Source organism: Nesoenas mayeri (assembly GCF_963082525.1).
Source record: "Nesoenas mayeri genome assembly, chromosome: 25".
In the NCBI taxonomy this organism is placed as follows: domain Eukaryota; kingdom Metazoa; phylum Chordata; class Aves; order Columbiformes; family Columbidae; genus Nesoenas; species Nesoenas mayeri.
This window is the reverse complement of record NC_137549.1, coordinates 1959288-2030856: the sequence shown is the minus strand read 5'-3', so window position 1 is coordinate 2030856 and position 71569 is coordinate 1959288. Positions and strand designations below refer to the sequence as shown.

The following is a 71569-nucleotide window of genomic DNA, read 5'->3' as shown; positions in this document are numbered from 1 at the left end:
CTCAGCACCACATGGAACACTCTGTGCGGGTGTTTCTCCCCATTTCTCTCAAGGGTGAGGAACAAGCCCATGAAACTTTCTCCCCGGGCCGGGCTGGGTCAGGATGGGCTCTGCTGGAAAACCCGACGTGCGGCCTTTGCCAATGCGGACAGAGCCCTCGTGTGGGAACCAAAGACCCTGCACACCCAGTCCGGCTGGGAAATCAAACTGCACACAGAGATGATCGTGGAATGATCAGGAACAACATGAATCATAGAATCATTTTGATTGGAAAAGCCCCTGGAGCTCATGGAGTCCAACCATAGCCCACCCCTGGCACTGCCCCGTGTCCTGAGAACCTCATGTCCATCTGTCCAGCCCTCCAGGGATGGTGACTCCAGCACTGCCCTGGGCAGCCTGTTCCAATGCCCCACAGCCCTTTGGGGAAGAAACTGTTCCCCTGACCCTCCCGCAGGGGCTCTGAGCCCCCTCCCGTCTGACTGGAAGGGCTGCAGCATCCAAGCTCTCCCTTCCAGCCCATGCGACAGCTCCACCTCGCCTGCCCTGCCCACCCCTCCTGCCCAGCCCGGACCCTCCTGCCCAGCACTGCAGGCGGGGGACTCGTCCCACCAAGTCCCCCCATGCCAAGGATGTCCCAGCTCTGGGAACGGCCCAAGGCTTCCAGCCAAAGGCACTTGCAGCCCCAGCCCCTGGGAGCCGCCCGTGGGGGCCGGGGGCAGCCCAGCCCCCCTGAACCCTTTCCCTGCCCAGGAGGAGCTGGGGAGGCTCTTGGGCTGGGGCGGAACACGGGGAGCCCCAACATTCCATCCCGGGACACCCAAAGAGTCCTTAGTTACCAGAACCAGAGGGACGATGGCGCAGCCACCACTGCGGCTCCCAGCGCGCGGCCCCCAGGCCCTCCCGGTTTTTCCTCTTCTGCAGCCCCTGCAGTCGATTGTGCTCCCCCAGAGCTTCTGCCCCCCAGGTAGGGACCCACCGCGACCCCTGCAGCCCGGGACGCTCCTGGGGGCAAGAGCGGAGGTGAGCGCCAGCCATGGCTCCTGTCTCTCTTGCAGGCTCAGCCCCCCTGTGCCCACTGCCCGGGCAGGAGCAGCCCTTCCCCGCAGCCTGGGCACCCCCGGCGGGGGGGGCACCCCCGGCCCCCCAGGCCCCACCAGCAGGTACGGCACCCCTGTCTGCTCGGACACCCCGGCACCTTCGGCCCCTTCGCCATCCCCGACCCCGGGCACTCCCAGCACCCACCACCCCTGTCCCCGGCACATACGGCGCTGGGCAGAACCGGGGCCGTCGGCGCTGGGGGCCGGCTCGGGGGTGCCCATGGAGGGTCCCCCCGGCCCAGCACGGCTCTCTCTCCCCCACACAGGGCTGCAGAGAGCACCGTGTGGCTGCTGATTCGACCCCCGGGTGTTCCAGTTCCAGTGGGCCATGCCCTACGGCCACCAGGGCACAGCGGTGGCCCCAGCCCCTGTGTTGATGCTGACGCCCATCCCCGGCTACCAGCACATCCAGGGCCAACGGGCACAGCCCTACAGTTCCAGCATGGCCACCGCTGCGGGGACACCTGGGGGCAGGAACAACCCCCGGAGGAGCAGCAACGTCCCCACCAGCTCCTCTGCTGCTCCCCGACACCAAGCCCAAGAAGACCCAGCAGCTCTCCAGGATGTCACCGAGGAGATGCTGCTAGAAGAGGCCCATCGGCTCTTTGGTGTCTCCCAGGATGCCGTGGGGGTCACTGAAGACGGTTCCAGCAGCGGCCCCACAGCTCCTGACCCTGCGGAGCCTGGGGACCTGGGAGCCAGCCTGGACATTTCTGACGAGGAGCTGATGGAGGAGGCCCTGCAGCTCCTCGGATGCCCCCCGGCCATGGGGCAGCTCTGCCAGACTGGTGCCAGCAGCAGCCCCACGTCTGGGGACACTGGGGACACACAAGGACACGAGACTCTGGTGGCCCCAGCCTCCCCCCTGCTGCCAACGTCTGTCACCACCTATGGGCACGAGGGGCCACTGGGACCACTCAACGTCTCCGGCACGGCCACCACCATGGGGACACTGCCAGGCAGCACCAGCCCCCTGGGCAGCACCAGCCCCCCCAGCACCTCTGCTGTCCCCCACCACACAGCTCCTGGGGACACAGTGGGACACCTCACGGCTTTGCAAGAGGTGCCACTGGAGGAGACCCTCGAGATCTTCGGCTGGTCCCTGGACGTGTTGGGGGTGGCCCAGGACACTCCCGCCAGCAGCCCCAGGCCAGGGGAGCAGCGGGGGCAGAAGCGGGGGCAGAGCCCCTCGGCAGAGCCCCCCAGCAAGCGCAGGGCTCTGGCAGGGAGCAGGGGGGTGGGAGGGGGGGATTAGACCAGAGAACACCGGGGGTGGGGGTTGGGAGACGAGGGGTGCAGTATTTGGGGGTGGGGGGTCTGGGGTGTGTGGAAGGAGTGCGAGTGTGTTTGGGGGTCTGGGGGGTTGGAGGGTGTGGGAGGAGGGTGGTGGGTTTGGGGTGGGTGGGTCAGGGGAGGTGTGGGAGGAGGGGGGTGTTTGGGGTGTTAGTGGGGGCGGGAGGAGGGGGTGGTGGGTTTGGGGTGGGGGGTCAGAGTAGCTCTGGGACCTTTTCTCTTGTGTTTCTGTATTAAACCTTGTTTGTCCAGAACTGCTCCGTGTCTGTGTGGGAGGGGGAGGGAGCGCAGTGAAACAGCCCCAGCCTGGTGTCTGCCCATTCGGGATCCCCCATCAGGGGAAGGGCTTCTCATCCACATGTTTCTCCTCAGGGCTTGCGCAATAACTTCTCTGTGCTTCGCCACAGCCCCTGTGGGACCCTCACTATCCTCCAAATCCTCTATGGGCCACCTGCCCTTTGGGGAAAGGGGAAAGAGCATTTAGGCTGGATTTTAGGTTCAGACCGGACTTAACAGAGAAAAGTCTTACAATGAAGGTGGTGGGACCCTGGCAGAGGTTGCCCACAGGACGTGTAGAAACCCAACCTTGGAAGCATTTTAAGTCAGGTTGGATGGGACTTTGAGCAATATTATCTAGTGACAGATCTCCCACTTGCAGGGGTTGGAACCACGTGACCTTTAAAGGTCTTCTCCAACACCAACCATTCCATAGCTCAAAAAAACCCCAGCAATGGTCCTCAAGGTCCCCCATCTCAGCCTGCAAATAGCACAACCACCCCAGACACCAAAGTTATCTGCAAAGACTTTTAATAACCTCAAAGGATTAAAATGTGGCCAAAAGCCCCAGCGCAGACTGCCACGGGCCCCGGCTGTGCCACAACATGCAGCTGGATTTCAATAAATAAATCGCTCAACAGAAGAACAACATGCGCAAAAGTGCTGCCCCCAAACCTCCATGGCCTCCCCAGCCCTGGGGGTTCAGCCCCCTCACTGTGGCCCAGGGCCGGGCTGGGCTCAGAGGCGCACGAGGAAGGGCAGGTTGAGGGCATCGGGGATGTGGAGCTCGTCCAGGTGCAGGGGGGATGCGGCGAAGGGCAGGTGCACGGGGAAGAGGTGGCTGGTGTCCACCAGGAGCTGGCCGGGTCCCCCTCCATACTGCTGCTGCAGCTGCTCCTGTGGGGACACAGAGCTCACGGGCAACATTGATCACGGGCTTGGGCTGCGGAGACGGGACGGGCGGCTGCAGTGGGTGAGCGGCAGCAGCTTCAACCACACGTGAGTCCCGTTGCGAGCCAGGGCCGTGGGGAGACCGTCCTGCGGTGGGACGTGGCTGTGGGGACTGTCCCGTGCAGGCAGCCCTTGTTCCCTCCTGCTGCCTGAGGGGACAGCCGCTCCCCCAGGGTGCCAGCGCTGTCTATGCTTCTTGTCGCAGGTACCTGGTGTACGACCAAGGCGAGTGTGCGTTTTTTAATGACCATGGTGTTGTGAGTTCAAGCTGCTCACGGCTCCGGCCGTATCTCTGCAGCAAGCCCCAAGCCATCATGTGAAAGAGAGGATGGAGAAAGGACCTTCTCCATGCTGGGACCTCCACAGCTTCACCTCTTCCAGCAGCACAGCGTGACCTGGGGCTGTTCTTCCCTCAGCTGCAGCTCTGGGTTTCTCCAGGTCTCAGTAACAACTCGCTGCCCGGTCTCAAGGAGAGGGACCTGCAGGAGGGGCAGACACCGGGGATGGTGACATCTGGCTGTGTGGATTGGGAGCCGGGGTTGCACATGGAACTGGTTTCTTTCTCCTGGGCCCACTGCAGCACTCATCTTGCTTTTCTGACAATTCCCCTGAATCTGCTTTTGCACTGTGGTGATGGAGCTCGAGGTGCTGCTGCCAGATGAGATGGGCGCAGGGAGCTTGGCCAAGGTCCCCAACCTTGTGCTGGGACGTGAAGTGACCTCGTGTGGCACCTGTTACCGATACAGACCTTGCTGCTATTTTTTGTAATTAAAACGTGGTAAATAATCACGCGTGTCCCTTCTGTTCCTCAAAGTGCTTGTTGAAAGCCACTGTTGTCCCCATCAGCCCTTGTGTTCCTGCGCACGGGGGCTTGTGTGCCGCCCCCCAGAAGCTGCTGCCGCAGGAGCCCCAGCAGCAGCTGAAAGCAGCCGTGGGCGTTGGGGACAAACCCACCTGCTGGTGGGTGAACAGACCTCCCTGCGTCCCCTGCGAGCGGTGACTGTGCGGGACGGCCCCTTCCCAGTGCTCCCAGTCCGTCCATCCTTGGGCTTTCCAGTCGGGGCAGATTCCAGCAGCGCTGGGGATGCTGTTGGGACAGTCTCAGCCCTTTTTTCTTCCTTAGCTGGGAAAACCCTATTTGTGGAGGCTTCTGCCATGGGCAGAGGTTCCTCTTTCTTATTTTTCTTCCCCATGACATTTGTTTGTTTTGGTTTTATTTCCCTTCCCGTAGCACTCACATCATTTCACTTCCTCTCGACCTTTGCCCCATTCAGGCTGCGAGTCCAGCTCAAAGAGAGAGAATCCCGCACATTAGAGCCGGGTTCAGGCTGCGGTGGGTGAAAAGTGGGAGACGTAGGATCACATCCCCCTTTTTGAGGCGCCTTTTCCCCCGGGTCAGGGTTGCTCTGGCCTTTTGGGGCTGCAGCAGCTCAATGTGACCTGATGGACGTGGCAGCTGTGACAAGCTGTCCTTCTCATGGCACCTTTTGATGCTGTGAACCGCAGCCCCCCCTTTTTCATAAGGGACACAGCACAGGTAGCTCAGCGAGGCTGTCAGCTCTGCAGCATCTCTGGGAGCTCGGCTTCTGTTGCTTTGCCTCTGTGCAGTCAGATTAGATGCAGAAAAGCCTTTAAAACCTGCAGACCTTTACACTAAAGTGTGTGTTGCTGGTCGAGAAGCCGCAACCCTTCCTGTGTTTGGTGTTTCTCAAATAAAATTTCCTAATGTATCTCCGCAGGGTTTTCTCTACCTGCTCTGCTCACAATCGAGCCCCTTCCGTGTGCTCACATTGCCCAGGCTGGAAACCACTTTCCCCTAAAAAGGACTAAATACCTAATTTGGGGCTGTTTCAATAGGTCCTGACAGTTTGTTTTTTCCTCTCATTGGGGTTGAAAAATCCTCGCATGGGATTTCTTCCTCGGTGCAGAAAAAGATGAGCGAATCTTCCAAAGAAACCAGTAAATGTGCCATTTCCCACCTTTATATTTTCTGTAAGTTCGGGGCTGTGTTTTCATTTTTGACCTTCCCCGCCCTTCAGTTGCTCCAGTCCCGGGTCCCAAAGGGAGCAGCTGAGTGTCTCTTGGAAATGCCTTGAAAACAAGGAACGAAGAGGAACAGCTTGATTTCCTGAGCTTTTTGGGCCATTTTCCATCTTTCCCCTCAAAGGGCTCATTTCTAACCCCTTGTTTCCAGAGTTTCCCAGGTTTTTTTGGCAAAGCAGCAAAATGGTGATGTGCTTTAAACCCAGGCTGGAAAACCAGTGAAATTGCAGGGAAATTGGTAAAAGTGGTGATGCTGGGATAGGTTTGGGTGGGGAGAAGCAGTGACCGAGGCAAGAAAACACCTTTCGAGCAGCTGAAGGGAGGAGATAAGGGTGGAATGGATCTGGTTTTATTTATTTCATAAAAATCCCGATTCTCGCAATCCTGGTAGGAACGTTCTGGGAGGTCGCGGATCATTCTCGCCACGACGCCTTATTTCTCGTGCAAAATGACCCATCTGGACAGAGCGGAGCAAAGTCTGGAACGGTACATTTGCCAAACTGTGGATCTTGGGTTTGTTTGCGCCTTTTTTCAATTATTCAAGCTGCCTTGTTTGGTACCTTAGAAGAATATGGCTCAACGTTGAATAGAAAAGGCTTCACGTTGTCAGGAGCTGCTTCCCTTGATGAGACAAACACATTTTCCCTGGCTCAATTCAGCACAAAGGGCGTAAAGTTTCGTTTTCGGGCTGCCCAGCGCATCGCATGCGCTTTCTTGCAGCCTCGCTGCGCTTGCCGAGCGCTCAGAGGCTCTTACTTCTCCCCGCAGAGCTCTGGCCTGGAGAGGAACTTGTGGAGATAAACCAGAGGAGTGAAAAACCGCAGAAAAAGCCAGTTTTCTCAGGGCTGGATGGGCCCCGTTGGAGCCAGAGGCACCGCTGGTGATCCTCCTGCCTCTCCTGCTATGGCCAAGGAAATTGTCTATGCTGACCTGGATATCAGGTCTGGAAGGTGCAGCAGGAAAGTGCATTCGCTTCCTCAGCCTGGCAGTAAGTGCATTGAGGGGTTTTTTGGGGGATATTTACTTTCTGGCCGTGGTTGTGCTGGGAGGCTCCTGCCCCCCAAGCGGGAAGGGAAGGGCCCGTGGCTGTGGGGAGCGATGGAGGATCCCGTCTGCTCTTTGTGATTCCTTCAGTAGTTTTCTCTGGAAATGGTTTTAGGGTTTATTTGAAATGGGGTCAGTGTTGCCCGAGTCCTACCAGCACCTTTGAAATGCTGCTTTTCTGCCCGCGGCCACCACGTTGTCCCCTTACACCTCCCTCACCCTTCCTGCTGCGCCTGCTCTGCCTGCAGCCAAGATTTAACTGCTGCTCTTTCCCCTCTGGAAGAGATCTCTGCGTGGTGACGGCATCTTCAGGCAGCATCCCACAATGTCTTTTCTTTGCAAGAATTCCATGATTTGCCCCAAACACACCCCTTTTGAGCTCAAAGGACTCTGCCAGACCCACCACCTGATGTTAAGGTGGAATCGGATGTTCCTCCTTTGCTGTTTTATTGCGAAGCAGATGACAAACCTTTGCTGGTCCAGGTCAGCTCTGGCTTTGGCCAGAAGCATCATCCTGCCCTCCCATCTTGGTCCACCTCTACCCTTGGCTTCTAGTGACTTTACAACACCCAGGAAATTGCCAATTCTTGCATATCTGGGTAGAACCAACACAACTTCATCACGTGCATCTTTTCCCCAGCGCCAGCAGGGTCGGGAGGAGGGTGGCAATGGCAAAACATGGACAACCGACCAAAGCTGTAGAACGACCAGCAGCAGCACCACAGAGGGATTTTGGGGAGGAAAGAGCCCGAATCTGCGCTGCAGGTCTGGCTGGCTGGATGCAGGGCTGGGACAGGGCTTTTCTGCCAAGAGCTCCTTTCCCTTGCAGCATCGAGCTGTCCCCGGTGGCACCGAGCGGCTCTCTGCGCCGGCTGGACCGGGAACCTCGTCCTCGGGGTGGCCCTGGTGGCGATGGGATGCTCGTGTGAGTAGATCTGCTTGTTGGCACGGGGACAACCAAAGGACGATCCGAAGAGGGGACCATCGGAAGACAGGGTCCCTGCTCCGGGGGTGCTGGCTCAGGTGCTTGTGTAGGAGGCAAATGTGCTTTTTATGGGTTGTAGCTTTTATCAGAATTTCATAGAGCTGGTGGGGGGAGGAGATTTGGCTATTTTGGTTGGTCAGCGAGACGAAAACCACTGGAAACTTCTCAGCTGTGTCGGGGTGAGGATTTGACACCCTGTGCCCGAGCTCAGGGCCACACGCAGCCCTGTTGGAATGAGTTTTGTGCTGGGTGTGATGTTGCTGGTGGCACCTGTTGCTGCCCCGACCCACGGCACCCCCGAAGCACAACAAGCAGCTGGAACGGAGTCTCAGATGTCTGGTGGATCTTGGTGAGGAGATCCTTCTCCAAAGGGGAAGGGGATCCAATGGATCTTGTGCTGGGAAGGGTCTTGGGTGTGGATTTGAACTTTGGGGATGGATCTGCCAAGTGTTTGGCACACGAGTGTGGAGGGAAGAGCAAAGGGATGAGGCTCAGCTCCCTTCGTGGCTCCGAGAGCTGCAGAACGCAGGTGATGCTCTGAGGATGCGGGAGCGATTTGGGTACCAGCCCTGAGTCGGTGGCTTTGTAGGGATGTGCTGTCCCTGCTGCGGGGTGGAACTGGGACCAGCAAAGATCTGGGGCTGGTGGTTTGAATTTCTGTGGGCTCAGATCTGGAGAGAAACCCCAAAATGCATCACCTGGAAGCCTTTTGTGCGCACTGCAGCTGTCTGTGATGGCGCTGTGCTGCGAGGGGTAGTTGGAAGGTGGTGCAGAGCCCCTCGCCCTTGCGCCAGGCCCCTCTGGGCTGCACAGCTGGGGCTGGCACAGCTGGTTTGTGCTCTAGAGGCCATTTCCGCAGCGGTCAGAGGCTCCCGGGCTCTCTGCAGCCGGCCGGGCTGATGGCTCCGTATCTCATGCTCCATCTCGCGCAGGGGTGCAGGGGCCACATCCTGTTGGCAGCGCAGAGCAGCAGCGGGTGAAGGCGGTTGCAGGCGCGGGGCTGAGCTCAGAGGTGGGGACCCCGTACCCAAAACGGGGAGTCTGCTCTGGGTTGGGGCCCCCAGGCTGGTTCCCACCCCCATGAGATGCTCAGATCGAGGCCTGGGCTGAGCTGGGACCACAGGAAGGGTGAGGGGGCTGGAGGGCTCCGAGCACCCACTTTGTGTGAGGATCCAGCCCAGACGCTTCCCTGCAGCCCGCGGGGACCAGTGCACGTAGATCTGGGTGGTATCGTGCCTGGGGAGCCCGTCCCTCTCCCCTGCTCGCTCCGTCCCTTGCAGTTCTGCACCAGCAGCCGGAGAACCCAGAAAGCTGCAAAAACGGGAGCGGGAACGCAGGAGGTGGCAACAGCACCCTGGAGAAGATCCGCTCAGAGCTGCGGAAAGAGCTTTGCTTGCCAAATCTGCAAGGTAACGCCAACCACAACGCATCTCCACACTGTCTGCTTTCCCAAAACCCTGCAGCACCCCCAAACTGGAGAAGCCAGTGAAGCTCAGGCCGTCCCCGTGTTCCTGGGGAGCCAGCAGGACTTAAACACTTGTCCTTCTTTGGATGGGCAGGGGACAAGGTGGCTTCTTGGTGGCTGAAGATGGCACCGCCTGTCTTTCAGAGGCTGGGGGGTGCAAGATCTGCCCCGGGGGCTGGATGGCGAGTGGGACCAAGTGCTTTTGGGCTGATGAAAGGATGCGCTCGTGGAGCGAGAGCTGGGGGGACTGTGCAAGTCGGGGGGCCGAGTTGCTGATGCTGAAGGACGAGGACGAGCTGGTAAAGGGACCGATGGCATTGGGGATGTGGGACGGGTCCCGGGGCTCAGCACCCACCCCTGTGCACAAACCTCTGCGGAGCCTTGGCCGGTGTCAGTGTGGGGGACACTGGTGGGGCTCGGGGCTGCGTGGGGACAGGCTGGAGCCTGTTTTGGGATGGCGATCAGTGACACATCAGTGTCACCACCTGCTCTCTCCCCCGACACAGGATTTCCTAAACCAAATCATTGGGAAACCGAGCAGCTTCTTCTGGATCGGCCTCTCCCGCTCCTCTCATGGGGAGGACTGGACTTGGCTGAACGGCTCCCGTGTGGACTGGAGACGGTGAGCGCTTGGGGTGCGATGGGTGTTGGGATGGGGGCACCCCAGGGACCCTCGTGCCGTGACACAGGATCTTCCTGCAGCTCCAGGTTCTGGGTGGGCCGTTGGTCTGGAGGAAACTGTGGGGTGCTGAAGGGGAACAGCATCATGTCTCAAAGGTGCAGCTCGGGATCTCCCTGGATCTGCCAGAAAGAAGCCACCCAGCTCTGAGGGGGCGGCGGGGGCACAAAATGGGCCAACAGCAGGAGAGACACCTGGGCACGGGCCAGGATCAGGCCCTCGGTGGGGGCTGCGGTACTGGAATTGCTCAGCAGATCTGCACCAATTAATTATGCCGTTAATTTGGCTCCGTGTGGTGTTTCCAAGCAAGTTTGCTCACGGGGAGGGGTGGAAGGAGCATCCTGCTGTACCAGAGAAGCCTCCTCGTGCACACTCGCCCTCGTGCACACCCTCGTGCACACCCTCGTGCACACTGTACCCATCCCTTTCTGTCCAGGGGGGAGGATTAAGAAGAAATCAAGCAATCCAAAAGTAAACACGCGGCAGGTGAACGGCTGCGAGGCAGCGCCTGGGCCAGACCCAAGGAGCGCGAACACCCAGACCCCAGTTTGCTGACCCGAGGAGGGGGACAGGGGACATGGACATGGGGGTGGCTGCAAGTCCAAGCCACGGCTGCCACATCGGGGTGACGGGGAGGAGATCAGAGCATCTCCCTATAGAATAAACCTCCAAAAATAGCACACCTGAAATTTCCCCCTCGGCAGAGGGGATCAGCCACAAGCTGCTATTAACCCTCCACGATGTGTTAGCAATGGTGTAAATTCATTTTGGTTTCAAGTTACAAAAGCAGAAACGCCTCACAACGCTGACACAAAGCTGAGACCAAAGAATCCTCGCTCGGGGTTTGACCACAAGTGTCTTTCCAGCGTTTGCAGCTGCGGGGACACTCGGGGACACTCGAGGGGTTTGGAAAACTCCCCGCTCTGCCGCTGCCCCGCGGAGCTCAGTCCCGCTGCTTTTCCCGTCCTCGGTGTTGCGTGTGTTGGTTTTGGTTTTGGTTTTGGTTTTGGTTTTGGTTTGGTTTTATCTGGGTTTGGAGGATCTGGAGGCAATGGGCAGAAATACAAAGTGGAGACCCCGACCTCAGCCAGGAGCCCCAACCGCTGCTCTGGGATGTGTTTGGCATCCCGGTGAATTACCCAGCGCTGAGTTTGTCCTGGTTCTCCTGGTCATTTCCTCCGGCTTAAATCTCGGTGGCTTGTTTCTGGCAAACCCATTGCAGTGGAGCGATGCAGATGTGGGAACGCAGCTGACCGCCCCGAATCGCGGCACAAGCCTTCGCCTGGACGGGACCCAGCACCGGCGACCTGGGGAGCACTGGGACGGCCATTAGCCTGGCGCCGTGCGCCCGCGCCGTGTGTTCAGTTACAACAGTTCTCTCATCACAGTGTTTTCCCCCCACAACCTGAACTGGCACAGCCGCTGCCAGCTCAGCTGATGGTACCACCCTCTTGTTTTTCCAGCTGTTGGGAAAGCAGAACTATCGGTAATCCCGTGCTCACCCCAAAAGATAATTACCCCTCCCCACACCCCTATGTGTGTACTAACAAATATAAGCTCTGTCAGATCGATTGCAATTTACACATTATTGCACTTTGCATTTGGGTATATAATAGGAATAAGGGTTTAATTGCTTTTTCCCCTCTCTTCTCCCTGTTTCGCAGCTGGGCTGCAGAGAACAAACCCGTGTTGCTCTGGTTTCTATTCGCTCCTATGAGCGTTGCTGCCGCCTCCAGGGGGATTTTGGGGGCAGCCGGGTCTGTGCTGAGCATCGCGCTGGGAAACATTTCCCCTGGGCTGGGGCTGTTGGAACCTGCTCGTGAACCGGAGCGAGGGGCACTCACAGGGCTGCTTGTAACGCGGATCCGTCCCACCAGCTCCACTCCTGCCCGCGCGTCTGGTCGATGCTCAGCCCCATCCAGGCTGCGGGGCTGGTTCTGGTCATCTCCCCGATGAAAGCCTGGGAGAGGAGAAGAGACTCAGAGGTGATCGCGTGGCAAAGAGACCTGATCCTGCCCATGAGGGTCTGGTCGGGATGGGCCCGGCACATCGCGGGTGCTGAGTGGGGGCTGGAGGGGTTGGTGGGTGCTTTGGAAGAGATGGGAGTGTGGTCTGGAGATGACGGGCAGGGCCGGAGACATTCAAACCCACCTGGACACGACCCTGTGTGATCTGCTCTGGTGACCCTGTGTTAGCAGGTGGGTTGGACTGGATGATCTCCAGAGGTCCCTTCAACCCAACCAGCCTGGGACAGAGGAGCCCGGAATCTCGTATACGGGGCAACATGTATTTGCGCTTTTCCCTTAACCTCACCTGAGTTCTGATTTATGTTTTGAGGCTCTTTTCCCCCCTGAAATAATAGAATCATTTTGGTTGGAAAACACTTGCAAGATCATTGAGTCCCACCGTTCCCCCACCGCTAGCTCTGCCCCATGTCCTGAGAACCTCATGTCCGTCTGTCCAACCCTCCAGGGATGGTGACTCCAGCACTGCCCTGGGCAGCCTGTTCCAATGCCCCACAGCCCTTTGGGGAAGAAATTGTTCCCAGATCCAACCTCAACCTCCCCTGGTGCAACCTGAGGCAATTTCCTCTGCTCCTGGCGCTTGTTCCTGGGGAGCAGAGCCCGACCCCCCTGGCTCCAAGCTCCTTTCAGGCAGTTCAGAGATCAGAAGGTCTCCCCTCAGCTCCTGTTCTCCAGCTGAACCCCCAGGTCCCTCATCCTGACCCATCACACTGGTTGTGTGGGCTCGGGTGCTTTGCCAGCCAGGAAGGAGAAACCTCAACCACAACGTGGCTTTTTGCCAAAGAGAAAAGCTTAAAAGAAGCTCAAAGCAGAGGCGCCGCTCGGGCCCTTCCCGCCGCAGTTACTCACCTTCTCCTCCGCGCTCTCCAGCACCGCCAGCTGAGATCACTGGTACCCGCAGTTCTCCGCCGCCTCCTCCCAGGTGCTGGTTTCTCTGGACACCCAGTAGCACTTGGCTGCGAACGGCCGCCAGCCGGCGGGACAGAGCCGGCACGCCGCGGCGCCTGCGGCACAGGATGAGTGTGAGCGCTGCTTCAGCCCCTGGGCACCGCGGGCGAGGGGCAGGGCTGGGGCACCGGGCTCTTGCACCCCCTTGGGACACTTGAGGCTTTTTCTGCCCTTGGAGCCCTTCCAGGTGCATTTTTGGGGAATGTGGACTCTGCTCGTGCTGGAAAAATGTCCCTTGGTAATGGGGGAAAAGCAAGAGGAGCAATAGAGGAAGGTGATGGGCGCAGGGTGGGGCAGGGAGAGGGCGATGGGGATGGGGACAGCAATTGGGATGACTTGGGGGTCCTGCGGTGTTTTCCCAATGTTCCTGGCCCTATTGTCCCCCTTCCACATGGAAAAGGGGCAACAAGGCGAGGTCCCCAGCACCGAAGCTGCGGGTGATGCTGAACGGTACCTGTGACGTTGTGGCTCCCTGGCTCACACAGCCGCTGTCTGAGCTGCAGCTGGAAGCAGCTCAAGGAGCATTTGAACTCCGGGACGTCCCGGCGGCTGCTGGTGACCAGGCAGGATTCCCAGGAGCATTTGCTGGCTGAGGTCTCCATGTCCCGGCTCAGGACGGGGCCGTTTCCACCTGAAATGAGGACGGTCTGACCCGCACATGGTGCTGCTGTGTTGGGACCGGGGGACGCAGGCGCTGGGGTGACCCCCTTGTGCAAAGCAGCTCTGGGGACAGAGAAAGGTGCTGCCTGGGGACGGGACTCTGCGGGGGGACCCCTGGGGTCTCTGAACCACCGTCAGGGTGGAGAAAGGGACTTATATCAGGACAGGCTCCAAAACCAGACAAATCAGCCCGTGAAGGACACGCTGGCAGCTTTTCCCCTCCTGCCCTGTGGGGATCGCTGTGCAGAGCTGGCCCAGGAGCTGCTCCCTGCTAGAAATACAGGAGGAATCCGCTCCGGCCCAGGCAGGGGCTGGGCTGTAATGGTTTGGGGGAGATTGTCACCGTTCCGGGGTGACAGACCCTGCCGCTCACCCTGTCCCTGCAGCAGCCACAGCACGACACCCGTCAGGACCGCGGTCCCGACCCGCGGTCCCGACCCATCCGGCTCCCAGCAGCGCCCAGTACCAAGGACCTGCAACAGCGACCAGAACTGGCAGTGAGGGAGGAAGCAGCTTTTCTGGGCTCTTTGCCCAGTTTTCGATGCCCTTTGTTTCAGGAAACTGAGCGAGAAAACCTTGCGAGTGCCTGTAGGAGCCGTGGAGCTGAGAAAAGCCACAACTGCTTTGGTTGCTTGGCCGGGGAAGCTGCAGCGAGCGAAGCTGCAAAGCCTCAGCCTGGGAGCTGGGCTGCTCTCCTCCTTGTGCTGCACCCGGGGGGCTCCGGGGGTGGGAAGGACCCAAAGCAAAGCCCTTGGGGTGCTTGAAGAGATGGGGAGAGGGCGCAGGTCGCTGTGCAGGTCCTGCTCAGCCTTCTCGAGCTGCTAAATAGTGGAGCACATGAAGCCCTGTGTGAAGGGATAGGGGTGTCCTTGGGAGTCGGCTGTAGTTTTGCTCCCTTTTCAAGAGAAATGGGCTATGGGAAAGGAATCTGCATGTGCTATCGCTCTGTGCCGGGCTGGAGATAGGTAACGACCCCACTCCAAGCAAAACATTGGGTGTTGGCCACCGTGGGCTCAGGAAAGCGCTGGAAAAGGCCCAGAAAGTCCATTGTCCCTGTGCTTCCCTGCAGGGGAGTGTCCTCCTGATCCTGCTCCAACTCATCTTGTCTTCAGAGGCCAAACTTTTTAGTGCTGTGTTACTTATTGATTCTGATGTGGCTGCAGAATCTGGTGGGATATTTTCGTCGTTGGTGCCGCTGTTGTGAACACCGTATGTCGTGAGACGACGTGGAGAATGCAAGCACACTTATAAGGAGCGCTTGCTGCGGTGGAAGTCTGGTTAATCAAGTTCTCTTTACACTGGGAATTACAAGTGATAGAAAGCTGACATAAAATCCTGACTATCTTTACCAGCTCTATTTTAAAATATTAACCCCTGCAAATTTTCACCTTAAAATAGACCAATTTCCGCAACAGGTCATCACGCGACACCTGGACATTGAACTAACCTACTGCTGTCTGTACCTTGCGATCAGAAGCCATTTGACATTTGGGTTACTTGAAATGGCCCATTCTTGGAAAACAATAAATACTTGTGCAAGAAAAGGGAGCAGGTACTGCGGGAACAGCCCGAACGGGCGAAGATCTACGGAAGAACAGACCCAAGAACAGACACGCAGTGTGTGGTCACAATTCAGCTATTCAGCCATTCAGCTAACCGTGCCCACTCCTCTGGTGTGCTTTCAGCTAGCCTGCTCTGGGCTAGAAAGTCAACTTGTTGATTCCATTTGGCAGCGGGGGTTCCATCCTTTGCATGTCCTTTTACCCAGCCCACACTCAGAGGTCGTGACCTGCCTATCTCTAATAGTCTTTGCCAGTCTTCAGCTCTCCACACTCTGGTGCAATTTACTTCCCACTGATTGGATTCCCATTGGCATATCCATTCAGTTGCACCCTTATAGGTTGCATAGGAATCGGTGTAAATCGTGGAGGCTCCTCCCTCTGCTGCTAATAAGAGAGCACGCAGTTCTCCTACTTGAGCACCACCTTCCCCCTCCTCTGTTATTCTTTTTCCAGTATCAATCTCCAATGCTGCTGCCTCGTACCGTCAGTTTGTCCCTGCCCGATGGGCTGAGGCATCAGTGGACCAGACTCCTTGTGTGTCTGAGTCCTGAGTTAGCTTAGGCGCTTCTTTAATTGGAGAGGGTTTATAAGGCAGGCTCAACAAGACCGGATCAGCATTCACAGGTTGTTGAAGTTTTGAAACTTTTACAGAACCCTCCTTTAGTAGTAACAATTGGCTAACTCCCTCTAAATAAGCGTACCATTTTCGTACCGTTGCTTTCTGTGCCACCCCCTCGGGGGGGTAACCCTTTAAGGATTGAATTCAACAGAGGGAAAGGGCCTTGTACAATAACTTCCTGTGACGTACACAGTTTCTCTGCCTCCTTAACTGCTCGGGTAAGTGAGAGAAGCCCCTTTTCCCACTCCGAATATCGTTGTTCAGCTCCCTTAAATGCGGTGGAAGAGAACAACAAAGGTCTAGCTGGCCCTATTGGCCCCCTTTGGAATATAGAAAATAGGAGGCATGTTCTGCAAATCCCCATTCCACTCTTAATGGGTCTCGTGGATGTAGTGGGCCCAATTTCTGATAGGCTTTAAGTTCATCCTTTAGAACATTAAGGGCCTCTGTATGTTGCAGAGTCCAATTCCATTTCTTGTTTTTTCGGAGTAGGTCATACAGAGGACGTGCAATCACTGAGAACCCTGGGATACGTTTTCTCCAGTACCCTAATGTACCCAACAGGCACTGCAAGTCCGCTTTGCTGTTTGGGGTGTGCCCCTTGTCTGTGGTAGCCAGAACATCACCGGGCACTGCTATGGCTCCCCCTATCCACCAAGCCCCTAGGAATTTAACTTCCTGGCTGGGACCCCGGCACTTGGACGGTGGAATATCTAATCCGTTCTGTGTTAATAAATTCCAAAGAGTTTCTGCTACTTGCCACACCTGTTCCTTATTGTCTCCGCCCACTAAGATGTTGTCTATATATTGATATATGCAAATGCCTGAGGGTACCTGCACAGAGTCAATGAGTGCAGCAAGGGCATCGTGGGCAATAGTAGGAGAGTGTTTGTACCCCTGAGGAAGCCAATTAAAAGTGCATTGCTTCCCTTCCCAGGTAAAAGAAAATTGTGCCTTGTCTTCTTCCCTTAGGGGAATAATGAAGAACATATCTTTAACATCTAAAGCAGCCATCCATGGGTGGGCTGCTGCTTGCATTGCAGTCACCACCGAGGCTATGTTTGGGACGGCAGCTGTTAGTGGTGCTGTGTTATTATTCAGATAATCAATAGTTAGGCGCCATCACCCATCAGGCTTGCGAACATGCCAAACTGGGGAATTATAAGGAGAATGGGTGCGGCTAATTACTTGTCTTTCTTCAAGATCATTAATAACCTCCATAATGCCCCGTTTTGCTGCATTTGGCAGGGGGTATTGTGGAGTACAGGTTATTTTAGATGTGGGTAGAGCAGGAGCAAGTTGCAAAATCCTAATGTCAGTAGTTCCTTCGAATTGCAAGGGTGCAGAGGTGAGTGGCAATATTTTAATACGGGCTACCTCTGCTCTGTGACTTCCAAAGCTCCAAATCTCCCCATTGGGTAAGCACCACCGTTTACCTGCCAAAATATCAAATCTCAATATGTTTGCCTTATAAGGACTCAGGGCAACTTCCACAGCCGTTGTCCGCTTTTCCCCAGGCAGCAAAAGGTGGGTTCGAGCTAAAGGACATCTCTCTGCTACACTCGTTACCCCTACTATATTGATGGCTTTTCTTGATGGTTTAATCCCGAGTTTGTCAGCTTGCCGCCTGTTCAAAACACTGATTTGTGCACCCGTGTCAATTAGAAATTTCACACTTATCCGCCTTGGACCAACGGGGATATGTATGTGTGGTTCTTTATCACTGGACCATTGGCAAGAAAATACAAAGCGGGTGGGGCGGTCCTGGTTCCCATCCACTTCTGCTAGTTTTTTGGCTCCATTTGTGAGGATATGAAAGAGTATATGCTCAGTGGAAAGCTTATATAGCAGTGTTCGGGGCACCCCCAGAGCGGCCGTGGCGCCAGGGGCTGCTCCGCTGTGAGCTGCTGCTCTGATCTGACCGGCAGCCAAAACGCTTCAGTTTCTGTGACGAGGAGGGCGGCCCCTGAAGAGGCTCGGCTCGGCTCTGCTCGTCTTCCAGACCGTCCGGCTTCTGCACGGGCCGCCGCTCGGCTCTACCCACCCCATCTCGCGCCCATGTGGAACCACATTGTGTAAAATTTCCGCCCAGGTTAATACATGTTCAGGAGGACTTTGGGGATTTTGCTTATTACCATCAATAGCCCCCTGAACTTTTTCCTTAAGGGACTGGACATCTATTTTTAAGGCATCCGGTAATCCTTTAATAAGCAGCCGAAGGTGGACCGGATCCACCGGCGCCGCTATAGGAGGGGACTGACGGCCTCTTTCATACATTGCTTGTATACAAGCTGCCTTTTGAACTCCCTCGGCAAGATCTGATAAACCCTTTATAACGATTGCAACTGGCTCCCCATGGTCCCTGGGATCTATACCACCAGCCCAGCAAGCTACACGAGATGTGATGGACTGATCACCATCCGGACCATCACTTAAAAATACCTCTGGGCCCCAGAAGCCTGTGGCCTCGTCCTTACTCAATAATATTCTATCACCCCCGGTAAGTGAAACGCGCCAAAGATATTCAGTCTCTCTCTCGCCCAGCTTGCGTGAGAATCTAGTTTGTAAATCTAGCTCCAGTCCTGAATATCACGTGCTACGGGTGGCCGTGCATAGATTTTTGCCTCGTCCATCCGTATGTGTCTCAGTTCTAATAAGAGGACGCACGTCCTTTGTTTCTACCCCCCCTTCATCAACACTGTTTTCAGAATCAGTATCTTTATTGAGAGGCTGGGCGCCGGAGGGGCACACCTGAACTGGGGAGATGCTAGAGGAAGCTCTTGTATTAATTAACAAAAACTCAAGTTTTTGTTCAAAAAAACCAAGTTTCTGTTCTAACAAGTCAAATCTATGTTCTAAATAATCCAATCGTATGCTTTGCCGCGAAAAGTCCTGTATTAGAGAGTCAAATTGTTCACTTTCCTGGGAAAGGTTTTCCTCCATTCGGTGCTTAAGTTTACACAGATCCTGTGCTACCTTTAAGCAAACACCCAAACTGAAACACACCGCGATCCACATCACAGCAAGACCCCAGGTTACTACAGAGATATTACTCAACCCTCTAAATAATTCCTCCATCTCTGATACCCTGCTCGCTGCGCCAAAATTGTCACAGAGGCACCCCGAGGTTAATTTAAGGGACAACAGGGTCCAAAACAACTTTTATTAAACCGGGGAGAAACAGGGTTTTAGCACTCCAAAGTGACTTAAATAAAGGTTCGGATATCAGTTGAGGAAAATTATTAAGGGGCAGCAACTAGTACAACAGGCGGTCCGCAGTGGGCATGCACGTGGCTTCACCCAAAACAATGCCGCAGCCAGCCCTGAGTCCGAGACGAATACACACTTGCCTGAACACGGTGCGGGATTATTTTAAAGAGATACATGTACTCACACACGTGGCGGCACGGCAAGCGGAGTCTCAGTCCCCGGGAGGGGGCTCTCGGCGGCAGCAACTTGCTCGTGCTCCGAGAGACCCGCGACAATGGGTGGAGTCTCGACGAGAATCCCGTTCCTATTGGCTGATCAGATCTGACTGTAGGCATTCTAGAAGCTTCTCTGCACCCCCACACTGGCTGTGGGTGCCCCCGAAGCCTCCAAACATTCCCCACACTGGCCACAGGTGCCCAGCGGCTCCTGGCGCCTACTGAAGGAGGGAGGGGGAGAGAGGGGGTTTGCATTCTGCCACACTATGACATTCCAACTTTGCTGGACAAGAATATCCCATGTGTTTTAATACCAAAATAAAGCTCAACTTCCACACGAAAGGCCCAAATGATTGGAAAACATCCAAAGCAAAGAGCGAGTTACGGCTCCAGGAGCTCGGCAGAATTACACACAGGAGAACACATTCTTGCTTTTATTTTGGTGGAACGTAATACAACAATATCCTTCAGCCCAGACTACTCAAAGCCGGCAATATCACCCTTTTCTTCATGCTGCAGGACTTCAGGAACCAGAACAGGGACAGGAAGGGTTAGAAGTTAATTCTCTATTTAAGGCCGTTAATTCAGCAAAGTATTTAAAAACGCACTCGACTCGAAGCATGAATAGTTGCATTGACTTCGGGAAGATTATTCACACGTGGTTAAGTCAGGCAAGTGCTTCAATGGCTTGTTGAATCAAGCCATTAACTGAGAGCTGCTTTATTACACAGATTGGTTTTCATGGCTGACGGAGCTCATTACATGAGCCTGTTTTATTCTTCCAAGGGCTAAGAGCTGTTTCCTCATCGCTTTGCTCAAGGTGTAACCGGTATGCCTCCTACATTTCGCTGTAGCCACAGAAACATATCATTTCCTAAGAAAAATTGTATATAACATCTATTATATATAGTGGCTTGGCTCTCCCTTAAATAGTAACAGAAAAGAACGGTACAAAACAACAGTTCCACTTTTTCAACACACGAGAGCGTCTTATTGAAAAACTAAAATAAAAAAATGTCACCACAATATAAATCTCCAAATAATAATAACGACATGGGAAGAAAGAAAAGGAGTCAGCAAAACGTCCTGCGGACTTCAAGTCTCTTATTACCGCATTAAAAAAATTAAAGATGATTTTCTGGTGAACCACAATGTTTTGTTTCTGTTTACAAACGCACTAGTCAGGGACCAACGGTGTCCACAACCTGTGTTGGGGTTAAATGGTAAAAACATAGTATGTCCCATCTGCAGTCCAACAAACATAAAGAGAAAGAGCCCGGCGGGGCAGCCAGTGAGCGCAGAACTGGTGAGGACACGGTCCCTGCAGGTGACAAACTCATGGGGGGAAGCAGGGGTGACAAAGCAGAACTCGAGTCGGAACCGTGACGGAAAGTTCTATCTGGAGGCCTGCAAGACACGAACTACCGAAGAAACAGTCAAAAGGTCCCAATGAAAAGCCGTGACAAGGTGTAATGTGCCATTTCAATTACAAGGAAGAAGGGAGATGTTTGGTTTTTTATGTTGTTGTTGTTTTTTTGGCTCATCAATATGATGAGCTTTCACGTCCCAAACCACATTCAGGTAGTTTCCAAGTCTGCTTTGCTTTTGTTTTTTTGTGTGTGTGTGTGGAATCTACTGATCCAGACCAAAAAACCAAACAAACAGAACGGGGATGCAGAGTTTTTAAGTCCTGGAGCCTTCAACACTGCCTGAAATAACAGCTGGCCTGGGTATCCAGAGGCGCCTGCAAGATGGTGTCGATAGCAGCCTTGCAAGCAGAGCGGCTCATGTCTGCTATGTGCTGCCCACGTTCTGCCCGTCGCCCTCCTCAGTGGGACCTGAAACAAACAAAGTGCTTTGTCATAACAAACCTCTTTTGTTTCTTGCCTTACGAATCCCAGATCCCACCCGAGAAGCCAACACAAGTCTCAGATTTTGGATATCAAAGAGAGATGAGAACCGCAGAGCTGCCTCACATCTTCCTTCTCCAGATTGAGTTTTGTCCCCTGTTCTTGACTAATCTGACTGGGGATCCTACCAGCACCCCACAGCCTGAACACTCAGTTTCTAGGATCTTCAACCCCCCCACTGCTTTTGTTCAGATCCATTCCTCCTCTGTCTTCCCCGGCAGTGGATGAGGATGGATACTGGTCCCTGTCAATGGTGGATGTTCTAAGACAGAAAAGCAAAGCACAGATGTCTCCCAGGCCAGGAGTGCAGAATGAATCCTGCCCCAAACTGGAGACTAATGTTTTTCTTAAAGCATGGCCTCCTCATTTACAATGAAATTAATTACGCTCTTTTCCCTTTGCAAACCTCCTGCTTTTCCACTCTGCCCGAGGGGCGGCCTGATCCCATCTGCCCAAGATGCTCATCTCGGGTTTTACGTGTGAGCTTTGGCCGTATTTAAGGCAAAAATGAAACTTGACCACTCCATAAATCAAACCAGAAGTAACTGAAGCGCAGAAAACCTCCGCTAAACTGTGACATGTCACTTGGATGGAAGTAGCACCTTTTTATGGGCCTGGAGAAGCAAGAAACAGCCGCATTCAAAAAGACAATACATGAATGAGCCTTACTCTACAGGCCAGAAGTACATCTATAACATATAAGTACAGAGAGGACAGCCTGCCTGAAAGAACAACAGAGAAATATGTATGGAAAAGAGGAAACTCCGTTGTGTTTCCTGCTTACCGCTTCCAACGGCTCCTGTGGGCGCGAGGACATCGTCGTCGCTGTCCTCCTCGTTTGACTGTGTCACCTCTGGCTCCGGCGCCACGTTCTTCACCTCTTGCTCCTGTTCCACTCGACTCCGTAAGGCCAAGATCCGATGGTGCAACGCAGCGTACAGCTGCCCCGTGTCCTTAGAGCTGGCCTGAGGGGTTTTTAATGGTCAGAAACAAGAAAAAGGTGTAAGAAATTACAATGGAATAAAACACCGCATATGTAATACATGCCGGGCATGCTGAATTTCACAAAGGGTTCTGCAAACTCAGAGTGGGTTGTGGTTACACAGCAAGATGCTAGAGATGCTGAGTTCTGATGGTGAGAGGATATTCCTCCCCAAAGCTTATGTTAAAAAGATCTTTAATTAAAAAGATCTCATGACACCAAGTTGGGCAGGAGTGTGGACCTGCTGGAAGGCAGGAGGGCTCTGCAGAGGGATCTGGATAGACTGGAAGAATGGGCCCATTTCAATGGGCTGAAGTTCAACAAGGCCAAGTGCCGGGTGCTGCGCTTTGGCCACAACAACCCCCTGCAGCGCTCCAGGCTGGGCACAGAGTGGCTGCAGAGCAGCCAGGCAGAAAGGGACCTGGGGGACTAATGGACAGGAAGCTCAACATGAGCCAACAATGTGCCCAGGTGGCCAAGAAGGCCAATGGTGTCCTGTCCTGTAGCCAAACCAGCGTGGTCAGCAGGACAAGGACAGTGATCCTTCCCCTGTGCTCTGCATTGGGGAGGCCACACCTGGAGTATTGTGTTCAGTTCTGGGCTCCTCAGGTCAGGAAAGAGATTGAAGTGCTGGAGCGGGTCCAGAGAAGAGCAACAAGACTGGGGAAGGGACTTGAACACAAGCCCTATGGGGAGAGGCTGAGGGAGCTGGGCTTGTTCAGTCTGGAGAAGAGGAGGCTCAGAGCTGAGCTCAGCACTCTCCAGAACTACCTGAAGGGCAGTTGTAGCCAGGTGGGGATTGGGCTCTTCTCCCAGGCATCAGCAATAGGACAAGGGGCCATGGGCTTCAACTCTGCCAGGGGAAATTGAGGCTGGAGATGAGAAAGCAATTCTGTGCAGAGAGAGTGGTCAGGCATTGGAATGGCTGCCCAGGGAGGTGCTGGACTCACCAGCCCTGGAGGTTTTGAAACTGAGATTGGCCATGGCACTTAGTGCCATGATCTAGTCAATGGACTGGAGTTGGACCAAGGCTTGGACTGGATGATCTCTGAGGTCTTTTCCAACCCAGTCCATTCTGTGATTCTGTGTGACTCGATCCTCAGGGTCTCTTCCAACTGAAATGATTCCATGACTCTATGATTCTATTAAATACAAATCTATGAAGTGCCTATTTCCCTTGATATCAAAAACTGATTTGCATTAATCCTACACTACAGCGATAGTGTCAGTAGGCGTGGAACAGATTCCATGGCTCCACAGTCGATGCTTTGGACAATCTTTTATGGAATTTCTTCACAACTACTAAGGTTTTACAGAAAAGCCAATTCTGCTTTGGGGAAGGATGGGAATGTTATCTCAACTACAATTTAAGCAAGCGCCGATCTTCGTAGGAAGGTTAAGATGTAAACAAACCCCAGTACTCACTGATATAAGAAAAACTTTAACTCCTTGGTCCTCTGTATCCATGGCGGTGATCCGGATACTCTTCTCACTGGCTTTATCGATCTGCATCTGAGCCCAGAGCTTGGTATTTAAAATTAACCTGAGACTCCCCTGAGTCCTCATAACTAAAGCCAACACAAAACATCAAGTTACACAAAACATCAAAGCAGCCAAGACCGTTTTTTATTGTGTGCATGTTTAAGTCTCTTTGGAAAGAATATCAAGGGAAAGCTCTTAAAACAGGAATCTTGTCGCGAGTATTAATGAGATGAATGCAGACTGTTAACAGGCCATGTCTAAAGGTGTTTTGTCTAAAGTCTTATATGTTAATACATCAAAGTTCAGTGGTTGGATCTGAGCTGAAATCCCAGGTTAATGCACATTCCTACACTATTCAAAGAGACAGAAACCCCCATCCCAAAGAGTAAAGAGCCCAGACCTCAAGAACATTGCTGTATAGTTCTAGTCAAATATGCTAGCTGCTAATTGCATCTTGCTTTTATGGGGGGAACAAAAGCAACTGGAACATTTGCTATGATAGGAGGATCTAAAATGCTACTCTCTTTGGAGGAAATGGTCATAAATTAAAGAGAAAAGGTCCAAACTGCTGTTGAGTTGCTGTAGATAGGACAGCGCCTCATGTCCCCGCTTCCTCTTACCCAGCCGAGACTGTAGCGTCCCGTCGTCCGTCGAGGCCATGTCGTTGAGCCGCAGGAGCCCCCGACCTCTTTCCACCCACGACTGAGAGTTTTTATCGAACACAAACAGCTTGCACTGAATCTGTAATGGAAAATCGCTCTCTAGCACAGTGGTTGATCGCAAGAATAATGTATTGCATCCTTAATCACCTACAGCTGGTTAAAAATATTCAGATTTCATACTGGAATTTTAAACTGTTAGAGCTGTGGAAAGCCAGGTAGTCATTAATACACTGTCTGGTTTGAGAAGGTTTGCCTAACAGAGCTATATATTCTTAAAGAACACCTGTGTTCATGAACAAAGAACAATTTTCAGATAAGGTACAAACTTTCAGGAGGAAACTTATTGAGATAAGACTCACTGATAGTCAAACTAATTCTTTTAAGTCTTAGTTGCACTTTGCACCACTGAAGGTGGTATTTGTTGCACAATGGAAACAAAGCAGAATTCTTCTTGTATTAAGGCAGAAAGGATGAGTTAACGTGTTAGCTCGTTATCAACTCAAAGCCTGACCCACACTGTGAGTACACAAGAGGCACTTTTCCTGCCTTATTGGTTCATTGGTTTGAATGGTGGGAATGTTCTTGCTTCTGCCCAACATCTCTACTCTCCATCCCCTCTCTAACCCATCGTCTGTCACCGCTGGGGTTTCATCCTTCAAACCAGGCAGAGAATATATTGAATATTTCCATTTTCCTGCCCTCTGTTCCTCTCATGTTCTGCACCACACAACACCCAGCTCCGGATAAATTAACTTCTGCAGCATTAACATGGGGCAGTCTGAACATGTCCCTTTGGAGATTCCAGTGCGTTAAATTGCAGAGGGAAAAAGAATAGAAATGAGGAGACAGGTCTGCTAAGTTACAATTCACGCAAATCAGTCCTCTATTAAATATACAACCGCTAAAAGTTGTGGGTTTGGAAGGGAAACAGGACTTGTCTCTTCATTCTAAGCAGCATCCAGGAGTTTCTGAGTTACACAGAAACAGGGAAGGACCAGAACAACTATTCAAAGATCCTTCAGTCTGGTAAAGAAATCCAACAAGATAAATGTTATAGATGATTATTTTGCATGATAATACTGATAATAACTGGTACATATTAGTTACTGACACCGTGCACCTTGTGTCTGCAAGAACAAAGAGCGACCCTTAAAAATCAATGCAGGTCAGGTGTGTAGAAACTTAAAATATATGAAGAAAAAACTAAAATTGGAGGATAAAGACAGGAAGATATATATATATATAGATACATATATAATTTTATATATATCTATATATATTTTATATATTATATGTTATATATTATATATTTTATATATAAAAATATATATATTTATATATATAAAAATAAATAAATAAATAAATAAATATATAAAAAATATACCAAAAAAAAATATATCTCCACCACTTAGTTTTACATGAAAACCCGGCATGTTTTTCTTAAGGACATACTGAAGTCAATAAGCGTGTTTAAGTTAATAAGTAACCACAACGTTAAATAAATCACAATTAAAATCAGGAGTCTAAATCGCAACCTGATGTCCTTCTGAAAGGTGCCTCATTTAACCAAGTACCACAAGACAAATCACTGCAGACTGTCTTATGGTTCCTCCTACAATAGGAAACCAGATTTCTGGCATAAGAGCCAAAATCTGCATTTTAAAACAAGAAGCTACATTAGAGATATAGCAGATGGCTGAGTTGTAGGGAATGGGGTGATGTGCGTTCACTGGACATCCACAAACCGCCACCAACACAACACTCCTCGGCCTGACCCGTTTCTTACCTGTAACACGTTGCTCTCAGCCTCCTCCCCCGTGATCACCTCGACCTTGGCCAACAGACACTTGCGCGCCGTCGCTTTGGTGTAGGCGGCCGCAGACTCCGCCAGCGACTCCGAAATGTTGTTAGCTGAACGACATGGAAGTTCAGAAACAATTAGCACGTAATTGCATAAGAATGATAAACATCTTGCACAAATCCGCCAGAATTTGGAGGAGAAAGTACAGAAGACAGGCGGTAATAGAACATTAGAAACAGGATTGAGATTCAAGTCAAAGCTTGTCTTTAAAACTTGTTTTAAAAGCAGGAGAAGAGGTAAGTTATTGAAAAATACAATATTCAAAACCTCTGCTAAAGTATGGACACCAACGTCTGTGCTGACACTGCTACCAGTTGTGCCTCCACACGTAACCCACAATTAATTTTCTACTTTTATTTATTGTTTTGCTGGAGGATGCTAATAAATCTCAAGATTTCCAGGAATTCTTGCCAATGTGAAGAATCACAGAAATTTGGAATCCAGCAAACAGTTGTCTGTTCAAGCAACACGTTTGCTGCACCCACTCTATACAATACACATCTGCCTTGGGATTTCACTCACTGCAAGTATCATAGAAATCACAGAATCCCAGAATGTCAGGGGTTGAAGGGCCCTGGAAAGCTCATCCAGTGCAATCCCCCCATGGAGCAGGAACACCCAGATGAGGTTACACAGGAAGGTGTCCAGGCGGGTTGGAATGTCTGCACAGAAGGAGACTCCACAACTCCCCTGGGCAGCCTGGGCCAGGCTCTGCCACCCTCACCCCAACAAGTTGCTTCTCAAATTTAAGTGGAACCTCCTGTGTTCCAGTTTGCACCCATTGCCCCTTGTCCTGTCACTGGTTGTCACCAGAAGAGCCTGGCTCCATCCTCCTGACACTGCCCCTTTCCATCTTGATCTCCATGAACGAGTCCCCCCTCAGTGTCCTCTTGTCCAGCTCCAGAGCCCCAGCTCCCTCAGCCTTTCCTCACACGGGAGATGCTCCACTCCCTGCAGCATCTTGGTGGCTGCGCTGGACTCTCTCCAGCAGTTCCCTGTCCTGCTGGAACTGAGGGGCCACAACTGGACACAAGATTCCAGGTGTGGTCTCCCCAGGGCAGAGCAGAGGGGCAGGAGAACCTCTCTGACCTACTGACCACCCCCTTCTAACCCACCCCAGGTCCCATCGGCTTCCTGGCCACAAGGGCCCAGTGCTGGCTCATGCTCACCCTGCTGTCCCCAGGACCCCCAGCTCCCTTTCCCCTACGCTGCTCTCTAATAGCTCATTCCCCAACTTATACTGAACCTGGGGTTGTTCCTGCCCAGATTCAAGACTCTACACTTGCCCTTGTTCTATTTCATTACATTTTCCCTGCCCAGCTCTCCAGCCTGTCCAGGTCTCTGATGGCAGCACAGCTTCCAGTGTCAGCCACTCCTCCCAGCTCGGTGTCATCAGCAAACTTGTGACAGTCACTCTATTCCCTCATCCCAATCACTGATGAACACAGTGAATTATACCGGCCCCAGCACTGCCCCTGAGGCTCTGCACTGGATACAGGCCTCCAAAGTTTGCCCTATTTCTGCACACTTCCTGGCTGTAGGTCCAAATACTTGCTCTGTTAATTCCCTCTACTTTTGTTCTGCTGAAGATACTCCCAATATTGCAGAACAACCATGAAAACAATTTAACCTGTATATGTTTAACATTAAAAACAAAAGCACAAGAGAATCTATCGCATCCAGCATCTCCCAGCGCCGTCGGAATCTTTGGGTACAGGAGGCAGTAAATGCAACATAAAAATTCTATGTTTTTTTTAAAGTCATGGGATATTGAAAAATGCAATCATTTAAACAAGCAATAACGACCATTCCTAAAACAATGTATTGTTTTTCACCTTTCTCTGGTGTGGCTTCCTGAGAAGATGATTCAGACCCAGACTCTGCAGCAGCATTCTCCTTGTTGCTTTCCGTACTCCCTTCATTTGATTTGGGTGGACTCTATCGCAAAAAGAAGAGGAGGTAAACACAAGAGTATATGCTCGTTTTGTAGAACAAGACTAATGAGCAATTACTGTGGGAAGCTCTAGTTTCTATAAACCACACAGCAAAAGAATACCGCGCACAATGCGCTTTCACAGTAAACGCTTTCCTGCTACCCCAGTGCAGTGGGACCTGAAAACCAGTTCGCGTGAGTTTCCCCTGAACTGACACCCCATTTCAACCCTTATTTGAAATTTCTGTGCAACAAAGCAAACCCATTTCAGGTCCAGTTCGACTCCAGGCACAAGCCCACTGAACCGCGTGTGGTCAGACAGATATGAACAAACAGCGTGAAAGGTTTCCCTTTGGTACCAGCACAGCAATAAAATCCACAGTAGGAAACAAGGAGGCACTAGAAGTTTTGCTTTAGGTTGGTACCCGATAAACAGAATTTCCTGAATCCCACCTTAGTGTTGGGCTTGAAATCCCGTCACTTGGGGAGTCACATAACATGGAACACCCTCCAACACTTACGCTGAAAAAGCCACTTAAAGAAGCAAACTGTGCCATAAAGTGCTTGGATTTGAGAAGCACGTGCACTCCAGACAAGGCATTAAAGCCTTATATTAATGTCCTTACGTTACCAGTGAAATCCTGGAGAGCATGAGCTGCTGGACACAACAGCTCCTAACTAAATAACTCGTCTGCAAGAGGAATTGCTGGGTGAGGATTCGTAGTGCAAAGTCCTCCCAAAATCACAGCACGGATACTCACTAGGACTCGCTCGCTCATGTTCTGTCCAAAAACAAACTTGTTGCTTGATGTGTCTGTGCTGTTTGTAGAGTTCTCTACACTGGGAAAGGAAAAACAGAGCAGGTTTTACAAGTCAGGAAAATATCTGTTTATCTTCTGCTGATAAAATTCCTCAAAAACCAAGGGATTAGCACTAGTGTTAAAATTAAGCACCGCTTGACACAGGAACATCAGCAAAAATTAATTCAACTTAACAACATGGGAACATATACTGGGTTTACAGAATGAGAATTCTGAGGGACGACAAATGATTTTGTCACTAAATATCTTCCCTTTAGATTTCAAATTACGTATCAAGCAACATGGAATGCTGAGAGAGGGCTTAGTGCTTAATTATATAACATACTCATTAAAAATAGTATCCTACACATGCAAACTTGAGCCACAACATGCTTATCGGTCAATTTTCTTAGAAACTGAAAGAATGGTAATAAACCCACTCCCAATATCGTAACTGAAGCCAAGGCAGCAGGGATGTGTGATGCCTTTTAGCAGAGGAGCTGCGATGCTACAGCCTCCCCAACACGTTCCACAATCAATCTCAGCCCTCACACTTTCCCTATAGAATAAGCATCATCCTCTCACGTAGCATTTTTATTTGTTTTATTTTATTTATTTTACTCATCACCACACTTGCTAGGTGAATATGCCGAATGCAAAGCACTTGAAATCAGCCTACGTGAGTCTCACCAACTTTGGAAAATAGGGGCATATGTCACTACAGGATTTAAGGGGAACCAAACAATGCTTCAAATAGTGCAGAGTTGCTGCTTCTGAACAAGGAGATCCAAAGAACGGAGGAAATGCTCATGGGAAGAAAGTTTTGCCAACTAAGGGAATTAAATACCACAGTTCTGAGCCCCAAGTGGGAACTCAGTGTGATCCACTGAAATCTGCTGCGTGACCCAGGGCGTTCACAATTTCCAAAGGAGCAGAGTTTTCCTTTTACAAATGAACTGCCATAATGTCCTCCCATCTCAGCTGAAAACCAGAGCCAGCTCCACTTAGAGACACGTTTGTAAGGCAATCCCACAACTAAGGCTCTGGCAATCGACATTCCATGAATAAATCCTCCCAAAGTAAAGACTCCACTGTCTTCACATCACACAAGTTGAAAGATCTAAATAAATGTTCCAGTATTTGAAGCCCACATATTAGAAGTTGTCGTCTGCCAAATGCAATTAGAAAAACTGGACGTTGATCTGGTACCCACAGAGTCCCTGGTGTTCTCAACATCTCTGGCGCATCACCCTAGGAGTTCGATGTCCAAAGGGATTACGACTGCAAAACTGCCTAATGCAGAACAGCCTTAGAAATGCAGAATATGAGGACAAGGCGAGCACACATTGGTGCTTTTCCTACAGTTATTTCACAGCTTGGCTCTCAGTGGGATTTTTCCCCTATGCTTTTCCAGCATTACTTGAATTCACAGCTCCGTGTAGCAAGGAATTCTCTTCTGTTTTCTACTCTCTCTGTAGCACTACTAGATTTAATTGACCACTACTGAGCTGATATAATGTGATATCAACAGTTTAGCCTAAGTGACAGCTGTCACAGTTCATCATAGTATATATGGAATTAGAAGTTTTTTCCTGCATGCCTCACTTTCCATATACCTACAAATTTCTTCTCTCCAAGGCCTCCCACAGCTGGGTTCCTGCTTATTCACATGGGCCCTCTATATTGCTCTGAAAAGCTTATTACCATGAGCAAATAACTTCTTTTAACTATTCTTCCCTTTTATTCATATCATATATGAAAAGTATTGAACACTGCAAGTAAAGCACAGATCTCTGCAGGATTCTATTGGTAGCTCCACAGAATCTCAGAATGTCAGGGGTTGAAGGGCCCTGGAAAGCTCACCCAGTGCAATCCCCCCATGGAGCAGGAACACCCAGATGAGGTTACACAGGAAGGTGTCCAGGTGGGTTGGAATGTCTGCACAGAAGGAGACTCCACAACCCCCCTGGGCAGCCTGGGCCAGGCTCTGCCACCCTCACCCCAAACAAGTTTCTTCTCATCTTTCAGTGGAACCTCCTGTGTTCTAGTTTGGTGGCTGCGCTGGACTTTCTCCAGCAGTTCCCTGTCCTGCTGGAACTGAGGGGCCACAACTGCACACAAGATTCCAGGTGTGGTCTCCCCAGGGCAGAGCAGAGGGGCAGGAGAACCTCTCTGACCTACTGACCACCCCCTTCTAACCCACCCCACGTCCCATTGGCTTCCTGGCCACAAGGGCCCAGTGCTGGCTCATGCTCACCCTGCTGTCCCCAGGACCCCCAGCTCCCTTTCCTCTACGCTGCTCTCTAATAGCTCATTCCCCAACTTACACTGAACCTGGGGCTGTTCCTGCCCACATTCAAGACTCTACACTTGCCCTTGTTCTATTTCATTACATTTTTCCCTGCCCAACTCTCCAGCCTGTCCAGGTCTCTGATGGCAGCACAGCTTCCAGTGTCAGCCACTGCTCCCAGCTCGGTGTCACCAGCAGACTTGTGACAGTCACTCTATTTTCTCATCCAAATAATTGATGAATATATTGAATAATACCGGCCCCAGCACTGCCCTTGAGGCACTGCACTGGATCCAGGCCTCAACTGGACTGTGCCCCATTGACCACGACTCTCTGGCTTCTTCCCTTCAGCCAGTTCGCAGTCACTCCACTTCCCGCTCATCCAGCCCGCACTCCCTCGGTTCACTGTGAGGATGCTGTAGAGACTGTGTCAATGCCTCACTCAAGTCAAGGGAGATCACGTCCCCTGCTCTGCCATCATCCATCCGTCTTATTATGTCCTCATAAAAGTCAATGAGGTTGGTCAAGCACTACTTTCCCTTGGTGAAGCCATGCTGGCTGCCCCTAATGACCCTCCAATTTATTCTACTGCTGCTTCTTTCTAATAATTCATGAGAAGACTTTTCTCATCTCATGCTAGTTTTCTGAAGAGATTTTGGTGAGGATGTGGTCAAGTAAATTATGTCAAATGCATTTCCCTTGACCAGACAATTGAGAATTCCCCAGACCTGGATTTCACCACCTCGTTCTTCAGCAGTTCGGGTTCACACGGGCTCTGCATCCAAATAATTCTGAACACAGAATAAGGAAAACTGTTCCATAGGTTTGTTTCCCTGTAGTCTCACCTGGAACTGATGTACTGTAGGAAATAGTTTGTTGCAGAAGGTGCATCTGAGGCGGGGAGGCCGGCGTTCTGCACGTCAGCTGTCTCATCGTTCTCGTCTCCTAGCTGGAAAAACCACAAGTACATGTTGATGGTTTTAACTGCTCACCACACAATTTTCAGCTCATTCTTTCCCACGACAAAGTCCAAGCCACACTTCCTACAGTAAAACAACAGAATCCTACATCCCAGTGTGTCACTTTCTTTCTTCAACAGGTCGTACTAACAATCCAGCTCCATTACTCCACTGGTTTGAACCCGTTTTTATGCCCTGTTTTCTCACTGCTTCTGTGAAGTCTTGTTTGCATGGGAGCATCTTAGGAACACATTTCAACTTCATTATTAGGAGCACAATTCAACTCGATTCTTAGAGAAAACATATCGCACTGAGTTTCAGATGTCACCCATGACTGCAGTAGATGCGTTTGTTTTTGAAAATGCTTCTTGAGCTACTAAACAATACTAATTTATTTACTAAATATCTGGGAGGTTACTTCATTAAACAGCCAGCCGAAATGTGCTCACAGCTGCTCATTTTTCATATGTACATGGAGGTTTTAACCCTGTTAAATACAGTGGCTTCAAAGTACTTCATAAATGGTGGGTAACAGTCATACCAACAAGTGACCAGTTCCATTGCCTCTTATTCTCATCTGAATAGATCAGCTCTTAGTCAAGATGACAAGCACATATTTACCTTAACTCTATCTCTTAAGTTTTGCCCAAATACAAAGGCTTGCTGTGCGTTCAGTTCCGCCTTCTCAGAGCTGTCATCATCTGAAGCATTGCTGGACTCCTTTTTCTGACATTCTGCTGCCTACGGAACAGAAATGGAAACCTTTAGCTTGGCTAATCCAGTTTCTTTAAACTAAACTCACGGTATGACATGTCGCGCAGTCACAATGACAGGCCAGTGATGTTCCCAGAGCTATAAATTTTACATTTAAAAAATATTCTCTGTTGTTGTTTAGAGCATCTTAATGAATCACAGAACGGCTGAAGTTCAAGGGGATCTCCAACAATCGTTTGGTCCAAAAAGCAGCATCGAGTTCAAAACAACATGAGGTTTTGTTCTCTGTGTTGCTTGGGCCTCCTGCAGCTTCCTGGGGATTTTCAAGACACAGAGACAAGGTCCAACCCAAACAGGCCCAGGTCACAACACAGACACAGGACAACAACCAGACAGAGAATGTTCCCGCTCCACTACCTTGTATAAGCACAGAGACCTCCACGACAAATCTTTCTGCCAGTAAAATAAGACCCTGGTTCACATCTGCTCTAACAAGAGCAGACCGGCCTCATATACAACTGCAAAACACCACGGACTTGCCCTCACAGGGAAGATTTCTCCGTGGTACACCCAGTCTATGCCAAATATCTGCACGTACAATTATTACAATGAAACTTTTAATTCCAGAAGTAACGTTTCAGTCTTATCAAGCAAAAACTGCAGAGACACTCTGGCATTTAACTGCAGGAACTCCAATGACTTCCAGCTGTGCTAGAAATCTTCAGGTAGATGAAGCTGACTACAATGCCATGAAAATGAAGAATGTCCCACCACACTCCTTGGTAAAACCACAAATGTTCAGTTATGAAGCTATATACCATTTAATACTTAGGTTTCAATGATCTTTAACATTTAGATTTAAGAGGTTCCTTCTTGAGTGTTAAAAATGTAGAGAGGGTCTCCCTACTAGTAGAGGTAAGAAGCATGGCCCACAAAACTTCATACCAATCCATGTAAAGAATTTACTTATTGCTACTTAATTGCGGCAGTAGTCTGTCACTACACCTTAAAATCCATTCACACTTGAAGTTTTCCGCTTAGGCTTTCAGATATCAAAATTAAAACTTGAATTTCCACTAAAATCCCGCGTGTTTTTGCGCTGATACCAATATTACTTCTGTGCTCAATGTGGCATCAAAAAGCAACCCATTGTCTAATGAACCTACAAAAAACAACGCCTACAAGTTCACCCAAACCCCACACCCCCTCAAAATCTCCAAACACCCTCCTCATGCTCTCAGTCAACATATTTTTAAGATGCTGGCTCAGTACCTGCAAGAAAAGGGCCAGACGCCCCTTGCACAGGACAGGAAAGCAACTGTTTCGTTACTTCATTTTCAAGATACCAAATAAACAACTTTTAATGTGCTTAGATGCCTTTTCCTCCTGCTCAAGCTTTTTAGTCCCTCATTACCTGCGCTCTCCCTCCACCATATCCTAGGAGGAATTTATTAATATTAATATTTGCCACCTCTGGGCTTTTACCCACTATGTGCTACAATCTCTAAGCTGCTTTGTGTGTTACTCATTCACTTCAGTCACCTCCGTTCCTTCTATCCTCAAATTTCACAGAATCCCAGAATGTCAGGGGTTGAAGGGCCCTGGAAAGCTCATCCAGTGCAATCCCCCCATGGAGCAGGAACACCCAGATGAGGTTACACAGGAAGGTGTCCAGGCGGGTTGGAATGTCTGCACAGAAGGAGACTCCACAACCCCCCTGGGCAGCCTGGGCCAGGCTCTGACACCCTCATCCCAAACAAGTTGCTTCTCAAATTTAAGTGGAACCTCCTGTGTTCCAGTTTGCACCCATTTCCCCTTGTCCTGTCACTAGTTGTCACCAGAAGAGCCTGGCTCCATCCTCCTGACACTCCTCCTTTCCATATTGATCCCCAGGAACAAGTCCCCCCTCAGTGTCCTCTTGTCCAGCTCCAGAGCCCCAGCTCCCTCAGCCTTTCCTCACACGGGAGATGCTCCACTCCCTGCAGCATCTTGGTGGCTGCGCTGGACTCTCTCCAGCAGTTCCCTGTCCTGCTGGAACTGAGGGGCCACAACTGGACACAAGATTCCAGGTGTGGTCTCCCCAGGGCAGAGCAGAGGGGCAGGAGAACCTCTCTGACCTACTGACCACCCCCTTCTAACCCACCCCAGGTCCCATTGGCTTCCTGGCCACAAGGGCCCAGTGCTGGCTCATGGTCACCCTGCTGTCCCCAGGACCCCCAGCTCCCTTTCCCCTATGCTGCTCTCTAATAGCTCATTCCCCAATTTACACTGAACCTGGGGTTGTTCCTGCCCACATTCAAGACTCTACACTTGCCCTTGTTCTATTTCATTACATTTTCCCTGCCCAGCTCTCCAGCCTGTCCAGGTCTCTGATGGCAGCACAGCTTCCAGTGTCAGCCACTCCTCCCAGCTTGGTGTCATCAGCAAACTTGTGACAGTCCAAATTCCCTCGTCCAAATTATTGATGAATACACTGAATAATACCGGCCCCAGCACTGCCCCTGAGGCTCTGCACTGGATCCAGGCCTCAACTGGACTGTGTCCCATTGACCACGACTCTCTGGCTTCTTCCCTTCGGCCAGTTCACAGTCACCTCACTCCCCGCTCATCCAGCCGCACTCCCTCAGTTCAGCTGTGAGGATGCTGTGGGAGACTGTGTCAATGCCTCACTCAAGTCAACACCATTCCACATCCAATTGTTAGAAATCAAGACAACAGCAGTAAAACCATCACCCATGGGCCGGGGATCGTTGTTGTCATGACTCTGACTCACTCTCTGCATGCAGAGTAAGAGAGGAACCTATAGCAGGAAGATTTATTTCTTCATGCCATCTGATCCGGTGTAAAAAACAGTATTCTAACTGTCAGCCTGCTGAACAAAGGCAGCCAAATTACAGGAATTTGGTATCTATGGTAGGAATTTAGAGAAAATAGGTATAGAAAACCATACTAAACTGTGGACTCAGTAAATCTTTGTTACTGTCCTTGAGTTAAAAATAAATATAGTATAATATTAGGACGGTATAAAATCTACTACTACAGCTAAAGTGTATAACATGGTATGGATAGATAAGGGGCTACCACTGGTGAATGTGTACTCACACTGCTAGAAGAACAGACTGTTCAGTGAATATTGAGTGTCCTCCCGATCCTGCTCCAACTCACCTTGTCTTCAGAGTCCGAACTTTTCAGTGTTGTGTTACTTGGCGATTCTGACGTGGCCGCAGAATCTGGTGGAATATTTACACCATTGGTGCCGCTGCTGAGAACTGCAACAAGGGAAGAGAAAATGACATCAATTCTCCAGATATTTAGATGGTCCTAAAAGTTTTCTATAGCAAATTTCATGCTGTTGTCTTGTTCAAGTCCATGAAATGTTGCGATGTAAACTACAGAGCTCCCACAGTATTTTGAAAGGGACATAAGGACCACAATTTGGCAATTGTAAGCAGAATCAAAGTTGAAAGCCAGAAAACCAAGGCAGTAAAAAGTCACTTAATCTACACAAACGCTGCAGGGACTGGAAGACACACAACTTCAAGCAAGCGCCCTGCTCCAATCTAACACCGTTCACAGCCAGCGCAGCTCCTCTTTGGACTTGAATTCCCACTGAAAATCTGTACCTCAATATTAAGTGTCTGTAGAGCCCAAGCTGCGCCAACGGCACGCCAAGAAATCCAACTAGAAACATGCGGTTCTGTGCCAGATTCAGCATTAAGTTACTTCTGTTGCACTTCAACTGAACTTCCAAACAACAAAAGGTGAGGGGCTGAGGAAACATCAGAGTGCAGGAGCCATGGACACCTTGAACAGTTTCTTTTTGCTTTAACTTCCAGTTTTCAATCATTCCTATTTCTATTAGCTAGATCAAATTCCATGGCAACGCAATAAGCATGATATACATGACCAAACTTAAGAATTACAATTGTATCTTGAAGTTTCAACTGGTCCTTAGGCCCAGAGGCACCTACTAGTGACCGAGGTGTTTTATGTCACCGTGCTGAGGTCAACCACGACCAAACCGCGACTGTTCCATCCATCAGCAGCTTGTTACACCGTGGTCAACGCTGCCGTTTGACATTGCCCATCCACACCCCTTAAAAGTTCATTTATTCCAAAAACCAAGCGTGGATTACACCAAAGTTAAAGGCTTGGCAACATCAGGCATCCTACACTAGAACTGAAGCTTTGAGTGTGTTATCCCTTACCCGACACAGTTTAATATGTAAAGCATTTTATTTTCTGAAAGGAGAAACCTAGCGAAACGAAGGCAGATGCTGAGTAAAACCAAACCACTATGCTGAACAGATTGGGTGTTTTTCTTCTAGAAAGCAAGCACGTTATTTATTTACCCATCTGTGAGAAAGCTTTTGGCTGCGGCGCCTGTAGCACGGCCGGGCGTAGCACGCTGCGCTGCTGCTCCTTCGGCTTCTGGCTGGGGACACCTGCAACACAAAGGTTTGTCGAGAGCTATAACGCTTTAAAGAACTTGGCTTTGTCTCATCTCCTCTGTAACTGCTTCCAAAAGAGCACAGAATGGAAAAGGAGACATTTCAAAAGCTTCCACCCCCTTCTTTCCCATCCCTCACTCAGCCTCCAGATAGAATTGGTCTCAAATAGATAAAACAACTTCCTAGCCTTAAAAGACATTTAAAAATATATTCTCTACCTTACCCAGGAAAGCAAAGAAGGAGACTTTGACTGACTCAGAAATGGAAGTGAAAATGTAAGAGAAATTAACGGTACACAAGCAATCCTATTTATTCATTGACATATCATTCAACTATAGGTTCCAAGTCTTTTCTCCTTCAAATTAGTCATTTCTAGATACTGGTAAATATTTTTGTGTTGTTTTTTCATATAGTCAAACGCATTAATAGTGTAATAATCTCATGTGTTGCTTCATTTCACAGCCTTTTGGCTTTTTGAATGAAGCTGGTCTCCTTGGTTTGCTATGGTAACATACATGGTAACACAACTCTTCATTCCATCCTGATTCAAAAAGCCAACTGACCTTACCCAACCTAAATAAATAAAAAGACATCTTAACATCCACTCTAGAAGGTTCTGGCAATCCCAGGCGGTTCAGTTTGCTTTATCGAACAAAAATAAGATGAACTCTTGATCCAATATCATACAACAGAAGTTACTCATAGCAACTCTGCCGAATAATCTGTGATTCGTTCCATTTTAGGCCACCTGTATTCCAGGGACATGGCAACAGTAAAAAGAAACCAACTCTCCAGTGACAAGAGCAGTTTGAGGAAACTCCTAAAGAAATAAAGTGCTTGAGGTGGCTTCTTCGTGCTGCTGCACAAGCCCTGAACTGACCTGCGCTGGGCGCCTGCCCATGGATCAGGATTGGCGGCTTCAGCCGGAACCCGCTGCTCTTCTCCTCTGCAAGCAAAACCCACAGTTACAGCTCTAACACACCACAGACGTCCATTCAGCCATCATTCCCGCAGGATTTCTCCATTGTGACAGCCCATTTTATAAATATCCAAAGCCAGAAGGAGATTTCCAAAGGACAAATTCCCCGCTTCCAAAAGAAATATGAATTTAGAGAGCAGCGTAGGGGAAAAGGAGCTGAGGGTCCTGGGGACAGCAGGGTGAGCATGAGCCAGCACTGGGCCCTTGTGGCCAGGAAGCCAATGGGACCTGGGGTGGGTTAGAAGGGGGTGGTCAGTAGGTCAGAGAGGTTCTCCTGCCCCTCTGCTCTGCCCTGGGGAGACCACACCTGGAATTTTGTGTCCAGTTGTGGCCCCTCAGTTCCAGCAGGACAGGGAACTGCTGCAGAGAGTCCAGCGCAGCCACCAAGATGCTGCAGGGAGTGGAGCATCTCCCGTGTGAGGAAAGGCTGAGGGAGCTGGGGCTCTGGAGCTGGACAAGAGGACACTGAGGGGGGACTCATTCCTGGGGATCAATATGGAAAGGGGGAGTGTCAGGAGGATGGAGCCAGGCTCTTCTGGTGACACCAGTGACAGGACAATGGGCAATGGGTGCAAACTGGAACACAGGAGGTTCCACTTAAATTTGAGAAGAAACTTGTTGGGGTGAGGGTGGCAGAGCCTGGCCCAGGCTGCCCAGGGGGTTGTGGAGTCTCCTTCTCTGCAGACATTCCAACCCACCTGGACACCTTCCTGTGTAACCTCATCTGGGTGTTCCTGCTCCATGGGGGGATTGCACTGGATGAGCTTTCCAGGGCCCTTCAACCCCTGACACTCTGGGGTTCTGTGATTTCCAGTGATAATCACAGCAAATATACACAGAAACACAAACAGTTGCAAGAAAAACAATTCAGAATTGTTTTTCAGGAGAAACACAAAACGATTTTCACCTGGGAGATCCTTCTGCGAAGGGCTTAGAGGTTTAATAGAGGTAATAGAGTTTTTAAGGGAGAATCAAACCAAAGAAAGGACAATCAAAAGTATGAGTGAAGGTGACAGGTGCTAACAGGCACCCAACTGCTAATTACCATAAATTAATATTAATTGCTTAATATTAGTTTCTCGTCATTCCATTAGCTTTTGCCTTGTGCTGGTACAGCACAAAGGTGAAAGAATTTTCCTTGCTTGCACTCACCATAGTTAAGGTTTTTACATAAACTATCAAAATTGCCAAAAATTAATATTCATATATCCACAGCAACTACAAAATGAGCTCCTAAGAACTTGCAAGGTATAATTACAAAATGTTTTCTTTTAGGGGCATAATGGCCATGCTCGGAATAAGACAACTTGGCACGGCACCATGTTACTGTAATTTGTTATTCTCCTGCCATTTAAGCCTAAAAAAACCCAACGTTGTGGCAGAATGCAAAACCCCTCTCTCCCCCTTCCTCCTTCGCTATGGAAGGAGCAGACACATCTCCCTCTCTCTGCTGCTTGAGGCTGACAGCTGCTTTGTTTGGCCCCAGAGCCCCTGGCCAGGGCTGTTAAGAGAGAGAAGAGGGAGCGCCGAGGCGCCAGGAGCCGCTGGGCGCCCGTGGCCAGCGTGGGGGATGTTTGGAGGCTTCAGGGGCACCCACAGCCAGGGTGGGGGTGCAGAGAAGCTTCTGGAATGCCCACATCAGATCTGATCAGGCCATAAAAACAGGACCCTCATCGAGACCTCTTCTGCAGATCTCTCAGAGCACGAGCCAGATGCTGCCACCGAGAGGCCCCCCGGGATGGAGACTCCACTTCCCTCGCCGCCACAGGTGTGAGTAAATTAACCCTCGCAGGATTACGAGTATATCTACTTTCCGTGCACGTTTGCATGTGTATTTACACTTTCCGTGCTCAATACGAGCATGTGTATAAATTAATCCTTGTAGAATCGTGGGTGTATTTTCCACCCGTGCTTCCACATAAGCACGTGTAATATTCCATGCACGTGTATTAACTCTCGCAGGATTGCGAGTGTATTATACATTTACCCTCACAGAATCACCTACCCGTACTCAATACGAGTACGGGTATCCCTTTAAAATAATCCCACCCCGTGTTCAGTGTGGACTCTTCCCGGACTCGGGGACGGCTCTGCTACTGTTTTGGTGAAGCCACATGCACGCACACTGTGGACCGCCTGTTGTATTAGTTGCTGCCCCTTAATAATTATCCTCAAGTGCTATCCGAACCTGTATTCAAGTCACTTTTGGAGTGCTAAAAACCTGTTTCTTACTGGTTTAATCAAAGTTGGTTTGGGCCCTGTTTTCCCTTAAACTAACCTTGGGGTGCCTCCGTGACAAACGTGTATTCAGTGACACCAACACAACCAAACCGTAGAACACAGTGATGAAGAAAATGATCGGTACTGTCAGCAGGGTTCACAGCTCAGGGTTGAGCATCATCATCACCACAGATCATGGTTGATCTCAATTTCAATATAGAAAAATTGAACATCCAAAGTAGGTACATGGAAGTTTCCCTTAAGGTCGATGTTGAACAGGTGGGCACAGTTGTGTTGCAGTTTTCCACCACCGCTCCCAAAGCGCTTGAAAATCCCAAATACCAGAATTCTTGTTACCTCCAGCAAGCAGGAAATCAAGTGATTAATGAGTAAAAGAGCAGCTGTAAGATCAGAACCATCATCACTTCCATTCCACCACACAGGGTCCTGCTTCTGAATTACCAGAACTATACGATTGTGACCGACTGACAGCAGTTTGCTGAGAAAAAGCAGAGAAATGTCAATATTCACCTGGTTCCGAGTCAGAATTGCCTGTAGAGGGTTCACAGAAGCTTGATGGCATGAAGACATTGTTCTTTGTTACTGCAGGCAAGGAAAAGGAAAGATATAAAGTTGTGTATGTTGTTCTTATTTAGAAACTCTGTTTCCAGACACATCAATGCTGCAAATTGAAAGTTATTTTTCTAGGGTTTTTTAAGGTTTTCTTTCTTCTAAACTAAACCAGTATTCTAATCACAGAAGTGAACAGGTCATTGGCCATAAAATCCCCTTTCTCCACAAAAAGAGAAAGACCAAGTTTTATTTATTCCAGACCAATTCCTGGTCTGAATTGAATCTGAGCTGGGAACTAAGAGTGACGTTAGAATTTATACCATACAAAATAAATATAACAGTTCAAAAGGCCTCTGCAGAGAGGGCAGAAAGGAGTGGAAGAAACAGGGGAAGCCAAAACCTGGGCTCTTCAAAGACTGAGTTTGCACTACGAATTAGGCAACGTCTGTTCCAACCATCCTGCAAAGACAAAAGCTCTACAAAGGCAAGTACAGAGTATTTGTGGATGTTACAGCTCAGCGGCATCACAGTCAATAAGACAGCAAAAAATGTTCAAAAGGAACATGCAAAGGACAGTGTTTCTTCTCCACCCTTCGCTGAGAACTGAGTCATGAGGAGTCTGGTCAGGGCCTGTTCAGCAGCTGAGGCACTTTTGGTGTTGCACAAAGAACCACAGACAATGTGATTTTGGGACTATGATCTGCAGAACAGGAGCAGACGATGCATCAAGAGCCCCAAGGCAGCAACAGTAGGTTGGGGTTTTTTGTCTCCAACATATCAACTTGCATGAGGAAAAGTACAACAAAGTAAAGGCTCTGCTGGGTGACAACCAGTGACAGGACAAGAGGCAATGGGTACAAACTGGAACACAGGAGGTTCCACTTGAATATGAGAAGAAACTTGTTGGGGTGAGGGTGGCAGAGCCTGGCCCAGGCTGCCCAGGGGGGTTGTGGAGTCTCCTTCTGTGCAGACATTCCAACCCGCCTGGACACCTTCCTGTGTAACCTCATCTGGGTGTTCCTGCTCCATGGGGGGATTGCACTGGATGAGCTTTCCAGGTCCCTTCAACCCCTGACATTATGGGATTCTGTGACTCTGCGAACTTAAGTCCAGCCTGAGACTGGAAAGATTTGCCTGGCAGCAGAACACAAATCAAAAAGATTTCTGGTAAATTCATTTTAACAGCTTTTAAAAGCTGAAACTATTAATTTATGTAAACTTGCAGATAGAAAATACTTTAAAATCCTCACATCTCAACTCTGGGTTTCACTGAATTTGCTAACAGAGAAAATAGAAAAACAATCAGAGTACGTGGCTGGGTGCTCTCAAGCAAAGCAGAGCAGACAGGAATTAAACTGCTGCCTGACTGGACAAAAGCGGTTTTAGGAAACATCTCTCCTATATAATATTGTAACAACATTCACCTGACTGAGAAGGAGGGAACTGAGTTAAGGATGAAGTTCTCTCCCGCTTTACAGGTGGACAGTAGTTCCCGTCCTCGCGATCAGATTCTGTAGGGAAAAAGAACACCCACAATCAGAGAAAATGTACAAAATCCTGTAGCTGTATACTTGTGATTTATTTAATCTAACAATCAAATCTCTTACCATCTCCATCTTCCGGACTCGATCCATCTGCTGATCTCTGAAATCAGACAACAGTGATCAAACAAAAATCACACACTGAACATTTCAATCTCTTTGGATACATCTGAATGTTTTAACCATCAGTTTGGAGAGTTTTCTTTACTGTCAATGACATACACTCACAGTAAAGGGTTATTTTTATCACTTCTCATAAGTCATATTGTGTTTCACCCAGATACTATTCAATAAGATTATTTCATTGACAAATAAGATGCCTGAAAATCCACATCTAACCACAAACATCCCTGCAACACACTTATAGTATGTTTGAAAAATATATTAAAGATGCAAAAATCTTATATAAGATTATGGCCTGCAACCCAGACACTGCACGTTATTGAGCTGCCACAGCTGATGCTTAAAAGCTGTTCCAGAACCTTCTCAACAAAGGGCCCTGTGGCTGGTGGGACAGCTGGAGTCACGACATTAGTCCGGCCACACCATGGAACGGCTCAGCAAAAATATCCACCTGTGCACCTACAAACGATACCAAGTAAATGGGAAATGTGCAGCATCTCTTCTTCAGAACTCGGGTTTAATTCACCTTCCCAACTGCCTGGGAAGATTGCATGAAATGTTCCGCTTCGGCAAAGCAGAATGAACACTCCGATGCATCGATATTCTGTATTTTTCAAGGCAAGAGACAGTTTTACTCAAAGGAACTGGGATAATTTGAAGAACCCGTGTATACATAGGACATTATGTGCCTATAATAAGCCTGTACTATTCATAAACTTAAGTGAACAAAGCTCGAGAATGCAGAGATATCTGTTGTGTCCAGCCAAGAATTCCTGCAGCATTTTGGGTTCTTCAAGGTCCTTCAGACCTGGGTTAACTGGGGTCAGATTTCCTATTTGTTAAGAACAAGTTAAGGAGCGCTTGCTATGGTGGAAGTCTGGTTAATCAAGTTCTCTTTACACTGGGAATTACAAGTGATAGAAAGCTGACATAAAATCCTGACTATCTTTACCAGCTCTATTTTAAAATATTAACCCCTGCAAATTTTCACCTTAAAATAGACCAATTTCCGCAACAGGTCATCACGCGACACCTGGACATTGAATTAACCTACTGCTGTCTGTACCTTGTGATCAGAAGCCATTCAACATTTGGGTTACTTGAAATGGCCCATTCTTGGAAAACAATAAATACTTGTGCAAGAAAAGGGAGCAGGTACTGCGGGAACAGCCCGAACGGGCGAAGATCTATGGAAGAACAGACCCAAGAACAGACACGCAGTGTGTGGTCACAATGAGCAGTGACATCACCAGCAAAACACAGCCCACCGAGCTGAAACATTACAATGCTTTTAAATCGCTCTGAAAGCCTGTATGGTAACAGTCGTTTCATCACCTCATCTTCCCAAGAATCTTCTCCTACACCACCAGTAGCAAATTAACAGCACTGAGTCTTTCCTACAATTGATTATTGTTGTTTGCACCCCAAGTCCTTCACCTTGCTTAGCCAGAACAACATCTATTTTACTAAAACACAAATATAATACACCCAGGCTAAATACAGAACTCTGCTTGGATATTTGGCTTCTGCTGCACCGCAGGAAATAAGGAGAGACATGAAGAAACACATACAGGCTGAGATTGACATGATGCTAAACCCACCAAATATAGGCAAGGAAATATTGATATTTTTTTATAAAAACTGACATAAACACTCTTGGGTCAGTTTTCCCCTCCCAATCCTAAGTCGTGCTATTAATGTATCCTTTCCTCATTTTCCCCAAACCAGCACCTGTACTGGATAGGCCAAAAAGACTATTCTCAGGGTAGCTTTTCACACCTTTACCCACCCAGAGCTGACAAGTCCTGGTGGAATTCTCAGCAGCCTTTGCCATCACCAGCCTCTCGATATCCCTCTAAGCTTCGGCTTGCACAACTGTCCTCTCCAAATACAGTTATGATTGTTCTACACGCAACAGGGCAGCAATATATCCACAGAATCCCTGAATGTCAGGGGTTGGAAGGGACCTGGACCGCACTCCCTCAGTTCAGCTGTGAGGATGCTGTGGAGACTGTGTCAGTGCCTCACTCAAGTCAAGGGAGATCACGTCCCCCACTCTGCCATCATCCATCCATCTCGTTATGTCCTCATAAAAGTCAATGAGGTTGGTCAAGTACGACTTCCCCTTGGTGAAGCCATGTTGACTGCCCCTAATAGACTCCCTGATATGCCTTGAGATGGCACCAAGGAGAAGTTGCTCCATCAGTTTCCCAGGATGGAGGTGAGGCTGACCGGTCTAGAGTTCCCCGGGTCCTCCTTCTTGCCCTTTTTGAAGGCTGGAGTGACATTTGCTTTCCTCCAGTCCTCAGGCATCTCTCCCGTTTCCCGAGACTTGGCAAAGATGATGGAGAGCGGTCCAGCAATGACCTCAGCCAGCTCCCTCAGCACCCGCGGGTGCATCCCATCCGGACCCATGGATTTATGGATGTCCAGATTGCCTGACTGCTCCCTAACCCAGTCCTCAGCAACCCAAACTCCTCCACTGTCCTGACCTCGTCTGGGGCCTCAGCAGTGCGAGATCCTCAGGACAGCCCCTGGTTGAGTAGACAGAGACAAAGAAGGCGTTCAGTAACTCTGCCTTCTCTGTGTCTTCTGTCACCAGGGCACCCACCTCGCTCCCCAGTGGGCCTACATTGCCTCTGCTGTTAGTTTTATCTGCCACGGATGGGAAAAAGTTCTTCCTGTTGTCCTTGACCCCTCTCGCCAGGTTTAATTCTAAGGAGGCCTCAGCTTCCCTAGTTGCCTCCCTACACCCTCTGACAACAGCCTTGTATTCTCCCCAGGTGGCCAGCCCCTCCTTCCATGATCTAGAAACTCTCCTCTTCCACTTGAGCTTACCCAGCAGGTCCCTGTTTAATCACGCAGGTCTCCTGGCTCCCTTCCTTGACTTCCTACGTGTTGGGATGCTCTGATCTTGTGCCCAGTAGAAACAGTCCCTGAACACCAACCAACTATCTTGGGCCCCTTTACCTTCAAGCAGCCTTGCCCATGAGATTTCCCCCAGCAGTTGCCTGAAAAGGCCAAAGTTTGCCTTGCTGAAATCCAGGGTTGCAATTCTGCTTGCTATCCTGCCCCTGCCACAGGAGATCCTGAACTCCACCATCTCATGGTCGCTGCAACCAAGGCAGCCCTCAACCTTTACCGCTTCAACCAGCCCCTCCTTGTTAGTGAGGATGAGGTCCAGCAGGGCACCTCTTCTAGTCGGCTCCTCCACCCTTTGCATCACAAAGTTCTCGTTAGGGCACTGGAGGAACCTCCTGGACTGTGTCTGACTGGCCGAGTCGTCCTTCCAACAGACATCAGGGAAGTTCAAATCCCCCACCACAAGCAGGGCCTGTGACTGCGAGGCTGCTCTCAGCTGTCTGTGGAGGCCTCATCAACTTCCTCACCCTGATCTGGTGACCTAGAATAGACGCCCACAATAGTATCACCCTTGCCAGCCTGCCCCTTAACTTTCACCCACAGACTCTCACTCCTTCACCATTATGAACTTTTGAGCATTAATTTTAACTCCTGAAGTACACTATTGACTCACACCACAGTTCAACTAAGGTCTCGCTAATGATGCTGAGAGGCTGGAAAAGATCCTGTTCCTCTCCCTGCACAAGTTATTTCCTCCGGTTCTCTCTCTGCCAACATCCTAAACCTACAAGCCGTGCCCACAGCACAAACCATTTCTAATCGTTCACTTCCATCCAGCACCAAATCCCAGGAATTTCCAAATCAAACCAGGACTTATCCAGTATACCAACTTTAAAATGTGTAAATCCAAGGAAGACTCCAAAATACTTTGGCCTCAGAAATGCACATTAAAATATTAACTTCATAAAATGACTTCAAGTAACCTACGGCCAGAAACTGGCACAAAATGGTTTTACGGCAGAAGTTAAAATCAGTTTCAGGGCAGAAACACAAGTGTAACAAGTGACAAAAATACATCGAAAAGGTATCAATTGAAATCTTTAACCCAAAAAGTGCTGAGAAGCATAGCACAGTTCACCTGTAAGTTACAGGGACAGATAATGGAATAACAGCAATAACCTGTGCTTAAAATAGTCAGGTTAAGATCTGAAAGCAAAGTCCCAAGAGCTGAGTCTTCCTAAGCTGATGCAATTTGACAAGCAGTGTCAGCACGAGAAGCTCTTGTCAGAAAAACAAACAGCAGCGTATAAACAAGGAAGGTGTTTGGACGCCATCATTCAGACATTTGGACAGACTCTCTCTGTTCCACACATTGTAAATGTAGTTCTCAAAGAGTTAAGGAGATATGAAAATGGAGATGCAACAAATGTAGAAGCAGCCAACTTGACATCCACCGTTAATTGTTATCTATAATGATAATCAGGACAGATTAAATGTCTTTAACTGTGACAAGAAACAACTAGAACCTCTGAAAGTAAAATTAAGATGCATCATTGTGAACATCATGTACTTTTTGTGCCTCTAAATTACCACGACAAACTGCATGTTCTGATGCTCTGCTGAACTGTATATACCCTCAGCTGCAACAACTAGTTGAAAAATGAGTGTCCAGACTAGTAGGCATTGGTCCTGCAAAATGCTGAATATTTTCCAGCTACTAGTGACACTGGACAAGCACAAACTTAGAGATATGTAGAAAAATAATGTTAACAGTAGATGATGTTGGCTCCCCAAAAGGCGGGTTAAGACCACCAAACAATATAAAACCGGCCCTGACGCTGGGTCTGTAGACTCTGAAACACAATCATTCTGTTTGATGAGGAAAAGCACAAGGCAAATATCTAAACCACCATCAGGGCCAGCGAATTAACCAGGCGATGCAAAGGCTCCTCCTTAACGTCAGCCCACAGGTGGCCGTGCTGGTGCCGAAAAGCCTCCAGGAACACCCTTTTTGCAGCTCTAGAAGAAAACTGACCTGACTAGACAGGTATTTTGCTAAATTAAAACTAATTGTCATAGAGAAATTACATATTTTAGCAGTGTGGTGTTGGTCAGCTCTTTCAAAGCTCCTTTGCATTTTTTTTTCCAATCGTTGCTCTAGGAAAACATCCCCTGTTAATAGACTTGCCTTGTTCACTCCAGTAAGGATGATCTTTGGCTAAGCCACAAGACACCCTGCATAGAACCAGTAACCAGTTAACCATTAACTGTAACACTTTGTTAGTCTTTCAAGAAACACAGCAAAAGGTCTCAACCCCAGGTAACCTGAGTCGCCTTTTCTGGATGAGGCTGATGAGGGACACCAGCTGGGTTGGGACAGATCCAGCATATAGTCAGTGGCTGCTCCTTTGGGCGATGGCACCATGTTCTGACCCTATTGCTGCTGTATCAATACTACAAAAACCAGCTCCTGGCACAAGCAGGTTTTGCTTTGGCCCGTTATATATTAAAACTGCAAAAAGCAAAGCACTGATGCTTCTGTTACTCCTTTCTCCAGGCCCAAATACACACAGTATAAAAGTAAAATTATTGTGAACCACCTTACTTTGCCTTTTTAAGAAAACTGTACATACCCACAAATTACACTCAGCTACCTACACAGCATCACCAGAGCCCTCAGCATCCCAGAGGTATTGGGGAAGAGGAAATCACAATCCCTCTCCTTGGATCCTCTCCGCCAGCCCAAAAAGACATTAATTAAGCCTTTAGTTAAGGTTATTTTACAAATATTTTCTTGAGAGATACCAGAGTGCAAGAGACCTGTCCCACAGCCCAGCACAGGAGCTCAGAGACATAGAATCACAGATGGTTTGTGTTGAAGGAACCATCCCAGCTCCCCAGTGCCCCCTCTGCCATGACAGGGACATCTGCACCAGCTCAGGGTGCTCAGAGCCCCGTCCAGCCTGGCCTGGGATGTCTCCAGGGATGGTTCATCCACCACCTCTCTGGCCAACCTGGGCCAGGCTCTCACCACCCTCAGGGCAACAATTCCTTCCTCATGTCCACCATGAATCTCCCTCCTTTAGTTTAAACCATCACCCCTTGTCCTGTCATAACACGGCCTTCTTAAAAAGTCTGTCCTCCAGCAGCAGAATCACAGAATCGTTTTGGTTGGAAGAGACCCTGAAAATTGTCAACTCCAACCATAACCTAAATCTAGCACTAAATGAAGGAACTTGAGAGCATGAGACCTGCCAGCTCTACATGGAATCCCAGAATGTCAGGGGTTGGAAGGGCCCTGGAAAGCTCATCCAGTGCAATCCCCCCATGGAGCAGGAACACCCAGATGAGGTTACACAGGAAGGTGTCCAGGCGGGTTGGAATGTCTGCACAGAAGGAGACTCCACAACCCCCCTGGGCAGCCTGGGCCAGGCTCTGCCACCCTCACCCCAAACAAGTTGCTTCTCAAATTTCAGTGGAACCTCCTGTGTTCCAGTTTGCACCCATTGCCCCTTGTCCTGTCACTGGTTGTCACCAGAAGAGCCTGGCTCCATCCTCCTGACACTCCCCCTTTCCATCTTGATCCCCAGGAATGAGTCCCCCCTCAGTGTCCTCTTGTCCAGCTCCAGAGCCCCAGCTCCTTCAGCCTTTCCTCACACGGGAGATGCTCCACTCCCTGCAGCATCTTGGTGGCTGCGCTGGACTCTCTGCAGCAGTTCCCCGTCCTGCTGGAACTGAGGGGCCACAACTGGACACAAGATTCCAGGTGTGGTCTCCCCTAGGGCAGAGCAGAGGGGCAGGAGAACCTCTCTGACCTACTGACCACCCCCTTCTAACCCACCCCAGGTCCCATTGGCTTCCTGGCCACAAGGGCCCAGTGCTGGCTCATGGTCACCCTGCTGTCCCCAGGACCCCCAGGTCCCTTTCCCCTACGCTGCTCTCTAATAGGTCGTTCCCCAGCTTACACTGGAAGGTCCAGGCCAGCACAAAAAGGACCCAGGACCATGTTGCTCTGCCTGGGCCGCGTTTGCTGTGGTCTCTGCTCCCAGACTGTGGCAGCACTGCCTGGTTAAAAAACATCTGAGCAAAACAAAACTCACCATGATGCAACTCAGAGGGGACTTCAGGGACACTGAGCAACAGCAAGTGATCTGGAGCCGTTTCCTGGAAGGAAACGACAGGATCCAAACCGATAGCGCAAACACTAGCACTCCATTCCAAAGCACATGGAAATTATCACTGTTACAAAAGTAACTGCAAGCAACGTCTATTTACTCCAAGATACACTTAATTTGATCAGCTAATATTAGAAGAACACCAGATTTAAATCCTTTCTAAGCTGACAGAAGATGCCAACTAAACCCATGTTCCAAACCAAAGAAAACCCACCAACTGCAAATCAGTTCAGTATTTCTATTCAAACACTGAGATGTTCTGATTGCACAAATAATAATATAACGATCCAGCTATTCAACAAAGAGCAAATCCTATGTACATGAGCACCTCTTTCGGTTCCCACCTGACACAAGGTTAATCATGATCTTACTTTTTTTCCCCCAATGTTAACAGCTTTCACTATTAACCAGTCAGAACTAAATACTGCAATATATTGAGATTCTTATCAATTTCTATTAGTTTTATACAAAAACTGGAAGACTTATTGTTTGGGGGGGGTGGGGAAACACCTAACTACACCATAGCACTCATCCTTTCAAGATACAGCTTGGAAGATACTATTTCTCCCAGATTTGGTTTATCTTCTGGCTGAAGAGCCTCCAATTTCACATATTTCCCACTTGGAGTCCTCCAGGATCTCATCACTCTGTGCCCATTAATAATGCTAATGCTCTATGGACCAACTTCAGCTTCAAAACGACACAGGAACAGCCGTTCACCATGGAACGAGCCACAGCTACAGAATAACACACTAAATAAACAGATCAACATCTTACCTTCTGTGCTTTATCCTTCTGAAATACGAACACGGGTGGAGCAATGGCAGGTTTTTCTGCAAAAAGAGAAATCATTGTTTTTTTCCAACCGCGTTCATGATTGACTAATATGAAAATGTTACGCGACGCTTTTACCAACAGCGAATCCCAGATACGGCTCAGTTACGCACATTATTTCCACCAGTTCCTGGTAACTTGAACTTGAAAAGGAAAAAGGAGCGTTTTGAACACAACGATACAACTGATACCTGGTAGTTTTGCAGGCAGAGGCTTTTCCTCTCCCTGGTAACACATTAACACGACGTGAGTTTTGCTCCACACACCCCTTCTCAGAGCTCCCCCAACTCCAAAACTCGATTATACTTGTGGTTCATTAGCACCGAAACATTTAGAAATACCCTAAATCTTCAACATCTGCAGGTCTACAATTTAAACCAACGTATTATTATTACAGAGGGCCCAGTCTTTTGTGCATCATTTAAGACTTTCTACTCGAAGCTCCAATTCACATATTAGGGCGCTATTTTCCAAATAAGCACAACAACATTTAGTCTTCAAGAACAGAATTAATATGTAGAATGAGGGTATGTTTTCCATTGTCCTTAATGACCTTAAAACTACCACAATGTCCTTACTGACAATTTAAAAAGTGGAGGGGGATAAAGGAGAAATGAGCTTTCCTAAGAGTTTAATGAATCTATACACCTTGTGCATGACTTTATATATTATATTTATATATATACACACACAGATTGTGCAATCAGCAACCATTCTATATGTTTGTAGGGTTAATGATGAATATACAACATTTAAGCATCTTCAGAGCGAGGCTGCTGGGAAACAGGATTCAGGCACAATTTATGTTGGGGGATTTCCTTGCAAAAGTTCCAATATTGCAATTATTCATTCCTACAAACAAGAATAGATATTTAATAACATTAAAATGTTTATAACATTTGGAATATGAAAGGCTACAATAAAAGGAAAAATAAAGCCATCAAGAAGAATGACCCTGGGCCTAAAGTCGGTATCACAAAGTGCCCCATAAATCGGTCGCAGCATCAGTAAAGCACTTGGGTCAGCATAAGGAAAAGAGGATGAGATTGTGCATTTGGAACTGCTGGTTGTTTTGAGCTGAAAAGGCAAAACTTTACCCAACAAACACATAAAAATCATTAAAATGATTCCAAGAGCTCTGTGTGTTTCTTTGTGAAGGTGGAAAAGCCTCTTTCTACTTCTCTGTGGGTCCAACTCAACCCAGCAAAAGCACCGCGAGACTCATTCTGCAAGACCGGAGTAACTTGTTCTGCAAAAGATAAAAATCAATCACGAAATAGAGCTCCTTACGCAGCATTTCGCCTGCTCTTTTTCCTTTATTTTCTAAGTTCTTCTATCCATCAGCTACCGCAGAATCTCAAAACTGTGTATTAACGAGAGCAACGCTGACAATTTATTTCAAAAATGAAAAGTAATCTAACCACTTATAAAGGATATAAAAACTGCTATACCTGTTCCAAAACCAGAGTTTGCTGAAAAAATAACCAAGGATGCCTTTTGATTCCCATGGAATAACCTGCCAGTGGGAGACTCCACTGCTGGGCACTCCAAGCTTTCTACCCTTGATTTCCAAGTGATGCTCATTTCTTTATATCACGTTTAATATTCATTAATACCATAATTACAGCAACAGGTGGCATGCGTTCTACCAAGCTACTTATATCCAGGACCACCAAATCACTCAATAAAATGCAGTATTGTTATCCCTTCTTACAGATCTGATTTGATTGTGCAATGCACAATATTCAAGTGGCTCCTGTAGCAAATTCCACAGATACCAATGGGAGCAAAAGAACTACTTGTCTATGTAGTGCTTAAAGGATTGAAGTACCAAGAGAAAATAAAGCAGATCCAACAACAATGTGAAGTGCAGAGGAACCATGGGATGGTTCAAATAGTGGAATGGGGAGCAAAAGAAGGTGATGTGAATGAACAAGAGATGGAGTTTGGTGATGGAGAACTGAGTACTCAGGGGAAAAAAGAACAGGGACGCCAGAAAGAGCACAAAGCTCACAGGAAAAACAAATAGGATGGAAGAACAAAAGAAGAAAACGGAGTGGGGAAAAAAAACATATGAAATATTCAAGACAGCATCCAGCTAAAGAAAATGAGCCTGGGAAAAGAACAGAGTAAAACTATGACCAGTTCTGTTCACCAAGGTGGGAAAGATAATAGTTGTGCAATGTAGGAGAGTTTGTGTCTGCAGAAGGAACAGAGGCCTCCAGAGCTCGAGGTCTGAGAATGTCACTGTTACCCTTCACAGAGAATCACAGAATCCCCGAATGTCAGGGGTTGGAAGGAACCTGGAAAGCTCATCCAGTGCAATCCCCCCATGGAGCAGGAACACCCAGATGAGGTTACACAGGAAGGTGTCCAGGCGGGTTGGAATGTCTGCACAGAAGGAGACTCCACAACCCCCCTGGGCAGCCTGGGCCAGGCTCTGCCACCCTCACCCCAAACAAGTTGCTTCTCAAATTTAAATGGAACCTCCTGTGTTCCAGCTTGAACCCATTGCCCCTTGTCCTGTCACTGGTTGTCACCAGAAGAGCCTGGCTCCATCCTCCTGACACTCCCCCTTTCCATATTGATCCCCAGGAATGAGTCCCCCCTCAGTGTCCTCTTGTCCAGCTCCAGAGCCCCAGCTCCCTCAGCCTTTCCTCACACGAGAGATGCTCCACTCCCTGCAGCATCTTGGTGGCTGCGCTGGACTCTCTGCAGCAGTTCCCTGTCCTGCTGGAACTGAGGGGCCACAGCTGGACACAAGATTCCAGGTGTGGTCTCCCCAGGGCAGAGCAGAGGGGCAGGAGAACCTCTCTGACCTACCGACCACCCCCTTCTAACCCACCCCAGGTCCCATTGGCTTCCTGGCCACAAGGGCCCAGTGCTGGCTCATGCTCACCCTGCTGTCCCCAGGACCCCCAGGTCCGTTTCCCCTATGCTGCTGTCTAATAGGTCATTCCCCGTTCTTACTGTCTCTGAAGCCAAATGAGCTGGTAGCACCGCAGGAGGGACAGGGACCGCGGCACCAGTGGCACCTTTCTACAGGAACACTGGTCAGCACGGCCTTCCTGAAACCTGCAACAAGAGCCCAACGCTGGAAGGGTTTCCCTAATCCCAGCCCAAGGCAAGAAGGGATCACTAGACTGTCAAAACTCACCACTTTCATTAAATATTGGGTATCTTTCCAAGCCTTATTGTTTTAGGGAAATACTTTTATCAAAGGAACTAATTATTGAAGACATTAAAAGCAAAGTATTACTGCCCTCGATCATCCGTTATCTCACTTGGTAAGAAACTCCAGTGCCAAATTTTGCATTCAGACGTCTGGCTTCAGCTTTCAGTTCTGATTCGTAGTTATGATTTGAATGCATTTAAGTACCAGATAAAGAGCTCTCTAGTATTTAATGTTTTTCCTACGAAAGCACTTACACAAGCCATGTTTTCCTATCAACTGATGAACCACAATAGGTTTTACTTTTATAGAAGAGAAACGCATACATTAGGTAGTTGTTGAGGGTTTTTTTCGTCCATGTAGTAAATGTGACAAATTATGAAGTCCTACTCCAAAATGAAAATTATACTGTCGTTTGTAGTAGCCAAAGGTGGATGGTCATGTTCTCATTTAAGAAACATGTTTCTCCTGCACCAAGGCTTCTGAAGGACAGACCTATAGTAAAATGGATCTGTTAAAGGGAAAATAAAGGAGGATAAAGCAAGAAATACCCCACATCCAGCCTTCAAACTTCATGTGTAATACACATAAAAGAACGTGAGATCATCTTTACCTAAGATACGGATAGACAGCACATAGCTGTTTAAATATTGTGGAACAGACTTGGTTTGTCTGCAGACAGAAACAAGGCAAACCAAGGAGCCAGAGGTGCAGAAACAACATCCATTTTCTGATCAGTCTCAGTAGAAATGTTCTGAGAAAGGCCAAGCACGGCCGAAGGAACACGGATCTTCAGTAATTACCCTCACGGAGCCTCCAGGTCCCCAGCCTGAGGACGGGGAACTCGTACAAACCACTTGGTTTCTTGTGAGTGGTAGTCGGGTGTCAAACCAGGCTGAAAAATGAGTGAATCCACACAGCTCCTTCCTGTGGCTTATTCATCAGTTTCAGACACTTCAACCGTATCAATAATTACAAAAACCTCAAGAGCTGGCTCTCACAGGCTAAATTCCTTTAACTATTTCACTGTCCAGTCATTAACTACCAAGATATGCCCTATGCGCTGTCAGAAGAACGTACGTACTATTCAACCTGCTCGGTTTGCTTCACAAGCCTTGGAAACGAGAACACAGAAACAGAAAAGAGTGGCCCAGAGAGGATCCTCTTCAGGTCACACACACTAATTAATGGGAGACTTTTAACACAGATACATCACCATTTACAGCTCTGCACTATCAACCACGTTTCCTACAAGCCATGGTCTGTTGTACCTCTCCACCAGTCCACACCAGTGCAAGCACAGCAGCTAGTGGCACCTCTAGTGACCACAATAGTTATTTTTGCTATACAATGCTTTAAAGCTTTAGTGCAGCATGAAATGGCCCATTACTGAAAAATCCAATGGGTGTTTTGAGGGTATAGGTGCAAAAAAACCAGCCTTTTTGCATCCACATTTGAAGGTTGTATAAGAGAGAAGAAAATATCAGGGAAAACTGAACAAAACAGAGAAAAGCACCAACCTGATCCACTGCTGAGATGCATTTCTTTGTATAGTTACTCAACTTATAGAGTAAACCCCATGGCAAAGCAGTGACAGAGAGCAAGAAACACTCTCCTCCTTTGCCACCAAGGCCATGGTGTCCCTACCATGATGGACAGGATCACAGAATCCCAGAATGTCAGGGTTGAAGGGCCCTGGAAAGCTCACCCAGTGCAATCCCCCCATGGAGCAGGAACACCCAGATGAGGTTACACAGGAAGGTGTCCAGGCGGGTTGGAATGTCTGCACAGAAGGAGACTCCACAACCCCCCTGGGCAGCCTGGGCCAGGCTCTGCCACCCTCACCCCAAACAAGTTGCTTCTCAAATTTAAATGGAACCTCCTGTGTTCCAGTTTGCACCCATTGCCCCTTGTCCTGTCACTGGTTGTCACCAGCAGAGCCTGGCTCCATCCTCCTGACACTCCCCCTTTCCATCTTGATCCCCAGCAATGAGTCCCCCCTCAGTGTCCTCTTGTCCAGCTCCAGAGCCCCAGCTCCCTCAGCCTTTCCTCACACGGGAGATGCTCCACTCCCTGCAGCATCTTGGTGGCTGCGCTGGACTCTCTGCAGCAGTTCCCTGTCCTGCTGGAACTGAGGGGCCACAACTGGACACAAGATTCCAGGTGTGGTCTCCCCAGGGCAGAGCAGAGGGGCAGGAGAACCTCTCTCGACCACCCCTCTGCACCACAGAAGGTCTTCAGTCCATCCTCCTGCCCTCAGTAAGCTCACCTATGAAGTCGGGCCAGGTTCATCAGGTTATCGGGGCTGCTCTTAACTTCCAAGGATGGAGACCGACCAGCCTCCCAGGGTAATTAATATCTTCTATTGCCCAACTCTCCTTATATAAGGAAAAAAAAGGCAGCAAACGCAACCATGAACCTTTTTCTCTATATCCACGCAGAATATCTCGTTCCACCTCTCACCTTTCGTCCTTCCAACACGCATCACTGTGATGGGCCTGCTCTATCTTTTTATTGATCTCCTCACAGACCCCAGAAAGCTCCAGATCTGAAGCCTTTCTCCTCTAGGCCAGACCAGCCCAGGTCCCTCAGCCTCTCCTCACACAACCCAGGTCACCAACCATCTTGGTGACTCACATCAGACTTCAGAGGGAACCCAGGCCCTACATCATAAAAACCACCCTCAAATCCTCACCAGATCCACCACAACCAGGTTATCACAAGATTAATGTATTTTTAAAGCTAAGAACTATCGTCAACACTAAACACATACAAGTTGAGCAAAACTGCTCTGACCTTAATTCATTCTAATGCATCACCTGAGAGAAAAAGTACATGGCATCTGCAAACAGTGACAAAACACTGAAAAGGAGAATGGCAATTGGGTTGTTACCTCACCAAAGATATTCAGAGTGATAATTTATTGCCTGTGAAAGGATTATCTGAGGGTCAAGAGAAAGGAAGTTTAATTACACTTATTTGAACAGCTCAGGCTGCAAAAAGGTAACTTCACCTTTAATACTACTCACATTATAAAGAGCAGAATGGTGCTAAAAAAGACATTATAATGCTACAAATTGTCCATAAACCACTTTTAAAATTACAGAATCACAGAATGGACTAGATTGGAAAAGACCTCAGAGCTCATCCAGTCCAAGCCTTGGTCCAACTCCAGCCCATTGACAGATCATGGCACTAAGTGCCATGGCCAATCTCAGTTTCAAAGCCTCCAGGGCCGGTGAGTCCAGCACCTCCCTGGGCAGCCATTCCAATGCCTGACCACTCTCTCTGCACAGAATTGCTTTCTCATCTCCAGCCTCAATTTCCCCTGGCAGAGTTGAAGCCCATGGCCCCTTGTCCTATTGCTGATGCCTGGGAGAAGAGCCCAATCCCCACCTGGCTAGAACTGCCCTTCAGGTAGTTCTGGAGAGTGCTGAGCTTAGCTCTGAGCCTCCTCTTCTCCAGACTAAACAAGCCCAGCTCCCTCAGCCTCTCCCCATAGGGCTTGTGCTCAAGTCCCTTCCCCAGTCTTGTTGCTCTTCTCTGGACCCTCCAGCACTTCAATCTCTTTCCTGAGCTGAGGGGTCCAGAACTGACCACAATACTCCAGGTGTGGCCTCCCCAATGCAGAGCACAGGGGAAGGATCGCTGCCCTTGTCCTGCTGACCACGCTCTTTTGGCTACAGGACAGGACACCATTGGCCTTCTTGGCCACCTGGGCACACTGTTGGCTCATGTTGAGCTTCCTGGCCATTAGTAGCCCCACGTTCCTTTCTGCCTGACTGGTTCCAACTGGTTCCTGACTGATTCTAAAGGTGTTGATAACAAAACAAGACTCTTTTCTCTTTGACTAGCAACAAATAAACCGAAAGCAATGAGAAAACTACCACAGCAGCACCTGATCTCCGAAAAGACCCCACAGAGTCCAACCATATGAGAAACACAACTGAGTCATTCGCAGCCAGACTTCAAATGATATCACGGTGAATATAACTCAAAATTGAAAATAATAAACTTCTGCCTCGTTTTCAAAACTTCAATAAGTTGCTTTTTATGAGGTAAAGCATCTGATGTTGTTATTCACCTTCAAATCCTTTATTTTCTGTCTCCTATAGCATACTGGAAGGTAGAATGCCTTTTACATATTTAAGATGAAATAAGAATTCCATACACCATATTTAAAGCACAACCCTAGTGCGTTTGCAGAGGATGTGTTATTTAATGTCCCAAGCACTCGTGGCATTAATAGAAATAAGTTATCCCCTGCATTACGTTATTTTACTATTTGTGTCAGGTACTTCATATAAAGCAAAAGTTACGAGTCAGAAACAGACAAAAGTAGCGTATTTTCACATGACAGCAAGAAGAAAACTATGAGGCAGCCCAAGTACTTTGTAATATAGATAAAATATTTATGAACTCAAATGTGTTAACTAAAATTAATATTTAGCCAGTTCTGTCTTGTATATGAAATAGTATTTTCTAGCATTTGGGAGTGAATTATTAGGACACCTCAAAAAAAAGAGAATACCGAAACCAAATCACCCAGCCTAACTTTGCACCACTTTATCCGAAGTAAATCACCATAGAAAATATCTTGTTTATAGCATCTACAAACATCAGGGCAAGCGGTGCACGGCAGCTTTTCCCCTCCAAGTAACCATAATGGTACCATAACGCAAGCAGAATTATACAATCAGGGCAAAAAAAAGAGCCAGAAACAGCACAGAAGCGATATCAAGAATGTACAATCTGACCAAGGAACAATCTGAAAGGAACAGCTTCCACTTTCTCATCTTCTGGACATTCACAGCAGCTCCACACAGTGAACCTGTTCCCATCATGAACTGTACACTGGGCAGTTGCACACACCAAAATGAACTGTGTTTGGTGTCTGAGAGTTTGCCTGAAAGGGAAGTGGGAAGAAAGCATCAAGTTGTAGCCCTGAGAAAAACCTGCACCTTTTCAATGACTGAAAGATGATAAAATAATTAACTCTCAACACAAGGAGACACCATTACCTAAAGAGCAGCTTCAGCAGCATGTCATATACAAATAAATTACTACTTGTGTATTAAGAGCAAGTTAATGAGAAAAGCATTCAAGTTCACGTGAACGCACACCTAATGGGAAGTTGTCTTGTTCTTCACGATACTTCACCAGCACATGGCGTGAAGTGTCACTTAAGATGTGATCCAGCCAGAATACCAACAAAGAACAAAGAATTTAGCATAGTTTGAGGCAGATCATACTGCATCTGGGCAGGAACAACCCCAGGCTCAGTGTAAGTTGGGGAAATGACCTATTAGAGAGCAGTGTAGGGGAAAGGGACCTGGGGGTCCTGGGGACAGCAGGGTGACCATGAGCCAGCACTGGGCCCTTGTGGCCAGGAAGCCAATGGCACCTGGGGTAGGTTAGAAGGGGGTGGTCAGTAGGTCAGAGAGGTTCTCCTGCCCCTCTGCTCTGCCCTGGGGAGACCACACCTGGAATCTTGTGTCCAGTTGTGGCCCCTCAGTTCCAGCAGGACAGGGAACTGCTGCAGAGAGTCCAGCGCAGCCACCAAGATGCTGCAGGGAGTGGAGCATCTCCCGTGTGAGGAAAGGCTGAGGGAGCTGGGGCTCTGGAGCTGGACAAGAGGACACTGAGGGGGGACTCATTCCTGGGGATCAAGATGGAAAGGGGGAGTGTCAGGAGGATGGAGCCAGGCTCTTCTGGTGACAACTGATGGTAGGACAAGGGGTAATGGGTTCAAACTAGAACACAGGAGGTTCCACTTAAATTTGAGAAGACGCTTCTTCATGGTGAGGGTGGCAGAGCCTGGCCCAGGCTGCCCAGGGGGTTGTGGAGTCTCCTTCTGTGCAGACATTCCAACCCGCCTGGACACCTTCCTGTGTAACCTCATCTGGGTGTTCCTGCTCCATGGGGGGATTGCACTGGATGAGCTTTCCAGGTCCCTCCAACCCCTGACATTCCGGGATACCGAAGACTTCAGGGAAAATGAATAATACCATACAGTAACTGCTTTATACAATAGTAACAATGACAATTGTGCCTTCCTTTCCAAAATCCTGGGGTTTGCTGATCAAACTTTTCATCATGCCAGTCCCCAAAACCTTTATCACAATGTCACCACATCTTTGTGACAAAGCTGATAAAACTCCACACAGCTGGGGAGAAGTTACTCTCTCCTCTTCTTTATTTACCAGCTCATCTCATGATGAGGGGCAAGGCCAGGACCTGTTCCTACGAAACTTCGCAATAAAACCTTGGGAAGTGGCACTGGGACCAGTTCATCCTTCATCCCCCTTCTCTGTGAGGACCCCCCGAATCCAACCATCTCCTTCTGCCAAGATCCAGCTCGCCATCAAACCACAACAGAGACAAGTACAGCTTTAGCAGCTCACTAGAGAAAAGCGAAAGACAAATCTTCAAGGAATGGTTAGAATAAAGAAAATTAAGTAGCTAGGAGAATATTAGAGGGAATGCCTGTAAATTGGAAGAAATGCAGCACAAAAAGATCAGCTACTAAAACAGCTTGAAGGCTTAAAGGACATTGGTAGAGTGGTTACCTGGAGGCAGCGTTGACATCTCAGGGGTGAGTTAAGACAGACAACTGACTAAGTGAGACATCGGAATCTAGAAGGTAAAGATAACCAGCGTACTGCTGGAAAAGGAAAAACTAATGAATGAATTGAAACAATGGGGGTGCCATGGCAAAGGCAACAAGTCAAAAGAGCTTCGCATGAGTAAGATGAAAGGACATGGGCAGAGCAAACCAGCACTTTTTGAGGCCAGAAGGAGGTTTGCTGTGGTAACCAAACAGGTAAGAGTCTAAGAGAATTTCACCCGCACGAACAGACGAGAAGAGCTGTTGCCCAAACACGCCAAGCAAAAACAATCTGAAAAACTACTGTAATCTCTTTTCTAGGTACTTGTGTGTACTGTGTGTCAAAGAATAATTAGCTTCACACCTCACAATGAATATCATTGAGATAGCACAGATCAATCAAGATCAAGGATTATTAAGAGCTTTGTTTTAACCACATTTGTTTTTGTGAACATGAACATTCAGCTATCACGTACCTCAAACAAGAGAAGATCGATATGAAGCAGAAGATGAAAGAATTACCAATATCAAAGTACTCACTTCATGTATTTGAATGGAAATACCTGGGCACTGGGAAAGCAAACAGTCAACTACAGTACTGTAAAAATCAAATAAATGATGTGCTTAAGAATGAGGAGAAAACAGCCAAAGTCACCTGAGAACATCACTGCCAGGTCAGAGACAGCAAACAAGCAGAAAGTCTATGGAATACACCGACTTGCAGCAGACAGATGCCAATTCCAGAAAGGATGTGGTATTTGCACTGCTATACAAATAACAGACACCTCAAAAATGGAACTGGAGGAAAGAAAAACTAACCCCAGACACAACACAGCTCATATTAGAATGAGCAGAAGAGACAACAGAGCAGAAGCTGGTCTTAAACTTATGAAAGATTCAATCGCCCTTATTGCAAGAAAAAGCAACAGTGAAGGATGAAGATGAGAACTCTGGAGGAAGATGCGAGCACAGATTAAAGACATTTGCAGGTGAGGGAAGTCACCAGAGTCAGCAAAGAGTCTGAACAAGGGGGAAAAAGAAAAAGGAAGATCAGATTAAAAAGTAAGGATGGCACCGCACTTTCCTCCCTCCCACTCCAACACTCTACACAATTCTACAGAAATATAAAGGGAGGAGTAGAAACACGTGGCAAGTTCAGCATCAAAAGATGTGACAAACATTGGTAAGTTGGAATTCACTGGTGAGCCTAAAGTTTCCCACTCGAATGGGGGGGTAAAGTGAGGGGCTGGCACAACAGGGTCATTATAATGTCAGTATATAAATACTGTCATCAGGTTCCTCACAAAGAGTCACTACACATTTGACTATTCACTACCATCCTCAAGACCACTTATCGTGCTGCTTTGGGCACTGACAGCTCACCCGGAGTTTGGGAGCCAATAGCCTGCTGCACCACAGGATTTGTCAAATCACTTCAGCATAATTATGTGGTTGGCCGCTTGTGGCCTTCATCTTCAAAAGCTACACCTACAAATAGATATTTGCTTTCCTGTTGGCTGATGTTAATATCAGAACTGTAATTGTCACTGGTGCAGAGCTCAAATGGAAGAAACAATCTCGAAAGAAGGGGTCTCTCATGCTTTCATTCACCTCCTGGGCACTTCTCCCTCTTCCATCAGCTGAAAAGAAGGATGAGAAACAGACAGAGCCGGGCAAACCTGGGTTTGCAGAGACTTTGAGGGAAGTGCCTCATTTCCAAAGGCAAACTGTTGATGGCCTCTGTCACTCCATCCGTGCACACCTGGAGAGGAACAGCCACATCCCCCAGCCGTGTTTTCCTAATGCTCCCCAGAGAAGAATTAGACCAACATTTCTTTACTAATGAGGTTTCCAGTTTAAAATATATATATTTTACATAGTTTTACATAACCAACTCTAATTATTTCTTTAGCTAGAGGAAGGATTAACGCGAATGGGAGTTAAGGAAAAACTTATAACAGCCCTAAAGTTGCAGACAATGACCCCAAAATCAACCGGACAGGGACACGAAGCGGCTGGAAGGGCCGGGGCAGCGCAGCGCTCGGCGGCAGCACCGGGGCCCGGCCGGACCCGAACCCGCCGCGATCCCGGCGCCACCGCCCGGCGAGCGCACCCGCCAGCGCCGCCCGGCACCGGCCCCCGCAGCGCGGAGCGGGAGCGGCGGGGAGCGCGGCGGGGAGCGCGGCGGCCCGGCCCAGCGCTCCCTTTGTCCGGCCGCTCGCCTCGGAGGGGCCGGGGCACGGGGAGGCCGCGGGAAGGGGGCGCTTCCCAGAGCGGGCCCGCGCCCGGCGGCGCCTCTGCGGGCGGATCATAGGGCCGGGCTCCGGCCGGGAGCGCGGCGACACCCGGCCCGTGCCGGGCCCGCAGCCGGCACCGCGCTCCGCCGCCAGCGCCCGCCTACCTTCGTTCGCTAGGTCCGCCATTTTACTTCCTCAATCAGACCCACAATGCCCCGCGCCGCCGGACGCCTGCCCCTCACCGCGGCCCCCGCCGCACCGCGCCTGCGCCGATTTACGGCCGCTCCGTGGCGGCGTCGCGCATGCGCGGTGGCTGCGCGGCGGGCGGGGCGCGCTCGGCCGTGCCGGGAGGCGCGGGGCGGGCCGCGTGGCGGCGCATGCGCGGCGGGCCGGGCCGGGCGGGCGGAGCGCGGGGGCGCAGCCGGGCCGGGGGGCCGGGGGCGGTGCTGGGGACCCGCGGGTCCCGCTCGTGCCCGAGGTCCCGCTCGTGCCCGGGGTCCCGCCGGGGCGGCCCGGCTGAACCCGCGGTCTCCGCGGTGCCGGCTGGGTGGGCCCGAGCGGGCAGCCTGGCTGCGGGCCCCCCGGTGGCAGCGGGTTATGGGGAGCCCGTATCCCAGTCCCTGCCCGCGTCCCCGCTCAGGCCGCAGTGATAGAGCGAAATAGCACTTAAAGGGTTAACCACACAGAAAGTGTGTAGCTTAGAGCCTTGTGGAACCTGTTATGTTATCAAACAGAGCCTTACTCAAAACAGCCAACTCTGCGAAGGTAAGTTTTGCTGCACCCAGCAGCGTCCCTGAGTGGGCGAGATAACTCGAGTCTTCAGCACATGAGGAGACTATGGGAATGATTTCCTGGAACTCATTTCAGTAAGAACCCCCTTTCCAGGGAAAGGTGATGGGGATATGCAGGCGTTCCTGGGGTTACCATGAATATGTAACACTTTCTACATTTAAGCACGCTTCATGCCAAAATCAAGATTAGAGGAAAGATGCTTCTTGCGCCCGGCGCCAAATAAACTTACCTTTTTTATATCCTCGCAGGTTGTAAAGTTTTATAGCCTTACAGGTTGTGAAGATTTTCCGCATGTCACCAGCACCGGTGACCGCTCGAGCGGCCCTGGGGACCAGCTGTCTGTGGATCTTTCCGTTCCCTGCTCATCCCTGCGCTCCGCTTTTTGTTTGTAGTGTCCCGTGGCTGCAGACTTAAGGGAAAAGTCTAATAGGGAAAAGCTGTCGATCTTTTCATTTCAGATGTGTTCAGGAGGGCTGGCAATTCAAGGCCACACATAGATAATTCTGATCTGGCAGTGTCATATAACAGAGCATCGTTGATTTTGTTGTTATTTATTTACAACTCTGAGAAATGTGCTTTGACCATTCCACAGTTCTTCCCTTGTCACTGAATGAGTCACGTTCCCACAAGTTCCCTCCATGAGTTGAACTGATGCTGAGTTCCCATTCCCTGCCCTCGTTAGTGCCTTGTTACAGTCCTGTGGGGTTTCCTGCACATGATCCTCCACCCCACTCGCTCCTCAGTGGCTGTGTAAGCCTGGGCCAGGTCTTCCCTAGGCTTCTCTCCAGACTGAAGAATCAAACCCTTTCAGTTCATGGAAGGCTGCTGCTCCGTCCCAAAGGGCAATAGTTGCCACTCTCTGTGACTTCTACCATCTCCAGAACTGCACACTCTGCTCAAAATGTAGGTGCACCCAGGGTCTACATGGCCACAAAATGCTACCGTATGGTATATACATTTTAGAGACGGTATAGTACATAACCACACTGGTGCTTTCATCATTCTCTTGGTGTTCCCCATATTTTGTTGGCTTCTTAGAGCACCTGAGCTCCCCTGACTGCATTGGCTGAGTCTCTACTCATTAATAATGAGCCAACAGCATAGAATCACAGAGTCTTTTTGTTGGAAGAAGCCCTTAAGATCGACTCCAACCATAACCTAAATCTAGCACAAAAAAATCTAAGGGCTCCTGATCCATCCTGAAAGTACCATGCACCTAAACCAGCTGGTTTGGCTGCTGGGAGAATTTTCCATTGGGTATAACAGCAGGACTGGCAAAAATTAGTAAGAATAAATGAATAGCACTGATTTGGTGGAGCTTTTCTGTAGAGCAAACAAAACTTTTTGGAGCTGTATGATTAGTAGTGCAAGCTGCATTATCTGTTGAATGAGAAGTGCAGTGAGCGCAAGAAATCCAGGTGGTTTCTAAAGGGTGTCAGGGATAAATTCTACACTTGCTGGATGGGCCATCTAGCTCAGCTGGACACTCTCCTGGGTCTGGTACGTCCGAGGCAGGACTATTTGGGGGTGTGATAGTCAGTGGCAGCGTTGGCTGCAGTGACCATGAAACTGCGGCATTCAGGATCCTGAGGGGAGTGAGAAACACAAGTGGCAGAGATGAGACCCTGCAAGAGAAATGGCTTTGGTTTGCTCAGGAGCAGAAGGGATTCTGTGGGAGGCAGGTCTGGAACCCCAGGTTCCAGTGTAAGTTGGGGAATGAGCTGTTGGAGAGCAGCGTAGGGGAAAGGGATCTGGGGGTCCTGGGGACAGCAGGGCGACAGCAGGACAGGGTGGGCAGAGCAGAAAGGAAGGAGAAAGCAGCTTGGAATATTTGTTGTCACAGCGAGTGACGGAGAAAACCAACACTGCTATTAACAATCACAATTAACCTCAGGCAGCGCTACTGAGACTCTGGTCATCAGGCCGCGCATTTTTCATTTGATCCCAGCTGACTTAAAGCTGGTTTTTCCATCTCCTCTGCTCGTGGCCTCAGACTTTGAACAGCTTTGTAGGGTTTTTTGTTCTATGTCCAGTGGCAGCTTCCAGGGCCTGGCACTGGTGCTGGTTGTGTGATTCCCAAACAACATCCCGAGTCTGTTTGTAGGTCCAGACCTTGTCTGTGCCTCTTCCCTGGAGAACGGGTTCGCATTTGGTGCAGAGAATTCAGCCAACAACATTAGCTTGTCTGTAACCACAGGAGAACCATCGTTTTCAGGGATAGACAATGTGGCTGACTTAGTTCCAGTTTTTATGGAATTAAGTTCCTGTCCCAAAGCAGGCGTGTCCTACAAACTGAGCCAAACACTAATATTTAAAAGGTGTGAGAGTAATTACCCATTATGTGAGTACCTAAAAAACAATAATTACATTTTGAATGTAAGCCTTTATTCTGATATGGATATCCATTATGGAAAATCTCACTTCAGAGCATGAAAGCTTGTTAAACCTATAACGGTGAACATGTTTTTATCATGGAAATGTCAGGCAACTTTAATTATAGGAATTACCGTTCTGTGTTCTCTAACGAATGAGTGGTACCAGCGTGGTGGATGGTGTGACCTAGTTAAGGGAAGTGATTTAGCAAGAACGAACCTCAGAAACTGCTCTCCAGACCTTAAGAGCCAGCAGGTCACAGTGTGCTCTCTATTCACGCTCTAATTAGAGCCCATATTCCCAGCATCATTAACATAAGAGAGGAAAATTAAGAGTTTTATCCTAACAGAGTTTGGAGGCCAGATTCTGATTTAATTTACCTTTGGGTAGTAATACCAGGGTAAAGGTGATTCTGGCACTGTATTATTTCAATAAAAAGTAAACTCCGCTCACACCAACTTTACAGTTCCTGTGACTTTTAGAAATTAATTACAAGAGTTATCTGTACCCTGTGAGCTTGTCAACTTGCTGATATAACTAGAATCTATTTTGGGTGCATGCCATTAAGATACTATAAATGCCATACTTTCTGATTAGTACTATTGTTAGGTCAGCATTTCTAAAGGGACGTGGCCTAAAAGTCATGATGACTTTGACAAATTAAATATTTTTCCACGGCTGAGCTCTCAAAAAAACCCCCAACCCACCGTGTTTGAACCTTTGTAATCTGGATGAGCTCAGACCCCGAAGGATTCACGGTGTTGTGTTCATGGCATGGCAGCAATAACATCGCTCGGCGTTTGAATCTGTAGCTGTAACGCTTCATCAGCACAGAGAGAAACAGAGGCTGGAGAGCGAAGGCAGCACCACAGGTAACTGTGATCCCAGTTCCAACCCCATCACTTTTCCAGTGCCCTGGACAAGAAGGTGGACACTAGAAGTTCACTTCTATGATTTGCAGTGATGCGGTGACCATTAGTAACTGGGAAGCACATCCAGGACAAGTCGGGTTGTGCTGGAATTGATCAGCAAGTTTGCTGGTGACACCGAGCTGGGAGCAGTGGCTGACACTGGAAGCTGTGCTGCCATCAGAGACCTGGACAGGCTGGAGAGCTGGGCAGGGAAACATTTAATAAATATTACAAGGGCAAGTGTAGAGTCTTGAATCTGGGCAGGAACAACCCCAGATTCAGTGTAAGTTGGGGAATGACCTGTTAGAGAGCAGCGTAGGGGAAAGGGACCCGGGGGTCCTGGGGACAGCAGGGTGACCATGAGCCAGCACTGGGCCCTTGTGGCCAGGAAGCCAATGGGACCTGGGGTGGGTTAGAAGGGGGTGGTCAGTAGGTCAGAGAGGTTCTCCTGCCCCTCTGCTCTGCCCTGGGGAGACCACACCTGGAATCTTGTGTCCAGTTGTGGCCCCTCAGTTCCAGCAGGACAGGGAACTGCTGGAGAGAGACCAGCGCAGCCACCAAGATGCTGCAGGGAGTGGAGCATCTCCCGTGTGAGGAAAGGCTGAGGGAGCTGGGGCTCTGGAGCTGGACAAGAGGACACTGAGGGGGGACTCATTCCTGGGGATCAATATGGAAAGGGGGAGTGTCAGGAGGATGGAGCCAGGCTCTGCTGGTGACAACCAGGGACAGGACAAGGGGCAATGGGTGCAAACTGGAACACAGGAGGTTCCACTTAAATATGAGAAGCAACTTGTTTGGGGTGAGGGTGGCAGAGCCTGGCCCAGGCTGCCCAGGGGGGTTGTGGAGTCTCCTTCTGTGCAGACATTCCAACCCGCCTGGACACCTTCCTGTGTAACCTCATCTGGGTGTTCCTGCTCCGTGGGGGGATTGCACTGGATGAGCTTTCCAGGGCCCTTCCAATCCCTACCATGCTATGATTCTATGATCCAGTTGAGAACCTATTTTTTTAGCTTGTCTCTGAACCGGTGGGGTTATTTCTCAGAGGTCTCATTCCTCGTGGCGTGAGACATGTAACCTCGGGAAGGACAGGGCTTCCTTTTCCATGGGTTTCTGTCAGACTCAGTTGGCCAATGTCATGGGCTTTCCCAGCTGCCAGACCATTTCTGTGAGTCTTCTAGACCAAATCCAGGGTGTTTTGTGATAATCCTCATCCCTCTTGTGACAGCCGAGACCTCCTGTGGCATCATGACCCTCAGCCAGAAGCTGCTGTATGAATGACATGGTGTTATTGAACAGGTGCCAAGCCACAGATTTACAAACATTTGCTTGCTGGAAATGATAAAGAGAACACACCTGTTGGCCTGACTTCAAGGCACCTGCAGCTGTGGAGGTTCATGATTGGAAACCAATAGTTGCGCATAAGGTCTCGTCAGGGTCTTTAACAACATGTTGGTTACCACCATTGTTTTCAGAGGTTCTAACTCAGCAGGTGAGTTCTTATGAAACATTTATTGCTCCCTTTGGGAGGATTGAGCTGTAGGTTTTTCCCTGAGGAAGGAAAGCCATCAGTCTTTCTCCAGCCGTAAGGAGAGAGGTCAGGTTTGAGGAACCAACTGTCTACACAGCACACACTTTGTCTTTTCTGTGGCATCTGGTACAGTTCCAGAAGGCTTTCAGGCTGTTATTGAATTAATTTCCTTCTACTGTCCTCATCCGCAAGGATTCACAATGATTTCAGTGGGAAAATCTATAAGGTGAAACACTTGCCGTGGTGAAAGGATCAATAGGTCCTGTCAGTGAGTGGATTCACAAGTGAAGCGACTCGCATGCTCAACACACTGCAGAATTGAACCTGGCTTGGAAAATATTAGTAGTGATACTTATTAGAGTATAAATATTTAATATAGTATTAATAATATAATTAAAAAGGGAATACTGTAGGACTTGCGGAGCGTTTCCAGGAACTGTACGCAAGTTCAGCTGCAGGCCCTGTAACAGCGTGGGGCAGTGCACATGGAGGGGACTGGTTTTGTGTTAATTGCTTTGCATGTAACGAACAGCTGAGTGAACCTCTAGAATTTGAACGGCTTCCTGTGGGCACACAGCCCCGTTCATCCCGATGTCGCTCATGGGTCAGCTCAGAAGAGCAACCTGGTCTCCACGGGCCATGGCGGAACCTTCTGGGATGGTGGTTTGTAATGAGGGGAAGGAGGTTTCATCGGCCTTGAGAGCAGAGCGCTGGGTGTTTCTCGCCATGAGGAGCTGAAGGGATGTGCCAAAACACCAGACCTGTGGGCACAGTCCTAAAAATCGCCGTGCTGGGGATCCCTGAGGCCGGAGGCTGGGAAAAGCTGATGTTTTCTCTTTGAGGACACAAAGGTTGCTCCAAATTGTGGCTCACAGCAAAGTGTATGTGAGCAAGGGCAACTAAGCCCACTCACAAACACAAAGAATTGCCTTAGAAGGGTTCGCAGTCTGTAGTTCACATCAGTAATTCACCTGAAACGTGAACGCTGCTCCTGAGCTTTCACCCTTGCGGCTCCAGGACTGGAATCAATGTGCTGGTGGCCCTGTAGCTCCGTGGGATCTGCGTGGCAATGGAGCCTGGAAGTGCGCGCAAGGCTGGCGGGAACGAGAGCTGAACTAACAGACGGAAACCTGGGAATTCCTGGCGGTTTGGGCCGGTGTTTGGCACAACTTGGAGCTGAAATGCGAGCAGCGTTTCCTCTGCAGCGTGCGAGCAAAATGGAGTTTAACACCCCTTCTCTGACAGGACTGTGTTTTCTTGGAGTGCTTTCCCAAGGTGGTGGAGCAGGACTGGCATATGGACCAGTGAGTGGTGAATCTCCATCCTTGGAGAGCGTCACGTTCAACTGGACCAAATTTGGCTGAGTAACCTGACCTGACTTTAAAGCCAGCCTTGTGTCAACCAGCAAGCGAAAGCACAAAATGTCCTGCCCTACCTACACCTTCCTACGATTCTGTGATTTATTTGATCTCTATCATTCTCAGAGACTATCTGAAATGAGTTGTGTGAGTAGAAGAGGGAGAAGACATGGACAGTTATAACTGCAATGGCCAGTTGAATAGGATCAACATGCAAAAACATGTAAGAACCACGTTTGTGGTGTTTGAGCCTGGAGTCCATTCCTAAAGCTGCATGCACACAGATGATTTTACCGGAGCATTCTTCCTTCTGAACGTCACCACTAGATGGGGAGGCGAGCACTTGATTTTCCACTATTTCTTACTACAAAATTCCACTTCCTTGGTTTCGACTGCGCTCCTGTAATGTCCCGATTCGCTGCATTCTTGCTCTTCCAGGGAAACGATTTAACAGGTGAATCCTCCTGCAAACAGTCAATACCTTTAGTTTCTTCTCTCTTCTTTACCTCCATGATGCTTTTAGAGATTCTCTAGCAATCTGGAACATTTTGCATGTAACAACAGCAGCTGCCGCCTGTCTTGGCTTCAAAACCTAGCACTGAAAAAACTATCATCAAAAATAGTTGGGAAAATGAGAAATATACACGGTGGACATTCAAATCTGTAGTGTATATTAAGGAGGAGATAAAGGCTTTGGGCTGTGGTGCCGATGTGTCTCATTCTTGGCGGTGTTATGTGAACAGCTGGATTTGATGATCCTCAAGGTCTTTTCCAATCAAATGACTCTATGATTCTGTGACCAGTGTCTGTCCCTAAGGACATCACCAGCCACCGTGACTTTTGCCATGACATGTTTTCGACTGGGCGGTAAGAACACTTTCTTGGGAAATCTCTGATTATGTCAATTCCAATTTTCATTCTAAATGGCACCTTCCTAGATTTGAGAGGTCAGAGGAATACCTGAAATAAGCAGAGCATGGGACGCGCAGACAAAGGCACGAGGCTCAGGACACCTCCAGGGGGTTCCTGCGTGTCCAGCGCTGCCTCCAGCTCAGAAGTGTTTGGTCGCCTGGCCATGCTGAGCGGGGCACTATATCTCGGTAAACCAGTGCACTATATCTTTGTAAACCAGGGCACTACACCTATGCAGGTTGGTTCTGAGCAATCCTGGGCTCCTGCTGCCCCCCAAGCCCTTCGGGCTTCACTCCAGGTCTACAGTGTGAAGGTTTGGTGAGAACCCTGTAAGGGTAATACCCACATTGCTGCTCCATTTTAAATGAAGACTTGTTGTTCACACGGGAGATCCCAAATGTGGGCAGGACTCCTGATCAGGGGAAGCATTAAAGGTGCTAAGGGCAGGAAATGCTCTTTCTTATTTCTGGTTCTCAGAGATTTTGAGCCATTTCCCGTTGTCACAGGAAGAGCTGATGAGGGTTGGAAATATCTCTACTATGGTTTGTTCTCACAAAGTTCACATGAGCCCAGGTTTTGCGAACAGAAGCTCACGCACTTGTGACCTTCGAGTATCAGCTTTGCTTTCGGGCTTCATGTAAGTAAAGGACACTGACTGTGTCTTCACTCCGTCTAGTCTTTCATATTTTATACCGTGGCTATGCAAGGTACACATCTTAACCAGAACTTAATAAGTCGTTTTTGTGCTAGTTCCGTGGAAATGTTTGTTAGACTGACTAAGCATCACTTGTTTAAATTTCCACGCCTCTTCTGGTACTGTATTTTAAATTAGCTGACCTGAAAGTGCCAACAGACCTCAGAATCACAGAATCCCAGAATGTCAGGGGTTGGAAGGGCCCTGGAAAGCTCATCCAGTGCAATCCCCCCATGGAGCAGGAACACCCAGATGAGGTTACACAGGAAGGTGTCCAGGCGGGTTGGAATGTCTGCACAGAAGGAGACTCCACAACCCCCCTGGGCAGCCTGGGCCAGGCTCTGACACCCTCACCCCAACAAGTTGCTTCTCATCTTTAAGTGGAACCTCCTGTGTTCCAGTTTGCACCCATTGCCCCTTGTCCTGTCACTGGTTGTCACCAGCAGAGCCTGGCTCCATCCTCCTGACACTCCCCCTTTCCATATTGATCCCCAGCAATGAGTCCCCCCTCAGTGTCCTCTTGTCCAGCTCCAGAGCCCCAGCTCCCTCAGCCTTTCCTCACA

The 71569-nt window shown here is 49.0% G+C and overlaps 1 protein-coding gene across 1 annotated transcript; it reads right to left on the bottom strand.

Moving 5' to 3' along the window:
- Positions 1-19321: 19321 nt before the first annotated feature.
- Positions 19322-62631, bottom strand: RANBP3 (RAN binding protein 3). Its single transcript, XM_080359403.1, has 17 exons — positions 62603-62631; positions 50366-50421; positions 42495-42531; positions 42312-42398; positions 40846-40917; positions 37996-38061; positions 37017-37109; positions 35830-35933; positions 32572-32691; positions 31837-31940; positions 28663-28741; positions 27804-27906; positions 25894-26018; positions 24066-24186; positions 23389-23531; positions 21766-21946; positions 19322-20909 (listed from the first exon to the last, which is right to left on the bottom strand). The coding sequence occupies exons 1-17, from the start codon at positions 62622-62624 to the stop codon at positions 20866-20868; spliced, it is 1557 nt and encodes a 518-aa protein (XP_080215529.1). The 5' UTR covers positions 62625-62631; the 3' UTR covers positions 19322-20865.
- Between the last annotated feature and the right edge of the window lie 8938 nt (positions 62632-71569).

What these genes read in the sequence shown, in the direction of transcription:
- RANBP3 (XM_080359403.1), bottom strand. Translation starts at nt 62,624, where the DNA reads ATGGCGGACCTAGCGAACGAAG. An exon ending in GTTCGGACTCTGAAGACAAG is followed by an intron (nt 32,692 to 35,829) that starts GTGAGTTGGAGC and finishes TCTGTTCCGTAG; the next exon opens with GCAGCAGAATGTCAGAAAAA. An exon ending in ACTTAAGAGATAGAGTTAAG is followed by an intron (nt 31,941 to 32,571) that starts GTAAATATGTGC and finishes TGGTTTTTCCAG; the next exon opens with CTAGGAGACGAGAACGATGA.